Genomic DNA, 54,569 nt, shown 5'->3' with positions numbered 1-54,569 from the left:
ATCCCTGGTATGCAGGGATGGTTTAATGTACGCAAGACAATCAATGTGATACACCACATTAACAGACTGCAGAAGAAAAACCATATGATTATCTCAATAGCCACAGAGAAAGCATTTGATAAAATACAACACCCGTTCATGATGAAAACTCTAAGCAAACAGGGTTTGGAAGGAACATTCCTCAATACAATCAAAGCAATCTATGAAAAACCCACAGCCAACATCCTATTGAATGGGGAAAAGTTGGAAGCATTTCCACTGAGATCTGGTACCAGACAGGGATGCCCACTCTCACCACTGCTATTCAATATAGTTCTGGAGGTTCTAGCCAGAGCTATTAGGCAAGAAAAAGAAATTAAAGGGATACAAATTGGGAAGGAAGAACTCAAACTATCCCTCTTTGCAGATGACATGATTCTTTATTTAGGGGACCCAAAGAACTCTACTAAGAGACTTGTCGCTCCCCCTCTTCGTGGAGGAACGACACAGGACCCTGCGCTGTTCTTTTGTCTGCTCGGCCCTCCCCGGGTTTGCTGCTGGTTCTTTCCGGGTTGGCTACTATCCCTTCCACCTCCGTGGAAGGGCAGTTCCCCCTGGCCACATTCCCCACTTCCGCAGGGGAGCGGCACACCGCCGGCCGGCTCTCTCGGGGGCTGCACAGGTGTTCCCCTTAGGTGTTCCCCTTAGATGTTCCCGGTGCATGCCGTCTCTCTCCTCCTTTATAGTCCTCCTCTGCCAATCCCAACTCGGCTGCCCACACGCCGAGTACGCTGCTCTCCTCCACTCAGGAGCAAGTCCTACAGTTTATTGGCTGAACTGGAGGCAGCTGCGTAGAAGCTGTTTTCTCCTCTCCCAGCGCCATATTATGGGAGAGCAGATGCATAGAATAAGTCTTAATTCCAGTAACTTAGTCTAGTCTGGATTGCTCCCCACAAGACTATGGGGACTCCTTGAAGAGTTTGGCAAAGTAGCAGGATATAAAATCAATGCACAAAAATCAACAGCCTTTGTATACACAGGCAATGCCATGGATGAGAAAGAACTTCTAAGATCAATCCCATTCACAATAGCTACAAAAACAATCAAATACCTTGGAATAAACTTAACCAAGGACGTTAAAGATCTCTATGATGAAAATTACAAAACCTTAAAGAAAGAAATAGAAGAGGATACCAAGAAATGGAAAAATCTTCCATGCTCATGGATTGGAAGAATCAATATCATCAAAATTTCCATTTTCCCAAAAGCAATTTATAGATTCAATGCAATACCAATCAAGATACAGAAGACCTTCTTCTCAGATCTAGAAAAAATGATGCTGAAATTCATATGGAGACACAGGAGACCTCGAATAGCTAAAGCAATCTTGTACAACAAAAACAAAGCAGGAGGCATCACAATACCAGATTTCAGGACATACTACAGGGCAATTGAAATCAAAACAGCATGGTACTGGTACAGAAACAGATGGATAGACCAATGGAACAGAATTGAAACACCAGAAATCAATCCAAACATCTACAGCCAACTCATATTTGATCAAGGATCCAAAACCAATCCCTGGAGTAAGGACAGTCTATTCAATAAATGGTGCTGGGAAAATTGGATTTCCACGTGCAGAATCATGAGGCAAGACCCCTACCTTTCACCTTACACAAAAGTCCACTCAACATGGATTAAAGACTTAAATCTACGACCTGACACCATCAAATTATTAGAGAGCATTGGAAAAACCCTGCAAGATATAGGTACCGGCAATGACTTCTTGGAAAAGACCCCGGAAGCACAGGCAGTCAAAACCAAAATTAACATTTGGGATTGCATCAAATTGAGAAGTTTCTGTACTGCAAAAGAAACAGTAAGGAAAGTGAAGAGACAACTGACAGAATGGGAAAAAATATTTGCAAACTATGCAACAGATAAAGGGTTGATAACCAGAATCTACAAAGAGATCAAGAAACTCCACAGGATCAAAGCAAAGAACCCACTTAAGAGATGGGCCAAGGACTTCAATAGACGTTTTTCAAAAGAGGAAATCCAAATGGCCAACAGACACATGAAAAAATGTTCAAGATCACTAGCAATCAGGGAAATGCAAATCAAAACCACAATGAGGTTCCACCTCACCCCAGGTAGAATGGCTCACATTCAGAAATCTACCAACAGCAGATGCTGGCGAGGATGTGGGGAAAAAGGGACACTAACCCACTGTTGGTGGGAATGCAAACTGGTAAAGCCACTATGGAAGTCAGTCTGGAGATTCCTCAGAAACCTGAATATAACCCTACCATTCAACCCAGCCATCCCACTCCTTGGAATTTACCCAAAGGAAATTAAATTGGCAAACAAACAAGCTGTCTGCACATTAATGTTTGTTGCAGCTCAATTCGCAATAGCTAAGACCTGGAACCAACCCAAATGCCCATCAACAATAGACTGGATAAAGAAATTATGGGACATGTACTCTATAGAATACTATACAGCAGTCAAAAACAACGAAACCCAGTCATTTGCAACAAGATGGAGGAATTTGGAAAACATCATGCTGAGTGAATTAAACCAGTCCCAAAGTGACAAATATCATATGTTCTCCCTGATTGGTGACAACTAACTGAGCACCAAAGGGGAAACTTGTTTAAGTGAAATGGACACTATGAGAAACGGTGACTTGATCAGCTCTTGTCCTGACGGTTGATGTACAATGTAATACTTTATCCATTTTAGTATTTTTTTTGTTCTAGTACCATTGGTTGAACTCTGTAATTAACACACAATTATTCTTAGGTGTTTCAATTTTAACTGAAAAGTGATCCCTGTTAGGAATTTGGAAAACATTATGTTGAGTGAAATAAGCCAATCCCAAAGGGACAAATACCACTTGTTTTCCTTGATAGGTGACACCTAACTGAGCACCAAAATGGAAACCTGTTAAAGTGAAATGAACACTATGAGAAACGGTGACTTGATCAGCCCTCACCCTGACTGTTGATGAGCAGCTTAATATGTTATCCCTCTTAGTATTTTTTGTTTGTTCTACTTAATACTTTTGGTTGAATACTGTAATCAATACACAAGTCTTCTTAAGTGCTGAAACTTAACTGAAAAGTGATCGCTGTTAAATATAAGAGTGGGAATAAGAGAGGGAAGAGATGTGCAATTCGGGACATGCTCAAGCTGACTTACCTCAAACAGTAGAGTTAGAAACATACCAGGGGATTCGAATTCAATCCCATCGAGGTGGCATGTACCAATGCCATCTCACTAGTCCCAGTGATCAATTTCTGTTCAAAATTGATCGTAATGATAGGACTAAGAACCAAAGGGATCACATAAACAAGAATAGTGTCTGCAAATACTAGCTGATAGAATAAAAAAGGGAGAGAATGATCCAACATGGGAAGTGAGATACACAGCAGACCCATAGAATGGCAAATGTCCTAACAGCACTCTGGCCTCATAATCAGCCCTTAAGGCATGCGGATCCAGCTGAAATGCCCATGAGAGTATTTCAGGCATGGAAAGCCAAGACACTCTGGGGGAAAATAAAACCTAAATGAAAGATCTCCATGAGTGAGATCCCAGTGGAAAGAATGGGTCATCAAAGAAGGAGGTACCTTTCTCTGAAGGGAGGAGAGAACTTCCACTTTGACCATGGCCTTGTCTAAAAATGATCAGAGACAGTGAACTCAGGGGGCTTCCATAGCCTTGGCAGCTCATGACAAGAGCCTAGGGTGATTACTGATGCCATAAACAAGAGTGTCAATTTGTTAAGTCAACAACAGGAGTCACTGTGCACTTACTCCTCATGTAGGATTTTTGTCCTTAGTGTGCTGTACATTGAGATCTAATGCTATAACTAGCACTCAAACAGTATTTTTCACTTTATGTTTCTGTGTGGGAGCAAACTGTTGAAATCTTTACTTAATGTATGCTAAACTGATCTTCTGTATATAAAGAGAATCGAAAATGAATCTTGATATGAATGGAAGGGGAGAGGGAGTGGATAAGGGGAGGGTTGCGGGTTGGAGGGACGTTATGGGGGGGAAGCCATTGTAAGCAATATTCTGTACTTTGGAAATTTATATTCATTAAATAAAAGTTAAAAAAAATGACTGTGATATGCAGGTGTCAAACAAGAAGTTCTATTAGAAAACACTACATACGGTGTTATACACTGTTGAATTTGAGAGAGTTCAGCTCTGGTTAGGAAGTCAATAACACATCTATGGAGAATAATTAGTTTTAGCCCAAAAAGGGTGGGTACACTTTTGACAAGCATTGATGGAAAGGAGAATAAAAAAAAGACTGAGGGAGGAGAAGACATTTTCTACCCACTTACATATACATGTGCTTTGAGGAAGAAGATATATGATGTTGAATACTAATGCCAATGCTTATAATGATAATGATTAATGTTATCTTTTTTACAAATTTTATTTATTTATTTGAGAGGTAGAATTACAGACAGTGTGAGAGAGAGACAGAGAGAAAGGTCTTCCTTCCATTGGTTCACTCCCCAAATGGCCGCAACGGACAGAGCTGCGCCGATCCGAAGCCAGGAGCCAGGTGCTTACTCCTGGTCTCTCATTTGGGTGAATGGGCCCAAGCACTTGGGCCATCCTCTACTGCCCTCCTGGGCCACAGCAGAGAGCTGGACTGGAAGAGGAGCAGCTGGGACTAGAACCCGGCGCCCATATAGGATGCTGGCTCTGCAGGCGGAGGGTTAGCCTAGTGCGGCATGGCGCCGGCCCCGATTAATGTTATCTTTTAAAAACATCTGTAAGTATCAAGCATCTAAAATACATTATTCCATCTATATATAAATTTCAGAGGAGATATGGTTTTCATAATATCTGTGGGAAAATTACGAATCAGATTACATTAGTTATCTGATGTTAGATGGCTAACAATTGGTACAAAGTTAAAATATTTTCCTGAGGCCAACTGATGGTGAACTCTTGATATTAGCAAGGGACAGGGTCCCTTTGAAAACAAAGAGGATAGCAGTACTGGTAGGCATAGAACAGTCTGATGCCCGCCTTTTACCAGTGGTTTTCTTCCCCAAAAGAAAGTGTCATTCTCTAGCAATTTCTGAGACATCTGAATATCACACTGAAAATAAGGATTTCCATCTTCTAGTATGTAGATTGAAAGACTCACATTCAGGTTTTTCAAGGTGTTTTCAGACATTTAAAACTGCTCACCACAGATGTTGGTAAATCATCATCTGTATGGTGACATAACCCTAGCCCATCAGATGATTGGGAAGGACAGAATTTAGTGGTTAGAGCCACTATTTATTTCTTTTTACTTACATGAGTGGAGAGAAACCAAACTGTTGGGTTTGTGAATGAACAATTGTGACTGATGGGATTTTTATTTGGATAATATGGTTTTGGGTCCTAGATTCGCTACTTATTTAACCCCGTACTTTCATGTCTTCTCTTGGCCTTTGACTTTATATGTGTAAAATGAAGCTGTTGTTCCTAGTCTTGTTAGGTTGTTGAGACCCTTAAACTTGTACATTAAAAAAAACAGACTCTCAATAAAGGGTACTCTTTACTGTTACATAATAGCTCTCCAAGCTTTTGAGCTTCTGTAGAATATGTACCCCCAAACTACTTGCCTCTTTATTAAGCATCATCTTAAGAGAGGATAGGGTGGAGAGGCTGCCAGTATACTAACAGAGTCCATCTTTATCATCGTCGTTATTGTCTTCATGAATTTTTTGACATGCCAGGGAGTATATTAAGTATTTTATATGTGCCAACTGATAAAAATTTTAACAATATTCTTGAGACAGGTGCATTTACTGTAACCACTTTACAGGTTGGGAAGAGGAGATGTAAAAGTGCATAGAGTTTGCCCAAGGTCACACAGCAGTCAAGTTGTGGAACTGGGATTCAAAGCTGGGCAATACGGCTCTACAGTGCTTGTTCTTTGCCAACAGTGTTCTTACTTTGAAAGTTAGAAGTCAGATTCCAGAGTCTGAAATGTTGCTGAAAAGAAAATTTAAGCTAAACTTGATGCACTCAATTAGATGTTTACAATATATTGGATTGTGCTATCTTTAAAACTCGTACTTGATCGCTTATGTAATTCATTGCAACTCATCACCTTTTGAGTATTTATATAGTTAATGGCTAATTACATAAGCGATCAAGTACGAATACTCAAAAGGTGATGAGTTGCAATGATACAGTTCAGTTAATACTTACATAATCTGTATTTTATGTTTCAAAATACATTTTATATATATTATGTTTCAAAATACTGTACCATTTTGGAATATAGTTAACACAAGCAAAACTTACTGTGGTTTTAACATTGGATAGGTGACCATTTTCATGTAGTAGTTGACTATTACATCCATGGATAATGATTTAAAATGTCATGGCTGTTTTAGGGTTGTCAGACCCAGGAGATGAGAAGAAAAAATTATTTCACAAAATAACATGAATAAAAATAATTATGACCCAGCATTTTATGCAATGGTATATATAAATACATCCAAATGAAAGAATCTAGTTTAAAGGTAGAAAGATAGGGAGTTTTCCTGTAATGTAAGTTGAATTTGAGTTTTCTTTATAGTATAGATGTGAAAATATTTTAAGAATTCCCTTAAAACTGACTTCTGTGGTTTTTCAACCTGGTTATATCAGTTTGGTAGAATTGCTTGAATTGCACAGCACAGTAAGATACGCCAGTCATATCCCCTACATTTCATGCCCTAGTTCTAGAATCAGTCATTTCTTTAAGGAGTGTGGTTCCCTTTGGGGGAGAGTGGTATTTTGAAATCCAGATTTGGGAGCTAGGTACACTCATTGGTTGTGGCATATCATAACTTTCAGAATCTTGGGAGAGACAAGGTAAAAGATGTTTATTAGAACTTGTAAGTTTATATTGATATCTGTAATTTCTAAACTATTTTATGGAGTTTGTCATTTCTCTTTCCTGTGTTTGTATCTCCCATCTTCCTTGATGAAAGAACGATTGCTTTCAATAATACATTTGCCTACTTATTCAATTGTGATGTACAAAAACCATTTGCTTAGTAATGGCAGCCTTATCACTATGAAAAATAAAGCAACTGAATTAAAAAAAATAAAATATTTTCCTGGTACCACAGTCAAGGTTACCTTGCCATGTTCTTTCCATGTTCTTTTTAGAAATTCCACATATTTATGAAAAAAAGTTAATATAATCAGAATTAGAGCAATCAAGTTGACTAGAGAATAAGTTTGATGAATGGATAATAACTTATAGTGAGATTGGAGAAGAAAGTTCTGGTGTTCTATTGCACAGACTATCTCTTCTTTGTCACTGTCTCTGTAGCTACTTGTCTATATCTATATTTATGCTGGAAGGGAAGATTTCAAATGTTTTCATCAAAAGGATATTTTAAATGCAGTTATAGTTTTATTTACTCTGTATTGAACATTGCACAATATATAGATGTCTTACGACATCTCACAGTACCCTGCAAATGTGTACAATAGTTATGTGTCAGTTACAAGTAAATGTTAAAAGTAAAAGTTTTTTAAAAGTCATTAGTGGTACATTGCATGATACAATTTACTGAATGATGAAACTGATGACTAAATGTATAACCCTTTAAAACAAAAAGAATGAGAGCAGTGGAACAACATGTGATGTGAACTCTGCACTTAAAAATAGCCTTTGAACAATGACACATAGAGATTTAGAGTTGTTTGCAGTTAGTAGACAAACTCTGGTTTAAAGCCCCTCTTTATTGCTTGTCTTGTAAACACTGGTATTGCAGGTTTCCTCTTTCCACTGCAATCTCTTTTCCACCCACTCACATGGCTACAAAAACCTTCTATGAGACGATTGCCAAATCTCTATCTCCAGCTTCGATCTTGTTCTAGGGACAAGAGCACTATCCAAACACCCACCAACTTCTTCACTTGGAGGGCTTAATGACATTTTAACTTGTAAGCCATGTTGTTGCGCCAAGGATGTTTTTGCAGGTGAGAAAGGATTCTGGTTAACAATTATGCTAAGTCAATAGGCATAGTGAGAACTATTTGGGTACATGGGTCACTTTATCTTAAGCTCCATAAATCCAGACCTGAACATGTATTCAGTTGCCGGTTCCTGATGTCATCTCATTCACACCACTTACGTTTATGCACACCTCTTGTTTTCTATTAGCATTACCCTCATCCTTGGGCAGTATCTTCTTATCACTGTCTTGTTGCCTTTTGTTAAAAGAGAGGCAGTTTAAAATGCAAATATAATTTTTATTTGATCCCTTTTGTAGTCTCCTAGTACCCTAGGATGAGGTGTAAGTTTGATTTAAAAGAGATGTCACCTCTGCCAACATGTTCAGAAATTCCCTCTACAGAGTGAGTTCTATCATCTTTAAACTTTGTGTTTCATTGAAGCTGCGTGTCTCCCCATTTTTTAAATATGCCTTGTTCTCCCACATTAGGGATCCTTTGCACTGCCTTCTAATTTTGTCTGGAACATTCTTCCCTCCTTCTTTATTTGGGCTCTCTTGAATTTCTTTTCAAATCTTCACCAGAAATGTTACTTCCTCCAGGAAGGCTTGCCAGACTCATTTGAAGCTGTCAGGCACCCCTTTTTTATTCTGCTCATCACGTTATCATCATACCAGGCAGCCATTGCTCATGTAATGGTCTTTCTCCCATTAGGCAGTAAGCTTGGTGAGACCAGGAATGATGATTGTGTCTCGTGCTTGATTTTTCCCATCAAAGAACAATGCCTGGGATGCAGACTTAGTATTGGTGATGAAAGAATTGCTGCAACCCAATCTGTCAAGTGCTGTTCCGTGTGAGGCCCTGTCTAGGATAAAGGCACCCTTTAATTAATTAATTTAGTTCTCATTTAGTCATGAGGGAGACACAATCATTCTTGTCATTTTATAGATGATGAAAACAAAGCCTGGAGAAATTATCTAACTCACTCAAAGTCATGCAGTTAATAAGTGTGTGTGGCGGAGGTGGGGGGCAATTTTAAACCTGGTTCTCCTGGGACTCTAGTGCCTCTCTGATCACACAGTAAGGACAATAGAGATCTGTGGGTAAGGGAGAATCAGGGAGAGAATTAAAAGAGGACGCAAAGCCAATTCATGTAGGACCTGGACCAAGAGTGAGGCTGTTACTCCTGGTTTAGCCTCACCAGCATCCTGATGGGTTGGCTGACAGAATACACCTCTAGATTGATGTGTACCTTTGTAGTTTTGTGTCTATTTATAATATTGGGATAATCATACTTTAGAAAGGCCTATTTGCCAGGAATTTTTATGTACATTCCCTCTAATCTTTTAATACGATTATAAAATTGGATTACCCAGTTATGCAGATTATACATATATTAGCATAAAACCTGAAACACAGTTTGTAAAGTGTCAAAGACCTCCTCAGAGTTTGTAGAACATGGGATTTGTCAAATGTAACCTTTTCCTCCATCTTCAGCTCTTGTCTTTGAACAAATGCATTCATCATTCATTCAGCAAATCTAGTGGGAGAGCTGTGCCTATTACACACTCTCCAGGAAGCCAAGTGTAGACCAGGTGAACAGTGCCTCTCACTGGAGAGTTCATGAGCAGGGCCTGCTCTAATTAGCCTGTCCTTAAAAGAAGATCTCAGCATGGCCACACATAGTAGAAGATAAACATGACCTAATAAATTAATGGAGATTCTAGCTGACCAGCACTGATGACCTTGCTTCCGCTATGATACATGCTGTATGATCCATTTTTATAAAAAATATGCTGCATTTATTTTTACATTTTTTTACATTTTATTTTAGAAATTATGTGTAATCTTTTCATTGAACAAGCTTTGGGAGGGAAGGAAGAGAGAGAGAGAGAGAGAGAGCGAGTGAGAGATGGCATTTTAACATCTAGAGAAACCCAATGTCATAACTCTGTGGTCCATTATTCCTGTCTTTTATTCCGTACTTTATTTTGAGGAGGAAGGAAAGAATAGGGAAGGCAGAAAAAGGGGATTATTTTGAACATAACTTTTTTTCCTGTTTTCAATTGAGGGATATATTATAAGCATATTTCCATATCAAGAGCTATTGTTTCACAAGATTATTTCACTGGCTGCATATTGCTCTACTTTATGAATGCACCATATTTATTTGTTCCTAGTGTCGATCATTTGGTTTTACAATCTTACTTCACAATAATGAATCACCTGTGAAGCTTTAGAAGAAGCTGATGCTTGGATTCCATCTTCACAGATTCTGATTTAATTGGTCTGGGTAATTGTCTTGGTACTGGGAATTTTAAAAAGTACCTTCTCCTCACTGGCCCTCACCCCTACTCCAATGTGTAGCCAGATTGAGACCCTCATGGAAGTTATGAAGTGAACCAATCTTAGACTTTTTTTTTTAAGATTTGTGTATTCATTTGGACTCAGAGTTATGGAGCGAGAGGAAGAAACACACACACACACACACACAGAGAGAGAGAGAGAGAGAGAGAGAGAGAGAGAGAGCGCGCCTTCATCCACTGGTTCACTCTCCATATGGCTGCAATGGCCAGGGCTGAGACAAGCCAAAGCCTGGAGCCAGGAGCTTCTTCCAGGTCTCCCACCTGGGTAACAGGGGCCCAAGCACTTGGGCCATCTTCTGCAGCTTTGCCCAGGCCATTATCAGGGAGCTGGATCAGAAGTGAAGCACTGGGGGCACCAACTGATGCCCAGATGGGACGCCAGTGTCATGGGCGGTGGCTTTTCCTACTACACCACAATGCTGGTCCCCACTCTTAGACTCTTGTAAATGCTCATTACCTAGCACTAATGTCATCATGTCCTCTTTGCCCTGTAAGGTGCCTCCAGTGATCTGTGGAAATGGTCTGCTAATCACTTCACTCAGACAATCCCACAAAATCATGCAAATCAAGAGGTTCACTTTAGGAACGTCTGAGAAAATTCCCAGGCCATCAAGGGTATACATATCTGAAAAGACACCAGGTATTTGAAACATGTCACATTAAAGACACGTTGTGTGCCACTTTGTCATTGCAAGGGGTGGAGTTGGTAGATGTGCCCAGGTCAAACAGTGAGGCTGGACATAGGTTTGGGTCCAAAAAAGAGTGCTAGATTTGTGTTGCACATGCTTAAAAATGCAGAGTGATGTTGAATCTAAAGGTTTGAATGTAGATTCTCCAGTCATGGGAGATATCCAGTGAACAGAGCCATCCCTTCAGAGCTCAGGTTCAGATTAACCCATCCACAATCTCTGCTTGCCACATGAAGATGATCCTGACTGAAAAGGGACAAACCATTCCTGAACCAGAAAAGGAGCTGGCACAGAGGTTAAAGATATCCCAGAAGAAACTGAGGGAGCAAAAACTTATGGAGCAAGAAAGAAAACCAGCATAAAATAAATGCAAATAAAATAGCAAGAAGAAAACATCATCTTGGGTTGCTAAATAATATGCAGCTGACCCATACCATGGTGACACACATGCAAAACTAATTTGCACCAATGACATTATTACAGAACTTACTTCACCTGGGATTGTGCTAGAATTTTCTGTGTTAAACCATATACAAGGCACTAAATATTTAAAAATGCACCCAATTGACATACAAACCAGGTGAAAAGTATTTCTGAGCTACGCAATAGCAACATAATGATCAAGCAATATATTCTTTAATAGTCTGAATTGATCAAGGAACATGTTCTGTGGCTGGCATATAATAGGCAATAAATAAACATTTTAAAATAATGCATGCATTTAGTTTCTATTTATAGTCTCATTAACTTTTTAATTTGAAAGGAATTAATTATTTTGCAACTTAGGGAAAAGCATCTCTGAACACTACGCAACTTGAGAAGATTATTTGCTATATTCCAAAAAGGAGTGAATTTTCAAGGTCTCTTTTTTTGTTTTTTTTTTTTTTTTTTTTCCACCCCAAATAGGTCTGTGTCCTTGAACATAAAATACAGATAACCCCTGTGGTGTTAATTATTTACACATCATCCCATTTTCAACCTAAGGAAATAAAGTAACGGATGTATCAGCAGAAGGTTACTAGTTAACAGGCATCACCTGAAAAGAGTATAAAAGGCTTTCAACCATGGTCTTCGATATTCTTCTCCCAGCACTACCAAGAACGAAATAACTGGAAGAAATGAAGTGGGTAGTATCAATTTTTTTATTACTACTAAATTTTACAGAATCCAAAACACTGCACAGCAATGCATATGGAATAGGTGAGGTATTTTATATTTTTCTTTTCTATGCATCACGATTCTTAGATTTGCATTTATTCATTTATACTGAATTCATTTTCTTTTCACTATATTTCTTGTTCCACACAGGAAAATATGTTTAACAAGTGCAGATATATAAACCAAAGACTAACCTGTAACCTTATCAGAGGTTTACAAAAATCATAACAGTGCTTAACACGATCAATGAGTGGTTCATATGTTCTATGTTGATTTTTTGTATGTTATTTATTCAGTGGGAAAAATGTGGGTGTGTGTATTTGTGTGTATATACCAGGTCATGTAATCCTGGCTTCTTTACAAATAAAGCATCTTTATAATGGTAAAATAACTAATATTTTGTTCTTAATTAAGGGAAACATATCATTATTTTTCTGAAGAAGTACTGGGACTGAGGTACAAATGGCTAACTATGATGCAATTATGTCCAAAAGGATGATGGAAACATATTTTAACCATTTAATTTTTAAGGCAATTACAGTATCATAGTTCAGGGGAAAGCAAACACTTGGAGATGAAATCTGGACTTTAGTTCCAGGCCTACTATAAATTATTCATGTTAGCTTCATCTTTTAGGTTTCCTAGTTTCCTGTCTTCTTCATTCTAAAATGCTATTGCTTTAACTTAAATACAAATATTTCCATGTGGCAATGTTTCCTGGATGCAGCTGAAAACACTGTTTTTCTCATGAAGTTCGCTTTTCTTTTCAGATTCCATACTGGATTCTTCAAAATGTTCTGCAGGAATGAATTTAGTTGACCTGTAAGTTTTATATAAATGCACTTTAAAGAAACAAAGCAATGAAAATATTAGTAGAGAGCTCAATGAAATTAGATAACCTTATACATTTTTAAAAGTATAAATGCAAATTGGAAAATTTCAAGGAAAGTTCTTTACACTGAATATCAAATTGTGTAAAACATCCTGAAAAGTTGCTCAGCACTTTAGAAATTAACATCTAGAGCCCTTGAAATTCCTTGGTACAAACCAAATTAGGTTTTGGAATATAAGTGTTAGGGTCTAATCAATGACAACCATATATGAATTCAGGGATTTTTCTCAACAATACCAATTTGATATTATACGGTTCTCTATTCTGTAGACTACTTAATTCAACATAATATTTAAATCTTTGTCACAATCATAGGAGGAAAACTATTCTGTTTGCTGTTATTTGTGGAGAGTCTGTCTTTCTCTAAGTGTCTTTCCACATGTTTACAATGTCTAGGAAGCAATTTCAAGCAGAGTGCTGCTGCTGCTGCTGCTGCTAGCACACAGAAGCCTACACAAGCTCTGCTTGGAGTCAGTTTCTTAAGTATAGCATGGTAGTCTTGGGTTAGGCCTTGCTCATGCTGGGCATAGACAAAGGCAGAGGTCTAATGACCAATGCTATACTTAAATTTCAACGAAACTGTGAAGGCTATGGATGCCCCCATTGCAGATGCATTGAAATGAATGGGTAACTGTAAAAAGGAGAAACCGCTCTTCTGAGAAATCCATTTAATTTTGACTTATAATAGCTATATGTATATTTATGAAGGATGAAGATGAGGAAAAGACTGAAATTTCTTTCCAGATGACTCAAATACTAGTAATTTCACACACATTTTCATGAAGGTTGCCCTCTAACAGCTTACAACATACAGAAAACAAACAAACAAACAAAAAACCAAATACACTTGAGGAATATAGACAGCAAATATCTGGTCCTTAAGTATTAAGTGCTTTTTTTTTTTTTTTTTTTCAGAGCCACCATATTTGTGACCCAGTTTGCGCAAGAAGCCACTTATGAGGAAATAAGCAAAATGGTGAGAGATGTGTTGACCATAATTGAGAAACCCACTGTCAGAGACCAGTCTTCAGGGTGTTTAGAAAATCAGGTGAGTGAATCATAATGAACAGGCATTGTGTATCTGAGCAAAATTTAATATGTAGAGGACAGGATGCAGGGAAGGCATGAAAAATGTACTTTATGTTTGAAGAGTTGGATCAAAAAAGGATTAGATTAATTCCGAATTGCAGTAGAAGGTGAGGAAGCAGTGACGGGCATTGTAAAGAGACATAAGAAGTATGATGACTAAGAACTAAGTTCTGAAATAGGATGACCAATGTGACCATGGGCGTATTACTTAACTCCTTTGAGCTTCTTTTCTTGTTTATAACACAAGGGATAGTAATAGCTTCTGTCTCAGAGTTGTCATGGAAACTGAAATTATACTAGTAGTAGTAGTTAATTTTCATTAAAAACACAATGTGACCAACATTGTTTTAGGGAACGTTACACACATACACATTGATAATTAAAATCTTTTATGGCACACAGGAGGGCACAGATGGGTCAAAATGGTTGTCCAGTGAGACAAGAGGCCCTGGCTGAAGCTTACCAGGAGAATATTGGTTTTGCTTATAAATATTAATTTATTAAATCCTCCCAATAATCCTAGGCAGTAGAGGTTAATCTTCTAGTTGAGAAAGCTGAGGCCAGAGATGTTGAGTAACTTTTTTAAAGGAACCATCAAATGGTAGAAAAAAGATTTCAGTTGAGCCACCTGGCTTCAGACCTAACATCTTTAGTAGCACATTATATTGAACCCAATGTTACTGTGACTGTGAGGTAGGTAGCACCAGGTTGGTATTGTCAGATTTAGCAAACAATTAATAACAACAATACATAATACTTAGTTCAATTAGAATTTTGGATGAGCAATTCTTATTTTAGTATTAGAATGTCTCAATGTAAAAGCTCAATAAATAATAATATTGCTGATTGCATCTCAATATAAAAAAACCCAACTTTATAGTGATTAGAGAAAGCCAGTTAGGGAACAAGGTGCCCGAATTTCCTCTGTTGCAGTGGGGTCGATGAAGCAGCCAAAAGGGAATGTGAATAGAATACTGTAAAGTAGCTGCCCCTTAAAATAAAGTGCTTCCCAACTCTGAAACTGGTGATGCAATAAAAATCCCTGTGTTGAATCTGTTACTTTTGGCTTGTCCTGATAATCTGGTCAAGAACATGTAGACATTCTGCAGAACACACATCCTAAAGCAACTTATGCAAAAGACATTCCCGTTGCAACTTTATGTTCAATTCATGTTCCTGGTGGTGATACAGATTGGCGATTTATCATTGTAAACTTAAAGGCTTTTTGGAAGTGTGAATTGAGAACTAGGAGCCTTATTTAGCATTGCTAAGATTCTTTAAATATTAGCAGTTACAAAAAACCAAATGAAAAGTTTCCTGAGATCAACGGAATACATGTGTTCCTCGAAGGCTTTATTCAGAAAGTTGGTCTCATCACCTGATTTTGGCAGAATTAAGGCACCTAACAAGGATGCATGTACATCTGAAAACATTTTAGCTAAGTCGCCATCTGACTAATGACTTGCATCTGTTTTCTCTTCCATTTAAAAATCATTTTTATATTTAACTGAAAATAATATCCAATTTTAGATTTCTGTCTTGTCATAAGAATATCAAATTAAATGAGTATCTATATCTTAAATGTGGTTCATTGAAAAAAAGGAAAACTTGGCCGGCGCCGTGGCTCACTAGGCTAATCCTCCACCTGCGGCGCCGGCACACCGGGTTCTAGTCCCGGTTGCTCCTCTTCCAGTCCAGCTCTCTGCTGTGGCCCAGGAAGGCAGTGGAGGATGGCCCAAGTGCTTGGGCCCTGCACCCGCATGGGAGACCAGGAGGAAGCACCTGGCTCCTGGCTTCGGATCGGTGCAGTGCACTGGCCATAGCGGCCATTGGAGGGTGAACCAATGGAAAAGGAAGACCTTTTTCTCTGTCTCTCTCTATCTAACTCTGCCTGTCAAAAAAGAAAAAAAAAAAGAAAACTTATTTCCTGGGGCCAAATGATTTATAACAAAAAAGAGAAAAATAAAATAATTCAAAGTGGAGGAGAGGGAGAAGGGATAAAATATCATATGGTCTTTTTTACTTAAAAATAAAACAGTTTTGTCTGATGTTCCTGTGAAGGGCTTAGGGCTGGGAACTGAAATTCTCTTTTCCCTAAGGCAGCAGTGCAAGCTGGCTCATCAGCCTGAAAGTAAATGTGTTAGAATCTATGTGGGGCATTTTCATAGTCTATAGTTCTGATGTTGGATATTAGAAACACATTGTGTGTTTTCTAGAATCTTTAAGTACAGTTAGCCATCTTTCATCAGAAAACTAAATCATTCCTCTAGCTCCCTGCCTTTCTGGAAGAAATCTGCCACGAGACGGAGATTTCTGAGAAGTGCGGCCTCGCCGAGTGCTGCCGCCAGGGCGGAGACGACAGACACCGCTGCTTCCTCGCTCACAAGAAGGCCGCGCACGCTTCCATTCCACCCTTTCAAGTTCCGGAGCCTGTCTCGGGATGTAAAGCGTATGAGGAAAACAGGGAGGCGTTCATGAACAGGTCAGGATCTGACCAAGCAGAACTCAGCATTTCTGTTGAATTTACAGATCTACTCCAAAGTATGGAGAAGCAGAAGTAATTTTTGATATTGTGTCTGCTGGGGTCACCAACAAGGAAATTAGAGGAAGCACTCTCAGTATAACTTTTATTTCTACAGCATTCCAGGTTTCATACAGACCACCTAGCCAACCGCCAGCTGTTCCTCAGTTTCTTGAGATGCACCTGTTTTCTTTTTTCTAATCTCTCAATTTCACCAAACTTAAGTAGTTATTAGCAGCACACAAAAGAACTAATTCTGAAGTCAAATATTGACTTATTTTCTTGGATTTGCCAAATTTCCTGCAAAGGAGAACGGTTGGAGGGATGGGCATCAGGCCTAGCTGTCATGCTACCTGTGTTCCTCTTGGGAAGACCTGGGTTTGATACTCAGCTTGACCCCTGCCTCCAGCTCCCTGCTGAGCAGACCCTGGGAAGCAGCTGTGCTGACTCAGGGGACTGGATTTCTGCCACTGATGCGGGAGACTTGATTATGTTCTTTGCTCCTGGCTTTTCCCAGGCCCAGCCCTAGTCACTGTGGGCAATTGGTGATGGAAATGTGGATAGGCTCTCTCTCTTTTTCTTTCTCTCTCTCTCTGTCTATTAAATAAACTAAAAAATTAAAAGGATTGGCAATCCAGACATAAACATGGCTAAGACTGAGCAGTTAAGATATTGCAGGACATGTGTGTTTGGCACCAGGATTGGATTAATGCTCACAAACAACTTTGAAGTCCTCTTCCCACTGCCTCTTCATTCTTCTCTTCCCATTCTGTTGAAGAGGAAATTGAGGCTTAGGAGGTGTGACACTGATAGGACACCTGAACCCAGGTTCTCTGTCAAAGAAGTCTCCTCGAATTCTTCTTGCTTTCCGTCTTCCATGTCACTGCTCACTTCAGAAATGGAAGCTCTGCCCTCAGAATTTGGCTGCTACAGAGATTGTCAAGGTGGATAGCTCATTCTGCACCACCTGGGAGCCAAGTGTCTACCTTTCTACTTTTCTTAGCAGAGGTCTGGCTTTTCTGGTCTCTGAAACATGTCTTAGTAGACTTGGGTTTTAAAAATTGTATTTATCTATTTAAGAGAGAGAGAGAGAGAGCGAGCGAGCATAAGCAAGCGCGATGTGAGCTCCCATCCTCTAGGTCATGCTCCACAAGCCCACAATAACTGGGGAGAGGAAGGTGGAGGGGAATCTGGGAGTCGGGATCTCCGTCCAGGTCTCCCACACCATCACTGCTGCCTCCTAGCATCTCCGAATAGTCAAGAAGCTAAAGTCCACAGCTAGTATTGAACCCAGATACTCTGAAGTGGGATGGGGGCATCTTAACCACCTGGGTAATTGTCTTCCCCAGGGTAGGCTTCTTGAAGTGAAGACTTTAATAAAAATTATAGTCAGCATTTCTGCTATTTTATTCTCTTGCTAGAATCTGATTTTATCTGCCATATTTTTTTCCCAAGAACTTCAGTGAAGAAAACTTTTGAAAGCATGTTGAAAAAAAAAATAAGACTGCTTTCTCCTTAGGAAAACAGTAAAGAAAAAGCCAAATGCATTTTGTTTCTGCTGTCACCTGAATTTTCAAATACCAGAGTGCTGTTCCAAGCATCAGTAGTACTACTTTTGGATGTTGCTCAATGTTCTTGCTCTATTTCAATTCACAGATACATCTATGAGATATCAAGAAGGCACCCTTTCCTGTATGCACCGACAATTCTCTCTCTGGCCACTCGCTATGACAAAATAATCCCACCTTGCTGTAAAGCTGAAAATGCTGTGGAATGCTTTCAAACAAAGGTACCATATTTGTGTGGATATCTGAATCCAGCCTGTGGTCTGACCATGTGACTTGTGAAAGTGAACAAAATTAAACACAGAAATATGCTTTAGTGGGCAGTGTCAATTTCAGGGTAGATGATTTTTCTGCAGTCTAGAATAATTTGCACAAAATAAATGAGATTTTGTGTTTTTTCATTCATTAATTCAGTCAATGATTTTTTTTTGTTACTAAGGAAGTGAGTTGGGTGAGATAAGGAAGGAAAGACAAGGTAAGATGATAATGTAAATGAAAGGAGTGAGAAGGAAAATTGAGGAGAAAGGAAGAGAAGAGAGATGAAAAGGTGAATGAAGGCTTAATTCATTACATAATTGTTAGAACAAATTTGAGGAGGTATGTATTCATTGTCATTAAACAAACAATGCTAGGTTTGTAGAAGAGATAGCTCTCAGTTTCAGAGAATGGGAATAATGCTGGAACAATTAATTACTTGCCACCAGAAGTCTTATGACATAAATTTTCTAAGAATTCTAACTTTTCAGGTGGTGATGTTATCTTACTGTTTTGTAACTGAGCAGACATTTAAGAAATTAGTGGGAGTGGAGGACAGGTGAGGAGGCAGGTGTTTGGTGGAGCAATTAAGATGCTCTTCGGGACGTCTGCATGTCAAATCTATGTGCCTGGACTTGAGTCCCAGCTCCGCTTCTACTTCTAACTTCCTCCTATGCATGCCCTGGGAGTCAGCAGGGGATGGTTCAAGTACTTGGATCCCTGCCATCCACCTACAAGACCTGGATAGAGTTTCCAGCTCTTGGCTTAGGCTTGCTCAGTCTGACTGTTGTGGACATTTGGAGAGAGAACCAATGGATAGAATCCCTCTCTTTCTCTTTCTCTCTCAATTGCTCCCTTACCATGACTCTGGTTTTTTTTTTTTTTTTTTTTTTTTTTTTTTTTTTTTTAAGATGTGTTTATTTATTTGAAAGTCAGAGTTACACAGAGAGAGGAGAGGGAGAGGGAGGGGGAGGGGGAGGGGGAGGGGGAGGGGAAGGGGGAGAGGGCGAGGGCGAGGGCGAGGGCGAGGGCGAGGGCGAGGGCGAGGGCGAGGGTGAGGGCGAGGGTGAGGGAGAGGGAGAGATCTTCTATTAACTGGTTCACTCCTCAAATGGCCACAACAGCTGGAGCTGTGCCGATCTGAAGCCAGGAGCCAGGAGCTTCCTCTGGGTCTCTCACGTGGGTACAGGGGCCCAAGAACTTGGGCCATCCTCTACTGCTTTCTCAGGCCATAGCAGAGAGCTGGATTGGAAGTGGAGCAGACGGGACTCGAACCAGTGCCCATATGGGATGCCGACACTTCAGGCCAAGGGCATTAACCCGCTGCACCACAGTGCCGACCCCAGACTCTGCTTTTCAAATAAATATAAGTAAAACTTAAAAAAACAAAAAACTTATCAGGATTCAATCAGTTTTAAAGCTGTTTAAAAGTACTTGTTTATTCATGATCCACAATATGAAAGTTATAATATTCTTATTCCAATATATCTTCAATAAGTCTATCTGGCCATAGATACAAAGAAACTCATCTAAAAGAAAGAATGAATGAATGAATTATGTTCTGAAAGCATGTGTGATATTTACAGTTTTTAGTTGAAGGTTGTTTATGGAATCTCATATTTCAGCTGTATCTGTTGTTTTTATAATGATTAAAGCTTGTAAAAGAAAATACATACTTCCTGACATCTTGTTTCCTCTCCATCTAGGCAGCACCAATTACAAAAGAATTAAGAGAAGTCAGCTTGCTAAATCAACATGTTTGTTCAGTAATGAGAAATTTTTCACCCCTCACCTTCCAAGCTATGTAAGTTTGAGCTTTCTGTTTGGGAAAGAAGTGAGATCTACAGTGCTGCCATTTTGAATTTGGGTCCTTTTGTCTCATTGTTGCTGTTACTCAGAATGAAAGTTTCTTCTATGGGTGCTGATATGTATAGAATCAAGCCCTTTTCAGCCTGGAGGGAGGCTAACAGATTTGTCTGCAGTATAAATCTTACTCAAGCCTAGCTGAGCTAATACTTGGAGAGTGTGTTAAGGCTTATACTGTTTGTTTATTTTGCCAGACACTCTTCAAATTCTGGCTTGCAGTCAAATTATACCTCAGCATTAGCCCATATGTCTTTATCTGCTCTACAAAGATCGATCTTCATTGAATATCATTGAAAATTTCTGGCTTACCAGACATTCTTTGTGTTAGTTGTGCTTCTGGATCTGCTGTGAGGCCCATATGTCAATTGTTGGTTACTATGAAAATATTCCTTTGAGTTAATAATATTGAAATCTAGTGTTAGGAACAAAGACCATCTGAAAGTATATAACTATTTTAAAGTTCTCTTCAACTCTTTTATGATGAAACATTCCTGGTATAGGAAAACAACTGAGCTGATAAAAATTGAAGTGCAGAAAGTATATGCATTCAGAGTTTATTTACTTGTTTGTTCTCCTATTTGTTAAGTTATATATTAAAAAGAATGTACACAGTGCAGGCCACATTAAAGTTTTTAGTCATGGGGTTAGTTCCAAAGATGGATTTAAATTTCTTCTTGGAAAAGGTCAGATTTGTCCTTTAACCACTCTCCAACTCTATTAGAAATTTAAAGATTAATTCATGAACTACTTTTAAAATTAAGATATTACTGTAGTGAGCTTATCATATGGTATCCATAAGTGATTAAAATGCTGGAATCTATAAAGAAAATCCATCTTTATCAATAACAGCAACAATACATTTATTATAGAGAGTAGTCTCTTCACACAGAAAGTACTTAACATTTAATAAATAAGATACACAGAATTCATATTTTTTTTCTTCTTCCCCTTTTGGCCACCTTGTATGTCTCTGCATGATGGCATGTCTGGAATGCTCAGTCTACTCTTCTTTCTTCTTCCACTTCATTGATGTGCACATATGCACCCCTTCCTTGGAGTCTCAGAAACATTTTTTCTTTCAAGAGAACAATGATTGCTATTCCCATGGAATTGTTTATCCTTTTAAATATTTGCATCCACTCACTCTAGTTATCTCAAATGCACTGCATCAGGTGTGAGCAGCAAAAGGATAGAATCCATCTCATCCCAGGCAGGTTTTAGGAGAATTAAATGAGTTGCAAATCATTTGGGAGACAGAGTCACAGTTTACAGAGCTAAGGCTGTGAAAGACTAGGCAGGGATTGACAAGACTTAAAAACACTTTGTCTTGTCTTTATGATCAAGGACATTTCAGTTCTCCTCGGAGCTCTAAGTTCACATCCTCTACAAATGCCATTTTGTTTGATAATCACCATTGATTTCTATTTCCTTTCTATACCCCAGAACTGTTGTTAAAATGAGTCAGAAGCTTCCCAAGGCGAATTTCACTGAAATTCAGAAACTGGTCCTGGATGTGGCCCACACGCACAAGGAGTGCTGTCAGGGCAACGTGCTGGAGTGCCTGCAGGACGGGGTAAGGAGTCATGCTTCCTTCTGCTTGCTCTTTCTGTGTGTCTCATTCTACAAAAGAGAAGGCTCTCTGAGCTGTCACAGGGTCTGGTAATTAGGCAACCAAGTGGAATTGCAAACTTTTTTTGGAAAAAGATTATTTATTTATTTGAAAGGCAAAGTTAGAGAGAGAGAGAGGGAGAGAGACAGAGACAGAGAGAGACAGAGATATCTTTCAGCCACTGGTTCACCCTGCAAATGGCCACAATGGTCATGGCTAGGCCAGCATGAAGCCAGGAGCCAAGAGCCTCATTAGGGTCTTGTAAAGGGATAGCAGAGATCCAAGCACTTGGGCCATCCTCTTCTGCCTTCCCAGGCACGTTAGAAAGGAGCTGGATTGAAAGCAGAGCAGGCAGGACCTGAATTTGTACCCATATGAGATGCCGGTAGCAATTAAACTCTCTGGGCCAGAATACCAGATCTTCAATTCTCACTTCTAAAGAAGACAGTAACATTTCAGGAAGTTTCCACATAGAGTTTGGGGGGTCAGACTCTGCTTTTAAAAAAAGTTATTTTTATTTGCTTGAAAGATAGAGCAACAAAGAGGGAGGGAAAGACTGAGGGACAGAAATCTTCCATCAGCTGGTGTATTTCCTAAATACTTGCACTAGCCAGGGCTGGTCCATGCTGAATCCATGGGCCTAAAACTCCCATTCTGGGTCTGCCACGTGGGTTGTAAGAACCCATGTAACTGAGCTATCATCCACTGCCTCCTAGGTACACTTGTAGGAAGCTGGACCAGAAGTGCAGGTGGTCTCCATCCCAGGCACTTTGATATGGGTTGTGGGTGACTCAAGTGGTGCTTCAACCCGCTGCAGTACAGCTGTTGCCCTCAGACTCTTTTAAATGTATTTGGTCTTTCCATCCTTTAAGTTGATGAATATATATTGAGTAATTCCTGTCTGCTAGCCACAGTGAGGAACACTTGTTGTGGATGCATAGCTGACCTCAAGGAATTTATGGTCTGAGAGGAGAGGTACAACAGTAATCTCCTTAGGCTTAGGGACTATGCTTTGTTGATGGCTATCTCTATGGGACAATGCCTAGCTCATGGAAGGCACTCTGTTATAGTTTGCGGAATGAACAAGTTCAACAAAATAACAAAAGAAACTGTCCTACAAGGTAAAAAGCAGCCATGCCAAAGAGAAGTGTCAATAACGAGCTCTGGGAAAATTGGGAAAATAGAACACCCCCCACCCCAGTCATGGATTCCTGGAGTGTGCCACGTCAGTAGCCATGTAAGGTGTATGGCATTGTTAACTTGGGACTAGTCCTATACTTCCTAGGTATTTCACAAGATGCCTGACTGCCTCCAAATACTCCTTCTCTGGTGCCCTGTGGCACACCTTCCTTTCCAAGGAGACTGCTCTGATCCTCAAATGGCTTGAAAACCAAAAGGTGGAAAATGAAGATAAAGTGTTCTTTTCTCAATTCAGTCCAGTCTTGCGCAACTTGGCTGAGATCACCTTGTAAGTCAGCAAGAATTAGGGGCTGTAGGGAAGGCCTAAGAGAGACAATCCCTGAGCAAGCAGGAAGCCCAGAGTGGGGGAGTGGGGAAGATGCACCACAAACAGACTGCCCGACTGACTGGCCTTACAGCTTCACTAATTTTCCATTCTAAAAGAGTTTGCCTGCATATTAGGGATGTCAGCAAGACTTGCTTTGCTTTTTTTTCTTAGGGCAGTTTCCTCAGTCTTTAATTGGGAATTTTACTGATTTTCATAGTTATTTTTAGAACGAGTTTTAAAACAACAATACGGAGCTATAACCACTTCTTCCTTTAAAGTGGAAAAGTTGACTTCTCTGTGATATGTGGTTAGGTTTTAATAGCTGAATAATGGGTTCTGGTTTCTCTGCTCAGAATGTACACATTTTCAATCTCATGACTTGCGTCTGCAACCTCTACTTGTTGCTGGCTCTCACCAGCACTGCTAATTCATTATCTATACACTGCCCTCTGGAGGTCATCATTGGACACTGCAGTTTGCCTTTTTTTTTAGATTTATTTTTATTTATTTATTTATTTATTTATTCTTTAACTTTTATTTAATGAATATAAATTTCCAAAGTACAGCTTATGGATTACAATGGCTTCCCCCCCATAACATCCCTCCCACCCGCAACCCTCCCCTTTCCCACTCCCTCTCCCCTTCCATTCACATCATGATTCATTTTCGATTCTCTTTATATACAGAAGATCAGTTTAGCATACATTAAGTAAAGATTTCAACAGTTTGCTCCCACAAAGAAATATAAAGTGAAAAATACTGTTTGAGTACTAGTTATAGCATTAAATCTCAATGTATTTTTATTTATTTAAAAGGCAGAGTTATAGGGAGAGGAGGATAGACAGAGACAGAGACCTTCCATTAGTTGGTTCACTCCCCAAATGGCCGCAATGGTGGGTGCTGGGCCATGCAAGCCAGGAGTCTGGACCTTCTGTCTTTTCAGCCTCCCACGTGGGTGCAGGTGCCTAAGTACTTGAGCCATCTTCCACTGCTTTCCAAGATGCATTAACAAAGAGCTGGACTGGAAGTGGAGCAACAGGGTCTGAAGTCAGCTCCTTGCATCGCAGGTGGAAATTTAACCTGCTACACCTCAAACTGCTACACCTCAAGCTGCAGCTGCAGTTTGTTCTGATAAACGTGGAGCTGCAAATTTGCTCTCTCCGTGTCATGGCAACCACGGCAAATCTCTAGTAGCATATTTGAACACTAATAGGAAGATAGACAGCAACGTGCATGCAGTTGAAGAGTGCATGTGCTTTTTTTTTTTTTTTAAAAGGTTCCTATTAAAATAAATTAGTAGAGTTTAGTTGATAGCTATGGAAAAATTTAACCAATTAGGAAATTGAAGTGAGCAAAAGCAAGATGGGGGGGGGGGGACTAAAATGAAAGACCAAGGTAAAACGTCTTCTTCCTTCCTTTCTTCTTTCCTTTCTCTTTCCCTTTCTCTCTCTCTTTCCTTCACTTTTCCTCCCTCTATGACTCCTTCCACTCCCTTCTCCCTGCCTTTTTTTTTTTTTTCCCTAGAACTGGACCTAAAGTTCTACATGAAAGGGAAAAAACCCTTTGAAATGTATGCTTCCTTTATCCCGTTACAGGAAAGAATTATGTCCTACATATGTTCTCAACAACACATTTTACCAAGCACAATAGCAGAATGCTGCAAATTGCCCATCCTTGAACTTGGTCACTGTATAATTCATGCAGAAAACGACGACAAGCCTGAAGGTCTATCTCCACATCTACACAGGTTTTTAGGAGATAGAGATTTCAACCAATTTTCTTCACAGCAAAAAAACATCTTTTTGGCAAGGTAATGTTCTGTAACGGTATGTTCACACAAGGAAAGACTGTCACGTGGCTGACAGCTTCATGTGGTTGAACTGGATTTTGAGCTCAGTATGTTTATGTGAGAATGTTTGGCTAGAATGTTCTGAGCCGAAATAGATTTAAGCTGATGACTCAGGAATGGAAAATGGGTTCTGTCTTATCATGGTGAGGTATTCACCAACGCTATTGTGAGCTGGCTTGTGTATGAAGCTGTGTTTCATTCTATATCAATTCCTCTGGAATCAGAAGCACTGTCATCCTGTGAGCACTGTCATCATCCAGAGGCCACCACTAGACTTACAGATAGGACGTGGATATTTTTGTAAAAAGAAGGGCTCATGATTAAGAAAGTGTTCTTTTGCTATCCCATGTTAAAATTATTTTCCAAAATTATAGCTCAATATATAATGTTAGACAGGAGGTCTTTTATTAGAACAGTTTCACTATTTATTGAATACATACTTTTTTTTCAAAGAATATCAAAGTATACTTAAAGACATTTACTTGTAGCATGTTGTAATGTAATTGGTAGTTTCTATTTGCCTTTAAGGGAAGCAATTAGTCAAGTTAATATATTTTTCTTTATTGCACATACGTATCCATGGACACTATTAACGGAGGAGTTTGTGCAGCTCTTATGACATTATACTTAATAATTTCCAAGGGTCTTTCTAAATTTATGAGTCTGATTCTAATGCAATAATGAAAATAATGGTCCAATTTTCTTTTTAATATTCTTTGAGGATATTACTCTATTGTTGCATTAAAATTAGACATTCAGACATTGTTTACACTGCTAAATGAAATTATACAAACCAGAACAAAGTTCAGGTTTCAGAGACACATTATCAATTTAATGGTGGCAGAACTATAAACAACTGGTTTCTATAACCTGGGAATACAATTAGTAAATTCAAGAATTATCTTTAGGTATATATCCATGCACCTCTCAAGCTAATTGTTTAATGCAGGCAGTTCTTCAATTGCAAAGGATCTCACAGTAGACTTTTTCTTAGCTGAGAAAGATCTTTTCTGAGACAGAGACTTGTATGTTTTCCTTGATTCAGAGTTTGTTTGTGGTATCAGCTGTCCAGAGAGACTTTTCTTAACTGGTGGCCCCACCCTTTCAGGTGTCACCCTTTTCCCTCTCTTCCATCATTCTTTCTTGCCTTTCATTGATTTATTACTCCCTGAAATAGATGACCTATTTTATACGTGCTGTGTCTGCCTCCCTACAATGTTTGCATTCCCGAGGAAAGGTGTTCTATCTTGGCGCATCATTGACTCTTCACGGCATAAAGTAAGGCTGGCATAGAGTAGGCACTAAAACATATTTTTTGAAGGAATGAATGCGAAGTCCACAGTTGAAAAGGCAAAGTAAGGTAAAAAGAAGAAAATACCATTTTACAGGACAATTTGAGGATTATAATTTGTATTAATACTTTTACCACCCATATATATTGTATTTTATAGGAATGTTAGAGAAGTAATGACTTAATTTTTGTCTCAGGTTCCTAACATGATAATTCCTTCACATATTTCAGTTTTGTTTATGAGTATTCAAGAAGACATCCTGAACTTCCTGTCACAGTAATTCTACGAATTACTAAAGGTTACCAAGAATTATTGGAGAAATGTTTCCAGACTGGAAATCCTCTTGAATGTCAGGATAAAGGGGTAAGTTGCTCCAGAATTTTAGGCAGACTCTGAAGATTGGTTAAAATCATCCATTAAAAATATTGTTTGCTTGAAAACTTCCAGTTATTAAATAGTAGTTAGCTATTCATATCTATTAATTAATTACCTAGCTATTGAGTACTTATTAACAAGTAGTCTTATTTTAGAAATGTATGTTAAACAAAAAATTCTTTGATGTACAGAACAGAGATAACATTCATTTTTGGACAGTTCCAGAAAAGTAAGAGATTTGTACAGACAGAACTGTAACCTTTTATTCAAACATTGTGTTCTGCCATCAAATCATTTTGTGATTCACAAACTTTTAAAATCCATCTTTCCAAACTCAATTTGTTTCATTCATACTTTACCATCTTTAATATCTGAAGATTGGTTTCTCTAGGATTGGCTTCTTGATAGAAGAAAATACTGGTCAATTTTTAAATGAACATTCTATGTCTAGGTATAGAAACAAATGTACATAATAATGCTTATATTTTCAGGAAGAAGAATTACAGAAATACATTCAGGAGAGCCAAGCAGTGGTAAAACGAAGCTGTGACCTCTATCAGAAGTTGGGAGAGTATAACTTTCAAAATGTGTATGTTTGCGTATATTTTTAGTGATTTAAGATTATTAGTGGGAAGGGGGAAGTAAGTTTAGACTAGTGACCCATGGCTACTCTAATTTCAATCTCTGTTTCTAATTGGAAGTCAGTGTAATCTGATTACTCAGTCTCCCCCAAGAGAAGGTAGACTACAGTATTTCCCTCTTGTAGGGAGCAATTTTGCCAGGGATGGCTGAAATGTAGTCGTTCCATTAAGTCCCCTACGCTGTGCCAAGTTTCGCATAAAGATTCTGTCCCAGTATGTCATTGTTAAAACACTAAAGACTCACAGGTAAAGCAGGGAAGCTCTGAGGTCGGGAACAGGAGTCAACGTTTTGCCCAGTTTGTTTTCCCATTGTGCAATGTTGGGACAGAACAGAGAGTGACTGTTAATGCATCTGAAAAGTTGGTCCAAATACATCAGAAGAGGGTCTTTGAGAAGGTGCAAGGAACCCAGAAACTCATGGATGACTTGGTGAAAAAATGCTTGTTTCAGGTTCCTCGTTTCCTACACAAAGAAAGCTCCGCAGCTTACTTCACCCGAGCTGATAGCCTTGACCAGGAAAATGGCGGCCAAAGCAGCCATGTGCTGCCACCTCAGTGAGGACAAGCGATTGGCCTGTGCTGAGACGGCGGTGAGTGGTGGTTTGGTGCCATCCCACTTCTGTACTGTTTGACTTTAAAAAGCCTCAAAATTTCCATGAAGGGGTGATGGTAAAATCAGAGTGGCGATGGCTTTCCTGAGCTTCTTGGATTCCTTCCAGTTAGAAGGGAGCTGTGAATTCATCTTGGAATGATTGGCATGGGGCTAGGCTTCCAGTCCGAGAATCAGCTGGTTATTTCAGCAGAATCTGAAGAAGCTACACTCATAGGAAAGAGAGAATGACCAACACGTGATTTCACTCAAGATCTCCCGTGTTCAGAGTGCTTGCTTTAATGAAAAATAAAAAAAAAGAAACAGCTTCACCTTTGAGAGATTAAAAGTAGACTTTTTTTTTCTAATCAGACTTTTTTTTGCTTTTTGTAGTATAATTTTTATTAAGATGATGATAGTAGGGACAATTTGTTCCCATTGACAAGATATAAGGCACACAACTGGCTGAGTCCCACGTTTTGCATAGAAAATGACTCTCTAATTACTGATACCAATAGTGTTTAGTTCCTAATGCCACTCCTGTTACATATTTGATTGCAGGTTGAAGTTTTTTCTTGAATTTTTCCCCTTAAAGTCACAATTGCAAACAAAATTATTTATTTGCTTTTTCTCTTTTCCTCTATTGAGGCGGGGAGTCATTTGTTAGTTGGTCTTCATGGCTTGAGAATTTTCACCAGTAAGCGTGAAAGGAGAGTCTCCTGTGATTATGCATCAATGCAGTCATTTACTGGATTCTTCCCTCGGGAGGGATGTAAGGTGCCAGGAAGGTGAAATGGCTAAGAAAAGCAGGCTGTAGAGACCACCCATCTACTTTCCTGATTTGTTAGCTATGTCACATTGGGACACTTACTTAGATCACTGAGCTTGAGATTTTAATTTGACACTTGAGAATAAAAGTTGTAAGGTTGGATGTGTGCCATGAGGATGGATCCATGTAACTCATGAGGGGTAAGCCTGGCCCACACATGCACACAAAACATGTCAGCCCTCATTGCAAGCTATTATTAGGCACTTAAGAGATAGCTCTGGATTGTGCAATGGAGAACTCTAAGCTAGAAGAGCCTGACAGGCACATACCTATTGACTTGATATCTTTCCATTTAGGATCCTATATCAGCTGTATGTGTATTTGTGTGTGTGTTGTGAGGGGGAGGTATGTTATTCTTTAGAAAGTGAATCAACCTGAAAGGTAAAGCTCAACTGCACTTACTTGGACAATGCTAGACACATATGAGTTTTTGTAGGTCAGAGCAGAGTTGTTTTGCCTTTTGGAAGTAGTTATGTAACTGGAAGCACATTACAAAGAGCTCACACTACTAGCTGAAGGGACTGTCCTCAACATCACCTTTGTAAAACCTGTCACTAAATGCTGAGCTTTAGCCTAAACAAATGAGTAAACACTGGAATCTATGATATGGCAACCATGATCCTTCATAGAGAGCTAATTTTTCTGTAAGAGTAATTATAAATTGCTGGACATTGAAAAATTTTGCAACAGTTTTCTGGAACCTGAAAGACTTTGTTACTAATGCCAATTTCCTTGCTGTCTTCTTATTCTCTTCCCCAGGCTGACCTTGTTCTGGGCCAGTTATGTATCAGACATGAGGCTACGCCTGTGAATCCTGGGGTTGGCCAGTGCTGCACGTCCTCATATGCCAACAGGGCACTGTGCTTCAACAAACTGGTGCTGGATGAAACATACGTCCCTCCACCATTCTCTGCTGACAAGTTCATCTTCCACGCGGATCTATGCCAAGCTCAGGGAATAGCGCTGCAAACAATGAAGCAAGAGTAAGAGATTGTTGTTGGCTATTGTGGGGAAGATGTACATTAAAGAGTAAAATATACTTCTGCCTCAGCCCTGAATAATCTTGGGCTCCCCTGTAGAACATTATTATCCCCTCAAAGCACTCACAGTCTTATTTGGGAAGGAGGTCTGGAAACATTCACTAGCATAGACAATTTCTTGTTAGTGAAAGTAACTTTTCCTTGTAACTATTGTGATGACTTTCCTGGCTGAGAAAAAAACCCCACTTTTTTGGGGGTCTGGGAGCATTAGGGAGTGTATTTGCAGTAAGTACGGGTATTTTCCTTCCAAATACAGAACACAAACCAGTTAATCAATTTTGGCACTATTTACACTTTGAAGAGAATAACCATAATATTTCATTCAGCCATGCAGTGTGGGTGTTAAGAAATGATATGCACATCTCAATTCATTTTGAGAGAGTTCTGTAATGGTGACGGTAATGCAATTCAATGGAACTTACATTCTCTGAGCATGGTGCATTTGATGCTGCCTTGCTTTGTAAATGGCCCCCTTTCCATGGAAAATCTGTTCTTTCCTTTTCCTCCATCACTGTCGGAGGGCAGTTTCAAGGTACAGTGAGAATTCTGCCTTCTCTGGCAAGTTTGCCCTATTGCCTCTGTCAACTTTAACTCTAACATGAAAGCACTGCTGAGTAGGGCAGGCAGTGCTGCCAGGGCTCAGGGAAGGGGTGACAATTGTGGATGACAGAGTTTGGAAGTCTGAGTCTTTAAGTTTAGATAAAAACTCTTTAGAAGAAAGAGCAAGAAAGGACATGCTAGTCAACTAAGTAAAAGACCATATTTCACTATGTACGAGTATGGCAGAAGCATCATGGGGTTTCCTCTTGATTTGCATAAGTAGAGACCAGTGGAGTGCATGGTGTGTTTCCAGCCTGTTTTTCTGGTGAATGCACTAGATAAAGTGTGTGTGCAGTAAGCCCAGGGGTCGGTTGATGGAGTGAGGGTTTACGGTGAGGGTGGCTAGGGCTCTATGCATTCTCTGCTGAGAATGTTCTAGAAAAACACCATTGCAAAACCACCTTCTCTGGTGCTGTGTTTTACTTTAAATCATAGGTTTCTCATTAACCTCGTGAAGCAAAAGCCGCAAATAACGCAGGAGCAGCTTGAGGCTGTCATTGCGGATTTCTCGGGCATGCTGGAGAAGTGCTGCCACGGCCAGGAGCGGGAGGCCTGCTTTGCCCAGGAGGTGTGTGCAACTCACTTCCACTCTCAGGACACTTGGTGTGCAGGTTTTTGTTGTGAGCAATGAATACTCTTTGATCTATAATGTCAGAGAGGCTTAAATTTCATTTAGAAATGGATTGAGGGGTTCCAGGAAGTTAAAAAAATCAAATTTTCTCCTAAATATTAGGAAAATTATAATTTTTAAATATATTAAAAGAATTAGTCATTTTGATTTATTTCTTAGTAGAAAAAGCTACAAAGTAAGTATATAAATAACTGATGGTGATTTAGACAGTTTCTGGTTCAAGAAACTGTCCTCTGATTCATGAAGACATTTGGATGTAGAGAACATTAACAAATGGTAGTAGTGCTTTTTCTGCACATCTTTTAGTTTCTGATGTCTGGTGATTTATCAAGGAGGGGATAATGTGGGGTGAGGCAGGGAAGGATTTGGAGGCTGGTACAGAAAAAAAATCCCACTATTGCTATGAGGGGATTAGTGTTCCTCTCTGACTTCCACTGTCCCAGCTTATTGGCATCAAAGGTGTATTTCTTTATTTTTTTAAGTTGGTTAATCTACAAATCTGTGAATTCATCCTGGTTTGTGGAGAGTTAACGGTATGACTGGCATTCCTTTATTTGATTATTTTTTATTTGTTGTTAATTTTCAGGGTCCAAAGCTGATTTCAAAAACTCGTGCTGCTTTAGAAGTTTAAATTGCTTCAGGTAACAAAAATTCAGATAATACAGAATTTAACGTTGATTCTCCCCAAATATTAACCTATAGTGAGATAGATTCTAAGAAGTATCATTTATTTTTATAAAAATCAATGCAATTCCATAAGAGATTTTAAAAACACTGGAATGAAATTATGCCCATGGTGTTAAATTAGTGACTCAATTAATACAAAAATTTTTAAGGCATTTCAAAGAACTTATAGAATGCTATCAGATCTGCTGTATGTAATACTTCCCTATTTGAAATAAAATGGTTACCTTCTGCACCTACTCATTTAATTAACACTTAAGTATTTTTGTTCATGTTACAGGAGAAGAGAAGACAAAATTTATCTTCATTGCTTGGTGTGAACTTTTTCACTTAATTATAACTGATAATACTTTTATGAATTAAGAAAATGATGACTTTTTGTGAGATTTCCCTATGTCATTGAAATAAAGTACCTCCAAATGTTTACTTTTTCCTAGTCTGCTTATTTATGAGAACATGTAAATACTTTCTTTAAACAGTTTTGTAAGCAATATCCAGAGGCAGATTCTGTTAAAAAAAAGTATTGAGTATTGGACATTTTAAGAGATTAAAGCCATCCAGGGATGGATTTACAACACTGATGCCTAGTTAAGCACTATTTCATGCTGCACATTGTTCACAACATGACCATTTAAATATCCTAAGATATTCTGGAGATAAGAAAATAAATTCTTCCTCTATAAGATCTAGGAAAACTTCTATAAGATCTAGTAACTTTTTTCCTTAATCTTGTTCAGTTTTATTGACAAGCTTTTTTTTTTTTAATTATTTATTAATTTGAAAGGAAGAGTTACAGAGAGGCAGAGACAGAGGTATAAAGAGAGAGGTCTTTCATCTACTGGTTCACTCCCCAAATGGCTACAACAGCTGGAGCTGGGCCAATCCAAAGCCAGGAGACAGGAGCTTCTTCTGGATCTCCCAAGTGGATCCAGGGGCCCAAGCACTTGGGCCATCTTCACTGCTTTCCCAGCCCATAGCAGAGAACTGGATCAGAAATGGAGCAGCTGGGTATTGAACTGGCTCCCAAATGGGATGCTGGCACTGCTTTACTTGCTATGCCATAGCCCTGGCCCACAAACATTTTAAAACATTAAGTGGTAACTACTGTAGTTATTTTGATTGAATGCAAATAATATTTTCATCAGTTAATTTTTTATTCCTTTTGGGTATAGTTACTGTTTTCCAGTTGCTTCAGTAGAGAAGAAAGTAACTAAATAGCAATGCTACAGGGTTATGAACATAATAGAAGTAACATCAAATTACTGAGGAAGTCAAAGGCTATGTGAGATCAGGTCTGACGGAGCACAGTCCCACAAACATTTAATAAGAGTCTTAGAAGATGAGTGAGCATTCATTCATTCAAGTAAAGGAAAAGGTTCTTTCATGAAAAAGGAAAACATGACCAAAGGTGTGTCAAGGCATGATTAATGGTTTCAGGAGAGTACTGTGTGGGTAGGAAGGGTATAGTCATGAACCATGGAACTGAAACAAAACCACATTACAGGAATAAGAGGAACAATCTCACTTTGACTACACTTCTCTTTCCTCATTGGCATGGTGCCATACAGAGGGGGATTCCCCTGGATCCACAATTACTATAGTGGGGAAAAAAAAGCTAGAGGTGGACAAAGAGCTGTTCTTAGCATTTCAAGTTGCTTCCTAGGAAGCTCACTCCTGTCTCAGCTCATGGGGAACACTAGAGGCAAAGGCAGGTCTAGACCATGTGAAGTCAGAAACAAAGATAGGAGATAGTGTTCATAATGATAAGCATGCAGTTTGTGGAGATAGCTGTGTTTCTGCTGTGGTGACACTTGAACAGAGATATCAACAAATGCCATAGCCTTTTTGTAAACCTGAGCTGAATGCTCCTAGAAGCGTGGTGGGAGCTTCTACCTGGCTTGAATCCTCAGCTAGCAAGCCACCCTGTTCTAGCCTTAGGGCCTACTCCAAGACTGTCCAGGCAGGGAGATACCCAAGGCTGCACATTTCTCAATGATTTCTGAGTCCAAATAGTAATGGATCCTAGCCTTAGAGCCTGCTCCAAAGCTCTGCTCAAGCAGAGAGGCAAGCTTCAGTTGTACATTTCAATGGAGCACATCTTTTAACCCTATATCCCAAGCAGCCTTATTATACATCCTGAGTCCAGTATGTGGCTCTGCTCAGCCTCAAAATCCAGACTATAGTATCATATAGTGACAGAATATACCATGCATCCCTGCCTGATAAGAGATAATTGTAGTGCCCAACCAGCAACTCTGTCTCATTACAAAAGCTGGCAAAGGATCTCATTAGACAATGCCGCCTGGTCTGCAGCCCCACATGATGTCAGAACAAAGGCAAATGCATCAGACCGATGAGAGAATCTGACGACAATTCCTGTTTGCCCATGGTTATTACAAGCTATCTCATGCAGAATTCCAGGCTAAAAAAATACCTATCCCTTTCAAAGAATACCTTTAAAGCTAGAAGAGGTGGTTGCTTCCTCAAATGTGCTCTAGTCAAATATATAGAAATATATGAAATGAGCAACAAAGAACCCAGGATAATCATCTTAAAGGAATTCAGTGAACTGCAAGAAAACAGAGATAGAAAATTAAACAGAATCTGGAAAACAATAATGAAAAAATTTAAAAAACTTGTTAGACATAGAAACAAATTAAAAAGAATCATAGATATGAAGGATACTATAAGTCAATTGATAATTTAAAAGATAGCCTCAATATCAGACTTGATCAAGTAGAAGAATAAGAAAAGTCAATGGGAATTATTGGAAACCATTAAGAGACTCTATATTCCCATAATTATCTTTTGAGAGAGAGAGGGAGGGAACCTGAAAGCATATTAAAGAAACAGTGACCAAAAACATTCCAAATCTGAGGAAAGATGCTAACATTTGAAGAATTCACATTATAATTAAAAAATCAAAATTCAAAGACAAAAAATTGTAAAATCAGCAAGATAAAAAAGCATATCACATATAAGGAAGCATCAATATAGCTATCAGCAAATTTCTCAGCAAAAATCTTTCAGGCTGGGAGATAGTGAGATGACATAGTTAAAATGCTAAGAGGAAAAAACATACAAAGAAGAGTACTTTACCCACAAAATTTGTTCACAAAAAATAAAGAAATGAAGACTCTCCAACATAAACAAAACCTGAGGGAATTCATTACCACCATTCCAGCCCTCTAGGAGATGCTAAAGAAAGTTCTTCAAGCTGAAAGGACAAGACTCTAATTAGTAACTTAAAAACATGTAAATGTAGAAAACCAACTAAAAAGTAAGGACATGGTCAAACTTGGAATACTCTGATACTGTTCTGTGATGTAAGTCTATTTTGTCTTTAACATGGAGGTTGAAAGTCAAAACTATTTAAAATAACTATATAACATTTTTTGTTGGACATTCATTATGAAAATATAGATTGTGATATCAGAAATACAAAATGTGCATGGGAATAGTCAAAGAATAGAGTTCCTCCATGTGATCAAAATAAAGTTGTTCGCTTACAATTGCCAATTTTAAGTATTTTATGTAAGCTTCATCATAACCTCAAAGCAAAAGCATTTAGTAGATACACCAAACATTAAAAGAAAGGAATCATATCATACTCTGACAAAAGCCATCAAATCACAGAGGGAGACAATAAGAGAGGGAGAAAGGAACACAGGATACACAAAATACCAAAAACAATGAACAAAATGGTAGTAGTAGGTTTTATTTGTCAGTGAGTACCTTGAGAGAGATCCAAGTTGACTGAATATGGAAAAGACATACTGAGTTTGACCACAAGAAGATACCAGAAGAACAGGAGGAAGGGACATGTTCCCAGGGAACATTTGTAGAGAAGTTTTTGGTCCAAAGCCAACAGAACAGAAGAGAATCTCTGTGGAGCAATAAAGACTGTACAAACACACAGTGTCTACCAGGATGTTATCAGGGACTCCTATGGACATGTGCTGGAGGGGACATCGTCTTTGCAGTGAGGTGAGCAGAGCCTTTAGCAGCCCACATGCCACTGGTGATCTTGTCTGAGGGAGAACGCTTCTGTTCCCACTGATTTTGAGTCTGGCATGGAGAATTTGCAGGGGGCATGGTGCATATCCGTGAAGGGAAGACACATTGCTTTACTCCACTTCCGCACCAAAGCACCAGACTCAGTTTGCCAAGGTGAAGCATCAACTGACCTCGGATGGGCAGGCAGCTGTCTCTGGGTATGGGGCAGCTTGCTCCATGGACAGGGAGAATTGAAGGAGAGAGAATGGATCCATGTATCTCTTGCACCCAGTGACTGTGGAGATCCCGTGACTGTGCAAGTTATATATAGGCCAGGAAACTGAGTAGGGCATGGGGGTGAATGTGGTTGGGTCTTTGGGCAATCACCTTGTCTGACTCCTGAAGCTCACTGGGGAGGAATATTGTGGAGGGTTCTGTGCTTGCACTATGGAGTGCATAGATCCTTTGTATGGTTTGTTCACCTGAGTTGGTGGTGTGTGCTGGCATGAACCCCAGACAATTGATCCACCTTGGCACAGAGAAAGGCTGAGGCTATGAACATGCCAGCCAATGCATTCATAGCCCTTCCTCCTACTGATGATAGAGAAGACCTATCATGCTCAATATGGGTGGAAAGCTTTAACAAAAGACTGGGTAGAAAGAATAAAGAATATCCAAGCTAGAGGACAAATCTTTGGAAATATCTCAATCAGACAAAAAAAAAAAAAAAAAAAGAAGAAAAAATTAGAAAAACCAAAAACAGTGTTTAGGATCTATGGGATACTGTAAAATGACCAAGCATACATGTCTTAGGAGTTCCTGAAGGAATGGAAAAACAGAATGGCTTAGAAAATTTGTTAGATGACATAATAGAAAATTTCCCTAATTGGGAGAAAGTGCAGAGAACCCCACATAGACATTACCAGTAAAGATTTTTATGATGACACATTATAGTTAAACTTTCAAAAGTAAAACATAAAGAAAAGATCCTATAATGTGCAAGAAAGGGATGCCAGATTACCTTTAAAAGGTCTCCAGCTGGATTGACAGCAGATTTCTTATCAGAAATTCTACAGACAGGGAAAAAATGGTACAGTCCAAGTCCCAGATTATGGTACCCAGCAAAGCTCTCATTTGTAAATGAAGGTGAAATAACGGGCTTCCAAGACTAAAAATAATTGAAAGACTTTGTCATCACCCACTCAGCCTTACAACTGATAGTTAACGATGTACAAAACACAGAAATAGAGAAAGAGAATCAGCATCAAGGAAGAATGTGAAGGCAGAAAACCTCTAGTAAAAGCACAAAGGGGATCCAAAACAAACAAAAGGAATATTTATGGAAAAATAGCAGGAACAAGTCATTAGTTATCAATAAAAACTCTGAATGCAAATGGACTAAATTCTCCAATTAGAAGATACAGGCTGGCTGAATGGATGATAAACAAGATCTATCTACATGACGCCTAAAAGAAATACACTCAAAAACAGATGCGTATAGACAAAGTGAAATGATGGAAAAAGATATTCCATTCAAATAGGAATCAAAAATGATCAGGAGTATCCATACTAATATCAGACAAAATAGACTTTAAGACAAAAACTGTTAAAAGAGAATCCAGAAAACATCTATGCCTCTACAACCAACTAATCTTTGACAAACGAGCTAAAATCATTCCCTGGAGAAAGGACAGTTTCAACTCAGGGCTGGAGCTTGGCTCACTTGGTTAATCCTCTGCCTGCAGTGCCAGCATCCCATATGGGTGCTGGGTTCCAGTCCTGGTGGCTCCTCTTCCAGTCCAGCTCTCTGCTGTGGCCCAGGAAGGCAGTGGAGGATGGCCCAAGTGCTTGGGCCCCTGCACTCGCATGGGAGACCAGGAGGAAGCACCTGGCTCCTGGCTTTGGATTGGTGTAGCTCCGGCTATGGCGGCCATTTGGGGGACGAACCAACAGAGGGAGGACATTTCTCTCTGTCTCTCTCTCTCTCACTGTCTAACTCTACCTGTCAAAAAAAAATTAAAAAAAAATCAAATCAGAGAGGATCAAGAATCTAAATATATGACTTGATACCATTTAATTACCAGAGAAAAGCATAGGGAAAAAACTGCAAGACACTGGAATATGCAAAGACTTCTTGGATAAGATCCTAGAAGCACAAGCAATAAAAGCAATAATAGAAAAATGAGAGTACATCAAGCTAAGAATCTTCTGCACTGCAAAGGAAACACTTAACAGAGAGACAACTGACACAACTGTAGTAATATGTGCAAACTAGCATCTGATAAAGGATTGATATTCAGAATATAAAAGGAGCTCAAGAAAATGAAAAACAACAAGACAAACAAACCAGTTAAGAAATTGGCAAAGGATTTGAACAGGCATTTTACAAAGAGGAAATTCAAATGGCCAACGAACACACGAAAAAATCCTCAAGATCACTAGTCATCATGGGAATGCTAATTAAAAAACCACAATGAGGTTTCACCTCTCCCCAGTTAGAATGGCTCTCTTATACAAATCAAAAATCATCAAAATTGGGAGAGAAGGTGGGGAAAAAGTACCCTAATCCACTGTTGGTGGGAACATAAACTAGTACAGCCATTATGAAAGATAGTATGGAGATTCCTCAGAGATCTGAGAATAAATTCTGGTTTGACTGAGTCATTCTACTCCTGGGAATATACGCAAAAGAAATTAAATCTGTGTATGAAATAGCTATCCATACCCCCATGTTTTTTGCAGCTCAATTCACAATAGCTAAGATATGGAATCAACCCACATGTCCATCAACTAATGACTGGATGAAGAAAGTGTGTCATATATATATATATATATACACACACACACACACACACACACACATAACACAGGCTTAAAAAGAATTAAATCCTGTCTTTTGCAATAAAATAAGTGCAACTGGATATAATTTGCTTAGTGAAGACATGGAATCAACCTAAATGCCCATCAACAGTAGAATGGATAAAGAAATTATGGGATATGTACTCTACAGAATACTATAAAGCAGTCAAAAACAATGAAATCCGGTCATTCCCAACAAAGTGGAGGAAGCTGGAAAACATCATGCTGAGTGAAATAAGCCAGTCCCAAAGGGACAAATATCATATGTTCTCCCTGATCAGTGACAATTGAGTACCTAAAAGGAAACCTGTAGAAGTGAAATGAACACTATGAGAAACAGTGACTTAATCAGCCCTTGTCCTGACTGTTGATGTACAATTTAATACTTATCCGTTTTAGTATTTTTTTGTTCTACTTAATACCATTGGTTGAACTCTTTAATTAACACAAATTATTCTTAGGTGTTTAAATTTAACTGAAAAGTGAGCCCTGTTAAATATAAGAGTGGGAATAAGAGAGGGGGAGATGTACAGTTTGGCACATGCTCACTCGGACTTAACCCTAATGGTAGAGTTAGAAACGTGCCAGGGGATTCCAAGTCAATCCCATCAAGGTGGCATGAACCAAAGCCATCTCACTAGTCAAAGTGATCAGTTTCAGTTCATAATTGATCATAATGATAGGATTAAGTGCCAAAGGGATCACATAAACAAGACTAGTGTCTGCTAATACTGATAGAATTAAAAAGGAGAGAATGATCCAATATGGGAAGCGGGATACACAGCAGACTCATAGAATGGCAGATGTCCTAAATAGCACTCTGGCCTCAGAATCAGCCCTTAAGACATTTGGATCTGGCTAAAAAGCTCATGATTGTTTCACAGGCATGGAAAGCCAAGACACTGTGGCAAAAAAGAAAAATGACCTAAATGAAAGATCTCTGTGAATAGATCCCAATAGAAAGAATGGGCCATCAAAGAAGGAGGTACCTTTCTCTGAAGGGAGGAGAGAACTTCCACTTTTGACTATGGCCTTGTCTAAATAAGATGGGAGTTGGTGAACTCAAGAGGCTTCCATAGACTTGGCAGCTCATGACAAGAGCCTTGGGTGATTACTGACATCATCAATAAGAGTGTCAATTGTTAAATCAACAACGGGAGTCACTGTGCACCTACTCCCCAAGTAGGACCTCTGTCCTTAATGTGCTGTACTATTCGAATTAATGGTAAAACTACTACTCAAACAGTGCTCTATAATTTGTGTTTCTGTGTGAGTGCAGTCTGTTGAAATTTTTACTTAGTATATACTAAGTTGATCTTCTGTATATAAAGATAATTGAAAATTAATCTTGATGAAGAATGAGATGGGAGAGGGAGTGGGAGATGGTATGGTTGTGGGTGGGAGGGAGGTTATGGGGGGGGAAAGCCGCTATAATCCAAAAGTTGTATTTTGGAAATTTATATTTATTAAATAAAAGTTGAAAAATATATGTTCAGAAAAGAAACAAACAAACAAACAAAAAAAAACCCTTGAAAATATTGACTCTATTTTAGAGCACCTGAGACTCCATCTTGAAAAAGCACCCCTCACCCCACCATGAGACTCTGGTCTGAAACTATGATCTAAAACTCTGACAATAACAGTACTCATGCAATAACAGCATACTGCATCCCACTGACAGAGCATAGAAACTCCCTAGCATGATCATGCAATCTTAAAACAGAGAAAATACACTCGGATTAATATTAAGATTGCAATTTGTCTATTGTCAAGATTGTAATTGATATTAGTTTTGTCTAGGCCTTAGGTCAACTTGACCCTAGTAACCATGTATTCCCCCCACACTCATCATAGCAATCTGTTTTTCCCCTCCCCTCCTTGTGTTTTTTTGTCTTTATAAACCCTGTTGCTTTGAGTTTTAGTGTTGACAGTTCTTTAGGCATGAGTCTGTTCTCCACTACCAGCAATAAAGGACCATCAAATTAAAAAAAAATAATAATTTGCTTAGTGAAATAAGTCAGTCCCAAAAAAGATACATATAATATGTTTTTCTGATTTGTGGTAGCTGATATACAGAGTAAAAAAAAACTCTGAATGTATAAGAGTGAAATTAACATCTTATGATTTGATTATTATTTATGATAATCATGTATAATATTGGATATATTCCCATGGAACAGTGGTCTTTCTACTTTTTACTTTTTGGGCACTATATTCAGTGGAGTATTAAGCCTGTGATTTCAAAGTAAATTGAAAGTTTATTATTTCAAAAATTGGAGGAACAAAAAAAAGAAAGGAAGGAAGGAGGAGAGGGTGGGGAGGGGAGTACCCTTATGTTCTTAGAATGGTATCTTTGAAATACCTGAGTCATGTTCCCTTTATATTAATAAAAATATTTTTAAAAATACCTGAAATAAAAATGAACTAAATCTTTCAATAAAAAAATCCAGTGATTGAATGGATATTTTTAAAAAAGACTCAATGGAAAACAAGATGCTAGCTGAGTAAGATGGACCAATGACCACCCCCCACTGAGATATCAACTTGAACAGCTATTCACATACCATGTCACCTTTATAAGAACTACAGAAGCTAATGAGAAACCACAGTGCCTCATTTTAGTATAATAGTAAGAAAAACCACATTGAAGAAAGACAAAAGGAAAGACTTAGCCCGTGTAGCAAGAAGAATGACATCTCCTGATTATGTGAGAAGAGGGAATTGAATCACATAACCAGGCTCACTGAGATAAAATTCAGATTTGAACAGAGCCCCATGGCCCTTGCCCCCAGGCCTATACCTAAGCATTTGAACCCTTCACCCATAATAGCTGACAGAAATTGGAACAGGTCTCTAGGTGCTGCAAATTAGGGCCGAAAAGAGTTTAGGATCTTGCCTTGGAGTTGGGCCAGCCTGTTGCCTGGAGACCTAACACCTGATAAAGCCCAACCGCCTCTACTCCATGTTACTGCTCGCAGACTTGTCCCAGCATCAGCAAGAGACCTGCGCTTCAGCAGGATAGACTTGTTCCATTGTGTACCTCATCCAGTCTCAGGCAAGTCTGACATGTACCCCTACAATTTGGTTTAGCTATGTGTGACCCAGGCTGCTGTCACTCTGGATGGTCAGAAGGCTGCTGGTATCACCTTTTTTCCAACCTTGGGCAGATACCAAGGAGCATGGGGCTGTTTCTTGGGACTCAGAACTGGACTGGTAAAGCCCAACATTGGCAGATAATAATGGCCCCTGGCTATAGGATAGAGTCTCTGGACTTGCTCTAGTATGAAGTTAAACCCTGAATCCTGGTGGGATGGACTAATTTGAGCATGTATTTACACCAGCTCCACATGTGCACCCCTAAAATTGCATAGGTCCAGTGACCCAGGTGTGACTACCTAGGGCCTTCTTGGCAGTTGAGGAGCTGCCTCTATCATTCCTCCTACAACCCTGAGTAGACAGCAAGGAACCATAGGGCTATTTTGGAACTAGGTATCAGGTTGGTAAAAGTCAATATTGAAAAGATCTTGATGGTCTCTGTCTCTAGGCCAGTGGCTATAGACAGAGCTCCTGGACCTGCTTCAATGCCAAGTGAAATTCAATGGCCTTGGTTGATCTTAAACCCCAGTTAGCATAACCAGTGGTTGATTGGAGGAGCTTCAGTGAGTCCACCTCAACAGCAGACAGATAACAGAAGTGTGGACTTTGGTCCTATACCCAGGATTCAGTTGTCTCAGTGGGCTGAATAGTGTGTTATTGGTGGACACAGGATTAGGTGTCTGAGCCTAACCCTATCCCAGGAAAAGATTTGTAGGGATGGACGATCCCCTTTAAAGTACTTCCATTATTCATTCTGAACAGCACACCAACTGTAGATTCAGGATGATTTGGAGCTTAGAGATGTCTGAAAAACGAGAAAACATCCATAGCAGACTTGCAGCAAGACTTGTCTTAGGATATTATCTACTGCTGAAAGAAGTGTCTACAGGCTTAAAGAAAATAAATAATTTACTTAGAATTTTCATAAGAACACCTACAAATGAAGCCAAGTTATTATAACTTATCCATTAATGTGCAAGCAACATTGTACACAAATGATCATCAGGAACTTTCGGGCGGCTTGCCCTGTGTGGTAAGTGAAGCCTCCACCTATTATGCCTGCATCCTGTATGGGCATCAGTTTGTGTTCCAGCTGCTCTTCTTCTGATCTAGCTCTCTGCTATGGACTGAGAAAGCAGTAGAAGGTGGATCAAGTGCTTGGGCCCCCGAACTCTTGGGGAGACCTGGAAGAAGCTTCTGGCCACTGGATTCAGATTGGCCCAGCTCCAACCATTGCAGCCATTTAGGTAATGAACCAGCAGATGGAAGACCTCTTTCTGTCTCTCCCTCTCTCTGTCTGTAACTCTACCTCTCAAATAAATAAATAAAATATTAAAAATACTTTCTAGGAACCATGATCTCACCTAAAGAGCAAAAAAGGGGCCAAAAAAAAAAGAATAAAATTTTTAAGTGCTCAGATGAAGATTTCAAAATAGCTGCTTTAGGGTAACTCAGTTAACTTCAAAAGAATATGAAAAACCATTTAGTATTCTAGTAGAATTAATAGATATGAAAGTAACTAAACAAAATCAAGCAAATTCTTCAATTGAAAAGTACACTAAGTGAAATTGAAAGCACAATAAAATGTATCACTATCAGACTAGATCAAACAGAGCAATGAATTAGTGAGCTTTAAGACAAAATATTTTAAAATACACAGTTGGAGGAGGCAAAAAAATTGAGAAGAATGAATAAAACTTACAGGAACTTTGGGGCAGTTGGAAAGGAATATATACTGAGGTAGTGGGACTCAAGACGGACTTGAGAATGTCAATGAGGTATAAAACATATTCAAGGAGATAATAACAGAAAACTTCTGAGACCTAGAGAAATAACTTTCCAGGTAGAGAAGGTCAAAGATCACCAGTCAGATTTAACCCAACTAAGTCTTCCCAAGATATATTATAATCCAACTCTCTGGGACCAATGTTGTGATATAGTGGGTTAGGCTGCTGGACATCCCATATCAGAATGCCAGTTACAGTTGTGGCTGCTCTGCTTCTGATCTGGCTCCCTGCTAATACGTCTGGGAAAGCATAGGAGAATGGCCTAAGTGCTTGATCCTTGCCACCCTTGTGGGAAACTCAGATGTTCCTGGCTTTCGGCTTCTGCTTGGCCAAGCCCTGGCCCTTGTAGCCATTTTGGATTTCAGCCAGTGGATGGAAACCTCTCTTTCTCTCTCTCTCTCTCTCTCTCTCTCTCTGCATGTGCGTTTCATTGTCTCTATAATTGTCTTTCAAGTAAATAACTAAATAACAAAATATATTAAATTAAGTTTTCCAAGGAAAACTGCAGAGAGGATTTTCAAAACTGCAAGAGACTAGAAGTGAATAACCCATCAAAAGGTCCCGTTTGCGTGACTGCAGACTTTTCAGCAGAAATATCACTAGCCAGCATGAAGTGGGATGCAGTATTTATGGTAATTGCCAGCCAAGAATACTGAACCTGGCAAATCTATCCTCCACATATGAGGGAGACATAAAAACCTCCTCAAGCAAAAGTTGAAAGAATTTATCACCACCACATTGGTATTGCAAGAAATACTAAAAGGAGATGCTAATAACTAAGAAAACAATATCCAAAGTTATAACATTCACTGACAAGAAAATCTGTACAAACAAACTCAGAATGCTCTGATGTTATAAACACAGTACATATCTCAATAGACGCAGAGAAAGTGTTTGATAAAATACAACACCCTTTCATAATGAAAACTCTAAGCAAACTGGGTTTGGAAGGAACATTCCTCAATACAATCAAAGCAATCTATGAAAAACCCACAGCCAACATCCTATTGAATGAGAAAAAGTTGGAAGCATTTCCACTAAGATCTGGTACCAGACAGGGATGCCCACTCTCACCACTGCTATTCAATATAGTTCTGGAAGTTTTAGCCAGAGCTATTAGGCAAGAAAAAGAAATCAAAGGGATACAAATTGGGAAGGAAGAACTCAAACTATTCCTCTTTGCAGATGATATGATTCTTTATTTAGGGGATCCAAAGAACTCTACTAAGAGACTATGGGGACTCCTTGAAGAGTTTGGCAAAGTAGCAGGATATAAAATCAATGCACAAAAATCAACAGCCTTTGTATACACAGGCAATGCCATGGATGAGAAAGAACTTCTAAGATCAATCCCATTCACAATAGCTACAAAAGCAATCAAATACCTTGGAATAAACTTAAGCAAGGACATCAAAGATCTCTACGATGAAAATTACAAAATCTTAAAGAAAGAAATAGAAGAGGATACCAAGAAATGGAAAAATCTTCCATGCTCATGGATTAGAAGAATCAACATCATCAAAATGTCCATTCTCCCAAAAGCAATTTATACATTCAATGGGATACCAATAAAAATACCAAAGACATTCTTCTCAGATCTGGAAAAATGATGCTGAAATTCATATGGAGACACAGGAGACCTCAAATAGCTAAAGCAATCTTGTACAACAAAAACAAAGCCAGAGGCATCACAATACCAGATTTCAGGACATACTACAGGGCAGTTGTTATCAAAACAGCATGGTACTGGTACAGAAACAGATGGATAGACCAATGGAAGAGAATAGAATCACCAGAAATCAATCCAAACATCTACAGCCAACTTATATTTGATCAAGGATCCAAAACCAATCCCTGGAGTAAGGACAGTCTGTTCATTAAATGGTGCTGGGAAAACTGGGTTTTCACGTGCAGAATCATGAAGCAAGACCCCTACCTTTCACCTTACACAAAAATTCACTCAACATGGATTAAGCACTTAAATCTACAACCCCACCATCAAATTCTTAGAGAACATTGGAGAAACCTTGCAAGATATAGGTATCAGCAAAGAATTCTTGGAAAACACCCCAGAAGCACAGGCAGTCAAAGCCAAAATTAACATTTGGGATTGCATCAAATTGAGAAGTTTCTGTACTGCAAAAGAAACAGTCAAGAAAGTGAAGAGGCAACCAACAGAATGGGAAAAAATATTTGCAAACTATGCAACAGATAAAGGGTTAATAACCAGACTCTACAAAGAAATCAAGAAACTCCACAACAGCAAAACAAACAACCCACTTAAGAGATGGGCCAAGGACCTCAATAGACATTTTTCAAAAGAGGAAATCCAAATGGCCAACAGGCACATGAAAAAATGTTCAAGGTCATTAGCAATCAGGGAAATGCAAATCAAAACCACATTGAGGTTCCACCTCACCCTGGTTAGAATGGCTCACATTCAGAAATCCACCAACAACAGATGCTGGCGAGGATGTGGGGAAAAAGGGACACTAACCCACTGTTGGTGGGAATGCAAGCTGGTCAAGCCACTATGGAAGTCAGTCTGGAGATCCCTCAGGAACCTGAAGATAACCCTACCGTTAGACCCAGCCATCCCACTCCTTGGAATTTACCCAAAGGAATTTAAATTGGCAAACAAAAAAGCAGTCTGCAGCCTAATGTTTATTGCAGCTCAATTCACAATAGCTAAGACCTGGAACCAACCTAAATGCCCATCAACGGTAGACTGGATAAAGAAATTATGGGAAATGTACTCTTTAGAATACTATACTGCAGTAAGAAACAATGAAATCCGGTCATTTGCAACAAAATGGAGGAATCTGGAACACATCATGCTGAGTGAAATAAGCCAGTCCCAAAGGGACAAATACCATATGTTCTCCCTGATTGGTGACAACTGACTGAACACCAAAAGGAAACCTGTTGAAGTGGAATGGACACTATGGGAAACGGTGACTTGATCAGCATAGCCCTGACTGTTAATGAACAACTTAATACATTATCACTCTTAGTAGTTTTTTGTCTGTTCTACTTAATATGACTGGTTTAATTCTGTAATTAATACACAGTTATTCTTAAGTGTTGAAATTTAACTGAAATGTGATCCCTGTTAAACACAAGAGTAGGAATAAGAGAGGGAAGAGATGTATAATTTGGGACATGCTCAAGCTGACTTGCCCCAAATGGTAGAGTTAGAAACATACCAGGGTACTCCAATTTAATCCCATCAAGGTGGCATGTACCAATGCCATCTCACTAGTCCAAGTGATCAATTTCAGTTCACAATTGATCATAATGAAAGGACTAAGAGTCAAAGGGAGCACATAAGCAAGTCTAGTACCTGCTAACACTAACCGATAGAATAAATAAAGGGGAGAGTGATCCAACATGGGAAGTGAGATACTCAGCAGACTCATAGAATGGCAGATGTCCTAAATAGCACTCTGGCCTCAGAATAAGCCCTAAAGGCATTCGGATCTGGCTGAAAAGCCCATGAGAGTATTTCAGGCATGGAAAGCCAAGACACTCTGGCAAAAGATCTCTGTGAGTGAGATCTCAGTGGAAAGAACAGGTCTTCAAAGAAGGAGGTACCTTTCTCTGAAGGGAGGAGAGAACCTCCACTTTGACTATGACCTTGTCTAAACAAGATAAGAGTCGGAGAACTCAGAGGGCTTCCATAGCCTTGGAAACTCATGACTGGAGCATGGGGAGATTACTGATGCCATAGACAGGAGTGTCAATTGGTAAAGTCAACAACAGGAGTCACTGTGCACTTACTCCTCATGTAGGATCTCTGTCCTTAATGTGCTGTGCATTGAAATTTAATGCTATAACGAGTACTCAAACAGTATATTTCACTTTGTGTTTCTATGGGGGTGCAAACTGTTGAAATCTTTACTTAATGCATACTAAACTGATCCTCTGTAAAAAAAAAAAAAAAAAAAAGAAAAGAAACTATCAACTCCCAACTTGACTCTCACTGGGATTAAACATGACAATAGGTCTGATCTGATTTCATCATCATTAAAAAAAATCATCTATTATTTTTCACTTTATGTTTCTGTGTGGGAGCAAACTGTTGAAATCCTTACTTAATGTATACTAAGCTGATCTTCTGTATATTAAGATAATCGAAAATGAATCTTGATGTGAATGGAAGGGGAGAGGGAGTGGGAAAGGGGAGGGTTGTGGGTGGGAGGGACGGTATGGGGGGGAAGCCATTGTAATCCATTATTCGTACTTTGGAAACTTATATTCATTAAATAAATAAATAAAAAAAATAAAGCCTTTAAAAAATAAAAAAAAAAGAGGAAATCCAAAAGGCCAAGAGACACATGAAAAAATGTTCAAGATCACTAGCAATCAGGGAAATGCAAATCAAAACCACAATGAGGTTTCACCTCACCCCAGTTAGAATGGCTCACATTCAGAAATCTACCAACAACAGATGCTGGACGGGATGTGGGGCAAAAGGGACACTAACCCACTGTTGGTGGGAATGCAAGCTGGTCAAGCCACTATGGAAGTCAGTCTGGAGATCCCTCAGGAACCTGAAGATAACCCTACCGTTAGACCCAGCCATCCCACTCCTTGGAATTTACCCAAAGGAATTTAAATTGGCAAACAAAAAAGCAGTCTGCAGCCTAATGTTTATTGCAGCTCAATTCACAATAGCTAAGACCTGGAACCAACCCAAATGCCCATCAACAGTAGACTGGATAAAGAAATTATGGGACATGTACTCTATAGAATACTATGCAGCAGTCAAAAACAATGAAATCCGGTCATTTGCAACAAAATGGAGGAATCTGGAAAACATGCTGAGTGAAATAAGCCAGTCCCAAAGGGACAAATATCATATGTTCTCCCTGATTGGTGACAACTAACTGAGCACCAAAGAAGAAACCTGTTGAAGTGAAATGGACACTATGAGAAACAGTGACTTAATCAGCCCTTGTCCTGACTGTTGGTGTACAATTTAATACTTTATCCATTTTAGTATTTTTTTTTTGTTCTACTTAATACTATTGGTTGAATTCTGTAATTAACACAGTTATTCTTAGGTGTTTAAATTTAACTGAAAAGTGAGCCCTGTTAAATATAAGAGTGGGAATAAGAGAGGGAGGAGATGTACAATTTGGGACATGCTCAATCTGACTTACCCCAAATGGTAGAGTTAGAAATGTGCCCGGGGATTCCAATACAATCCCATCAAGGTGCCATGTACCAATGCCATCTCACTAGTCTAAGTGATCAACTTCTGTTCACAATTGATCATACTGATAGGTCTAAGAGATCACACAAACAAGACTAGTGTCTGCTAATACTTACTGGTAGAATAAAAAAGGGTGAGAATGATCCATCATGGGAAGTGTGATACACAGCAGACACATAGAATGGCAGATGTCCCAAACAGCACTCTGACCTCAGAATCAGCCCTTAAGGCATTTGGATCTGGCTGAAGAGCCCATGAGAGTATTTTAGGCATGGAAAGCCAAGACACTGTGGCAAATAAAAAAAAAAAAAAAGAAAGAAAGAAAGAAATGACCTAAATGAAAGATCTCTGTGAGTGAGATCTCAGTAGAAAGAATGGGCCATCAAAGAAGGAGGTACTGGCTGGCGCCGTGGCTCACTAGGCTAATCGTCCACCTAGCGGCACCGGCACACCAGGTTCTAGTCCTGGTCTGGGTGCCAGATTCTGTCCCAGTTGCCCCTCTTCCAGGCCAACTCTCTGCTGTGGCCAGGGAGTGCAGTGGAGGATGGCCCAAGTACTTGGACCCTGCACCCCATGGGAGAGCAGGAGAAGCACCTGGCTCCTGCCTTCGGATCAGCGCAGTGCGCCGGCCGCAGTGCGCCAACTGGGGCGGCCATTGGAGGGTTAACCAACGGCAATGGAAGACCTTTCTCTCTGTCTGTCTCTCTCACTGTCCACTCTGCCTGTCAAAAAAAAAAAAAAAAAAAAAAAAAAGAAGGAGGTACCTTTCTCTGAAGGGAGAAGAGAACTTCCACTTTGACTATGACCTTGTCTAAATAAGATCGAAGTTGGCAAACTTAAAATGCTTCCATAGCCTTGGAAACTCATGACAAGAGCCTAGGGAGATTACTAACACCACAAACAAGAGTGTCAAATTGTTAAGTCAACAACAGGAGTCACTGTGTACTTACTCCTCATGTAGGATCTCTGTCCTTAATATGCGTACATTGTGATTTAATGCTATAACTAGTACTGAAACAGTATTTTACACTTTATGTTTTGTTGGGTGCAAACTGATGAATCTTTACTTAATATATACTAAATCAATCTTCTGTATATAAAGAGAATTGAAAATGAATCTTGATGTGAATGGAATGGGAAACGGAGTGGGAGCTGGGAGGGGTGCGAGTGGGAGGGAATTATGGGAGGGGGGAAGCCATTGTAATCCATAAACTGTACTTTGGAAATTTATATTTACTAAATAAAAGTTAAAAAATACATAGTACGTAAACCATTCAACCTTTTATGGAAGATTAAAAATACCACAAAACAGTAAGGTGGCTGGTGCTGTGGTGTAGCATTTCAAGCTGATGCCTGTGATGCCAGCATCCCATATGGGTGCTGATTCAGGTACAGGCTGCTCCACTTTCAATCTAGCTTCCTGCTAGTGGCCTGAGAAAGAACTGGAAGATGATTCAAGCACTTGAGCACCTGTTCTCATGTGGTAGACCTGGTAAAAGCTTCTGGCTCCTGGCTTTGACCTGGCTCAGTCCCGTCTGTTGTGGCCACCTGGGAATGAACCACTGGATGCAAGATCTCTTTCTTTGTCTCCCTCTCTCTTTCTCTCTCTCCTTCTCTCCCTCTCTCTCTGTAATTCTGACTTTCAAATAAATAAAACATCTTTAAAACAAAAACAAAACATTAAGAGACTGGCAATATGGGAAGAGGTTAAGGTGAAACACCAAAAATTAAAAATGTGGGGAGGAATGGAGTACAATTTTAGAGCTCTTTCTTAATATTTCTTAGCTTTTCCTTTTTTGTTTCTTTTCCTATCTTCATAAGCAATGTTAAGTGCTATCTTTTCAAAATACCTTGTTATAATTAAAAGATTTTTGTGAAACTCATGGTAACCACAAAGTAAAATTATATAATAATCTTACCAAAACTTGTAAACAAGCAGTGGAAGTATATTACTATACAAAAATCAATTAACCACAAATGAAGGTTATAAGAGAGGAAGAAAAGAAGGAATTACAATAAAACTGTAAAACAAGTATCAAAATGGCAGCAGTATGAAATTGCCTATCAGTGATTACATTAAATGGAAATAGGTTGAATGATCTCCAATTAAAAGATATAAAGTAACTAAATGGATAAAAGAGGACCCAACTATATTTTGGTTACAAGAGATCCACTTCATCTCTAAGGACACACACACATAGATACATAGATTGAAAGTAACATAATGGAATAAGGTATTCCAGACAATCAGAACCCAAAAGAAGGCAGAATGGAGGGGTAGTAATACTTTTATCAGATAAAAGAGATTTTAATCAAGAGCAGTAAAAGGAGACAAAGAAGGTCATTATATAAAGATAAAAGTTTCAATACAGCAAAGAAAGTAACAATTATAAATGTATGTATGTAAAATATTGGAGCACCCAAATACAGCCAATGTTAATAGACTTAAAGTGAGAGATGAACTCCAATAAAATAAAACTACCCAACTTTTTTTTTAAGATTTATTTATTTCACTTGAAAGTCATAGTTACACAGAGAGAGAAGGAGAGGCAGAGAGAGAGAGAGAGAAAGAGAGAGAGAGAGGTCATGCATCCGCTGGTTCACTCCTCAGATGGCTGCAATGGCCGGAGCTGTGCCGATCCAAAGCCAGGAGCCAGGAGCTTCTTCCAGGTCTTCCACGTGGGTGCCGGGGCCAAAGGACTTGGGCCATTTTCTAATGCTTTCCCAAACCATAGCAGGGAGCTGGATCAGAAGTGGAGCAGCTGGGTCTCGAACCAGCGCCCATATGGGATGCCGGCACCAGAGGTGGCAACTTTTATCTGCTACACCAAAGCGCTGGTTCCAAATCCACCCAACTTTAACATTCCACTTTTGAAATGGACAGAACACCCAGATAGAATACCAACAAAGAAACAGCAGAATTAAATTACACCCCAGATCAACAGAACCTAGTAGATACCAACAGAGCATTCCATCTAACAGCTACAGGATACACATTCTTCTTCTTTTTTTTTTTTTTTTTTTTTTTTTTTTTTTTTTTTTGACAGGCAGAGTGGACAGGGAGAGAGAGAGACAGGGAGAAAGGTCTTCCTTTTTGCCGTTGGTTCACCCTCCAATGGCCGCCGCGGCCGGTGCGCTGCGGCCGGCGCACCGCGCTGATCCAATGGCAGGAGCCAGGAGCCAGGTGCTTTTCCTGGTCTCCCATGGGGTGCAGGGCCCAAGCACCTGGGCCATCCTCCACTGCACTCCCTGGCCACAGCAGAGGGCTGGCCTGGAAGAGGGGCAACCGGGACACATTCTTCTTAATAGCACATAGAACATTCTCTGAGGTGGAGTGTATGGTGAGTTACAAAACAAGTTTCAACAAATTTTAAAGAGTAGGGCTTAGCTGGAGTATCTTTTCTGAGCACAATGCAATAAAGCTAGAAATAAACAACAAGAAAAACTGAAAATTATGTAAACACATGGAAATCAAACAATTTATTCCTGGACAATCAATGGATCAAGGAAGAAATTAAGCAGATTTAAAAATTTCCTCAAACAATAAATGAAAATGAAAATATAGAATACTAAAACCTTAGGGATGTAGCAAAAGAAGTACTAAAAGGGGAGTTTATAGCAGTTGATGCTTGCATCAGAAAAACAGAATGATTTCAGGCAAACAACTTATCATTGCACCTTATGGAATTAGAAAAACAAAAGCAAATTAAATGCAGAATTAATGGAAGGAAAGTAATAACAAAAATCAAAGCACAAATAAATGACATCAAAACTAAATGATAATACCAAAAAATCAATGTAACAAAGAATTGGTTCTTCGAAAAGCCAAACAGTTACATAAAAGCAGAGGCAAAAACAGACCAGTAGTATTGATACCACAAAAATACAAGATTGTTTGAGAATACTGTGAATATTTATCTGGCAACACATTTGATAACCTAAAGAAAGGGACAAAATTACTAGACACATACACCTTCCCAACACTGAATCATGAAGAAATAAAATACCTAAACAGACCAATAATTATTAGCAAGATTGAATCAGTAATAAAAAGTCTTCCACAAAGAAAAGCCCAGGACTAGATGGCTGAATTCTACCAAAGAGTTAAAGAAGAATTAATAACCATCTTTCCTATTTTAAAAAAACAGATGTTGAGGGAATTCATCCAGGTTTATTCTATGAGATCAACTTTACCTTGATACCAAAACCAGGCAAGGCTACAACAAGAAAATGAAAGCTAATGGCCAATATCTTTGGTGTATATAGACACAAAAATCTAACCAATACTAGCAAATCAAATTCAACAGCATGTTAAAAAGATTGCACAGCTTGATCAAGTGGAATTCATTTCAGGCATAGAAGGACGATTTAACATATACAAACCAATAAAATTATATATCATTTCAACAGAATGAAGCAGAAAAAACTTAAGATTATCTCAAGAGAAGCAGAGAATGAATTTATAAAACTCAACATTGTTCAATGAAAAAAAAACTCTGAACAAATTAGGCACAAAAACAATATATCTATATTCATTGTTGGATTTGAATCATACTGGATTTGATCTGTATAGTCTTGTCTTTATTTTAATGCTTTCTGGAAGGGAATGTGGTATCCAAACAAAGCAGATAACCTCATTTTACTTCAAGGGCATACTGTATAGTGCTGAATTTGATAGGGAAATCCAATGATTTTGAAAAGAAAAACAAGTTTGTAACAAGTTTATAAAACTTGTACAGATAAAATTAAATGTGTGATGGAAATCCTAAAGTGTAAAAGAAAGAAATAATGTACCTTAACATAATAAAGGCCATATATAACAAGCCAATAACTAAGGCTACATTGTCTGGGAAAAAGCTGAAGGCGTCCTCTCTAAGATCTGGAACAAGACAAGGACACTCATTTTTCTTTTATTCAACATAGTACTGGAAGTCCTAGCCAGAGCAATTAGGCAAGAGAAAGAGTAAAGAACATCCAAATCAGAAATGAGGAAGAGAATTTGTAACTGCTTACAGATGACATGATGTATATAAAATCACTCCAAAGACTCTACCAAAAAGCTTTCAGAACTAATGAACAAATTCAACAAAGTTACAGGATAAAAATTTGATATGTAAAAAGAAATCAAGAAAGCAATTCTATTTCCAAGTGTTAAAAACAAACAGAACAAAACAAAACCAGGAATAAATTTCACCTAAGAGGTGAAAGAGTTCTACCATGAAAACCACAAAATCATTGATGAAAGGAATTAGAGGAAGGCTACAAAGAAATAGCAAGTCATCCTGTTCATAGATGTGAAGTATACTTCCCAAAGTGACTTATGGATTCAATGCCTTCCATATCAAAATTACAATGACAGTTTTCACATTACTAGAGAAAATGCAACTAAAATTTGTGTAGATAATGTGATCTTGAGCAAAAATAATGTAGCAGGAGACATTATGCCACCTGACTTTAAGATATATTACAAGTCTACAGTAATTAAAACTGTATGATGATGGCATAAAAACAGATTCTAGAACAATGAAACAGAATAAGACTCTAGAATTAAACCCACCCATTTATAGCCAACTGAACTTAACAAAAGTTCTAAGAGTGTACCC

The 54,569-nt window shown here is 39.0% G+C and overlaps 1 protein-coding gene across 1 annotated transcript; it reads left to right on the top strand.

The window, feature by feature from the left end:
* The first annotated feature begins 12,067 nt into the window (after positions 1 to 12,067).
* AFP (alpha fetoprotein) lies at positions 12,068 to 32,434 on the top strand. Its single transcript, XM_002717026.5, has 15 exons — positions 12,068 to 12,219; positions 12,948 to 12,999; positions 13,985 to 14,117; positions 16,429 to 16,640; positions 18,336 to 18,468; positions 20,206 to 20,303; positions 21,809 to 21,938; positions 25,077 to 25,291; positions 26,853 to 26,985; positions 27,489 to 27,586; positions 28,089 to 28,227; positions 29,815 to 30,038; positions 31,131 to 31,263; positions 31,913 to 31,967; positions 32,291 to 32,434. The coding sequence occupies exons 1-14, from the start codon at positions 12,138 to 12,140 to the stop codon at positions 31,955 to 31,957; spliced, it is 1,827 nt and encodes a 608-aa protein (XP_002717072.1). The 5' UTR covers positions 12,068 to 12,137; the 3' UTR covers positions 31,958 to 31,967; positions 32,291 to 32,434.
* Positions 32,435 to 54,569: the final 22,135 nt, after the last annotated feature.

Source organism: Oryctolagus cuniculus, chromosome 8 (assembly GCF_964237555.1).
Source record: "Oryctolagus cuniculus chromosome 8, mOryCun1.1, whole genome shotgun sequence".
In the NCBI taxonomy this organism is placed as follows: Eukaryota; Metazoa; Chordata; class Mammalia; order Lagomorpha; family Leporidae; genus Oryctolagus; species Oryctolagus cuniculus.
Note: the sequence above shows the minus strand (reverse complement) of the source record. Positions and strands in the feature narration are given on the sequence as shown.

What these genes read in the sequence shown, in the direction of transcription:
- AFP (XM_002717026.5), top strand. Translation starts at nt 12,138, where the DNA reads ATGAAGTGGGTAGTATCAATTTTTTTATTACTACTAAATTTTACAGAA. An exon ending in CCCCTCACCTTCCAAGCTAT is followed by an intron (nt 20,304 to 21,808) that starts GTAAGTTTGAGC and finishes TCTATACCCCAG; the next exon opens with AACTGTTGTTAAAATGAGTC. An exon ending in GAGTATAACTTTCAAAATGT is followed by an intron (nt 27,587 to 28,088) that starts GTATGTTTGCGT and finishes TGCTTGTTTCAG; the next exon opens with GTTCCTCGTTTCCTACACAA.